This window comes from Melanerpes formicivorus, unplaced genomic scaffold (genome assembly GCF_026170545.1).
Source record: "Melanerpes formicivorus ecotype bairdi unplaced genomic scaffold, bMelFor1.0.p_v2 SCAF_13, whole genome shotgun sequence".
NCBI classification, from domain to species: domain Eukaryota; kingdom Metazoa; phylum Chordata; class Aves; order Piciformes; family Picidae; genus Melanerpes; species Melanerpes formicivorus.
In genome coordinates, this window is record NW_027142365.1 from 5,504,341 (window position 1) to 5,565,288 (window position 60,948).

A 60,948-nucleotide genomic window follows, 5' to 3' on the forward strand; every position below is an offset into this window, starting at 1 on the left:
TAAGATTCAGGTTTCCAGCTCTGCAAATCTCAGGGTGCAGGAAGTCCACTTTGAAGGGTGATGTCAAGGTATCCTCCTTTCTGCTTTGCCTTTAAAACGTCAAACTGCCCAGCCTAAAAGAGGAGGCTGCAGAAAGCCACCACCTCTCATGAAACATGGACCTGGTGAGGCATAATAGCAAAGATAAGCTCAGCAGGGCTCAAGTGCTACATGCTTTCTGTCTGCCCAGCTGCCTCTTAGCCCGGTGCCCAGAGCTTGGGATTCCATACATCAACCTTGCTCCAGGCCATAGTTTGCAAGCTGGAAGGGGCTGAGCATGATCTAGGAGCTGGAGCACCTTTGCATGCTTGCAGGTTTGCAGTGTGGACAGCAGATTGCCGGGATGGCATCCAGGGGGTTGATGGCACGGTTGCACTTGGCCAGATGCTTTCTGTGGTCTCTGTGCTGAAAACATTTTCCTAATTGGACCCAGGAGATGAACTATCATACAAAAACAAAGGGAGGAGAGTGGGAAACAGGGGTTCCTGATCTCTGAGCAAGATGGCAGCACAGGCTGCTGTGAAAGGGGGGCATGGGAGAGATCAGGGTGGAATGGAAGAAGGGATGTTCTTGGCAGCCATTGCCTCAAGTACTTGTCTCATGATCCTGAGGTTGTTGCCAGCTTCTCATGTGAACTGGGGTAAAATCACTGACTTTCTGTTCCTCATGTGCAAAACACTACTTTTTATACTTCCCTTCAGACCTGTCCTCTTTGTTTACAGTGTGGGATAGTTATGACAGGGCATGTTTCTTGTTGCATGCATGCACACAGCTCTGCTCACCAGGACCCGGAGGTGTTGCCGGAGCCTTTATTCAGAGGAATATTCACACCCCAACCCTCACAGAAGCCTTTGCCCATTGAGGGCCTCCTCTTTTACTTGCAGGTTCTTCTTGCAGCAATTTGAAAAGAGGTAGGAGGAGGGAGGGAGAGCGCATTAGTGGAAGAAATGCTCCGAAAGCAGTTCCAAAAACATTTCCATCTTCCGGCAGGATAGCAGCTGCAGCATGTCCAACGCTGTGTTCGGTGTAATGGTCACCAGCTGTGAGGAACTGCTTTTTATTGACCAGAGCATGTCCTCAGGGCTGCAATAGACACCAAACACCTCCAGCTCCAAGTTTCACAGGTGCCTGGAGCTGGCTGTGCCTTCAGCCGATGGCTTTGCCAAGGAACTCCTGAGGCTGAATTTCCCTCCACGCCACCCCTCTCCAGCCTCCAGACAGCAGCACTCTCACTTGAATTGGAAGAGTTGGTGCTCATACTCCTTGCTCAGTGCTGCCTGAAGCCCAGGGTACACCAGTCCTAAAGCCACAATAATTACAAGATATTTAAAGAGGTGATATCAAAGATAAATCATGTTGCAAGAATAATTAAAAAATAATAAACCCTCAGACTTTTATTTCAGGAAGGTCTTTTGAAGAAGGGGGCTGGATATGATCTTCTTGAGCGCTCTATTATAAGCTCTGAGTTATAAATAAATCCATATTTTAACATCTGGGATTCATAACATCTTGCTGACAGTCAAATCTCATAAAAGATGTGGTGAGTTCTACAGATGTGGGAAACCTCATTCAATGAGCTGCATAACAAAGGGAATCTAGTTCTTTTTCATTATTTGTTAGCTTCGTGTCTCTCTCTGGCAACCAGTCAAAGTGGCTGGTTACAGAGAACCTGGCTCCAGAGGAAGGACAAAGTTGCAGGATCATCCATGCTTTCATGCACCCTTGCTCAGAAACTCACAGCAGCATCATGGCCTTCGAAAGCACAGGTGAAACGAGTACTCTGTGCATTGTGGGCTGCCTGCAGAGTGTAGGGTTTTGATCTAGTAGAAGACGTCCCTGACCATGGCAGTGGGCTTGGAACTAAATGGTCTTTAAGGTTTCTTCCAATACAAACTGATATGATCCTTCCCAGATGCTCAAGATTGAATATCCGTGCAATAATGCTGGGGGATGAGAAGGAAAGCACTGCCTAGGGCATTAAGATGACATTAGGTTAAGGGATGTGCCTAAGATTTGCAGGAATGCCTCTTCAGTCCCAGTATGGGATGTTTTGCAAGGTGAAACAAGGGGAAGGAAGGAAGGAAGGAAGGAAGGAAGGAAGGAAGGAAGGAAGGAAGGAAGGAAGGAAGGAAGGAAGGAAGGAAGGAAGGAAGGAAGGAAGGAAGGAAGGAAGGAAGGAAGGAAGGAAGGAAGGAAGGAAGGAAGGAAGGAAGGAAGGAAGGAAGGAAGGAAGGAAGGAAGGAAGGAAGGAAGGAAGGAAGGAAGGAAGGAAGGAAGGAAGGAAGGAAGGAAGGAAGGAAGGAAGGAAGGAAGGAAGGAAGGAAGGAAGGAAGGAAGGAAGGAAGGGAGGAAGGAAGGAAGGAAGGAAGGGAGGGAGGGAGGGAGGGAGGGAGGGAGGGAGGGAGGGAGGGAGGGAGGGAGGGAGGGAGGGAGGGAGGGAGGGAGGGAGGGAGGAAGGGAGGGAGGGAGGAAGGGAGGAAGGGAGGGAGGAGAGGAGGAGAAAAGAAGGAGAAAAGGCAGGACACCCTACCTCCCTGTCTCACAACCCCTCATGAGCCACCATGACTCCTCACTAACATTTTACAAGGGGCTGTTTTACTTTCTCAAAGGAAGAAGGAGAAAGTATTGAAGCACTTTCTAGCAGAACTTAATAACATCAACCATGCCACCACAAACTAGACCCAACACTTGTACTGTCACAGGCGTTACAGCAAATTGGAATCTCCTTTCTGCTGGGTAAACCCAAGGAAAGTAAACAGTTTATTATGGTCACGTTTAATTTCAGCTTATACAACGTTGGAGCATTGAAGGCTGTGTTTAATGTGTTTGTGGTGGTTGGGATGGGGTTCTTTTTCCCTCCCCCAAATAGCTTGCCACTGATTTGCCTCTTAACAAGTGTACTTGTTCTGACAGTCTGTCTCACCCTCCGTGTTCAGACTCAGAGATTGGTGATATCTGAATCCTCTAGCCGCGGGCATGGTAATGTTTTCGCTAGAAGAGGATTATGACCTATTAATCAATAAAGATGAAGTGGGCTAGCAGAGCCGTGACAAAGACGTGGTTATTTTGTACTGCCCTGGGGGAATGGGCAGGTGTGACAAGCATGAAAGAAAACAGCATCTCAGTGGTGTCGTCCTCAGCCTTGGGTTTTCTGCATTCAACAGAAAAGGATGGTGGAAAAAGAAGAGGTCACTCAAAGAGCTGTTGTAGGCTGCTATTTCACTGGGACTCATGCAGCACAGGTGCAGAAGAGAGAGTGCAGGGTGTGAGAGGTGACCAAAAGACTCCCCTGCTCTTCTTGGTGCCAAACGTCAAAGCAGTTGATGGCAGAGGATAGAACTGTCTGTATCTGACAGAAGGGGAAACTGAAGCATGTGAAGGTGGTGGGATTTGCTTGTGAGCCTGCAGGAAATGGGAGCCAGGGCTGCATAACAGAAAATAGGCTTCACAAGTTTAGTGAGTCCAGCCCAGCTGGCTGTGTCGCATGACTTACATTAAGAGGCTGGCAGAACTGTAGAGTTGAGCTGAAACACTGGAACTATGAAATTCCAAGGCTTCAAATATTTGGATAGCCTATAAATGTAACTTTAAGCTCCTAATCCCTCCCTGTCAAATTGTGTCACTTTAAGTTTTTTACTTCTTTTTGGTTTCAGCCTTCTTTTTCAGGTTTCACTGAAGCAGCCTCAGCTCTGACATCACCTGAGAATTTCACTTAACACAATGTTTTGAATCATTTGTGCTGCTTCTGGCAACTCTGCCAATGGAAACATCCCCTGTAGCAAGTGAGAATTTAAACCTTGAATGTGCTTTTCCCCCCCCCCCCCCCGTCATTACATTCAGCAAATCTCTTCCCTTGACTCCTGGCCAACTGTCCCAAAGGTTGCTCTGGGATGCCAGGAGAACATGGCTTGCTCAACTAGGGAGAGCCCATCTGGAGACAGGGCAGCTTCTTTGTATGTTCCTGTCCCCTTGCAGTCCAACCAGGTGGGTAAGAGGAGAAGTAAGATGGGCTGAGGGAAGTTTTGCTGCACTCCTGGGTCTTTTAATATGGCATAGTGGCTGGATCACCAAACTGATGATGAAACTTACCAACTGCTAGAGGGAGAGGACACTGCTGGGAATAAAAGCTGTGACCAACCCACACTCCATGTCTACAATTTTTCCCCCCCCTTTATTACATGACAGTATTTGTACCTCCTACCAACCAACATTGCTCCAGAAACCAAGGTCCTTCTGTTGGGTTCTCCTTTACCACCTTTTTAATGTTTGCATGGAAGTAGGAACACCATGCTCTGAAGCCAAATATGGCACAGATGCAAGGATCCTAGCCCTTGAAGCCACATTTAATACTCAACAGCATTCAGATACCAAAACCAAGCAAACAAACACAGTGACCCTCAGATATCCCTGATGCACTACTGCCAAGTGTCTTCCTTGTCGTGACATGCTAGGACGTGGACATCAGTAGATGGCCTTAAGCTTGCCTTTAGGAATCCTTGACCCTCGCTGATGTGTCTCTGACTTACCATACCAAAATGATGTGCATTAAACATTAAAATCCTCTTCAGGACTGGGGGAATGAAGTTATAAGTTATTTCTAACCAAAATTTTCCCTAAGCGCTCCGGCACAGCAGAACCACCCACGAAACCACACCAAGTTGCTTCTCTTCCAACAGCACGAGACTTCAAAAAGGGAGGCGTGTGAGATTTTGTGGCACTGCTATGGCTCTATGGATACTATTTGAAGCAAATGCAAACACACTGAGGCTTATAATAAGAGGGTGTAATAGATAGTAAGTGCAAATGACTCATTCACCGAGATTTTCCAGGATTAGACAGCAACAGAAGGGCAACGGCTGTGTAAAATGGACTTTAAAAAATAATCTTCTAATAAGATTTTAATAAACTCATTAGTAAATTATCATGCTTGACTTCAAGAACTATTTCTCCCCTATAGTGTTTTTTTCTGGAGTTAGAGCTGTGAACGTCTTCAACGTGCAGGACACAACTTTGCACCACGGGCAGAGCTGGGCGGGGAAGGGATTCATCAGGTGGATGGATGAACAGCAAATCACACCTGTGGGGAGAAGCTGAGTCCTAAAAAGCTCTTTTAGGCCTTCTGGAACATTGCCTTTGTGGGTGACATGGACAGTGGCATTGAGTGCACCCTCAGCAAGTTTGCTGATGACACCAAGCTGTGTGGTGAAGCAGACATGCTGGAGGGGAGGCCATCCAGAACGACCTTGACAGGCTGGAGAGATGGGCACAAGCCAACCTCATGAGGTTCAACAAGAGCAAGTGCAGGGTCCTGCATCTGGGTCGAGGCAATCCCAGGCACAAATACAGGCTGGGCAGTGACTGGCTGGAAAGTAGCCCTGAGGAGAGAGACTTGGGGGTGCTGGTGGACAAAAAGCTCAACATGAGCTCTCAATGTGCACTTGCAGCCCGCAAAGCCAATCAGATCCTGGGCTGCATCAGGAGAAGTGTGGCCAGCAGGTCAAGGGAGGTGATCCTCCCCCTCTACTCAGCTCTGGTGAGACCCCACCTGGAGTACTGTGTCCAGTTCTGGAGCCCCTATTACAAGAGGGATATGGACGTGCTGGAAGGTGTCCAGAGAAGGGCCACAAGGATGATCAGAGGGCTGGAGCTCCTCTCCTATGAAGACAGACTGAAGGAGTTGGGGCTGTTCAGTCTGGGGAAGAGAAGGCTCCGAGGTGACCTAATTGAAGCCTTCCAGTATCTGAAGGAGACCTACAAGAAGGCTGGGGAGGGACTTCTCAGGATCTCAGGTAGTGATAGGACTAGGGGGAATGGAATGAAGCTGGAGGTGGGGAGATTCAGGCTGGAGGTGAGGAGGAGGTTCTTCCCCATGAGAGTGGTGAAACCCTGGAATGGGTTGTCCAGGGAGGTGGTTGAGGCCCCGTCCCTGGAGGTGTTTAAGAGCAGGCTGGATGAGGCTCTGTCCAGCCTGATCTAGTGTGGGGTGTCCCTGCCCATGGCAGGGGAGTTAGAACTAGATGATGCTTGTGGTCCCTTCCAACCCTGACTGATACCATGATACTATCAATTAAACTCAACCTCCTTTTCTCTACTGCTCTGGCTATCTATTTTTCTTTTTGTTATCTTGAGTAGAATAATTTCAGAACTTAAATAAATGGTATTTTATGAAACAAAACCCCCTCCCCTTTTCATTGCCTTCCAGACTGCGTACAGCAAATGCTGGCTTACCAAAGCGTTCCCCTAAATCCCATGTCTGGACATGCATGTGCATACTGCCAATGCAAGGAAACTGCCACATTTTTGGTACTTTACTTAGAAGTCTCCTGGGGTCAAGTCATTACATGGTAATCTTGTCTTACATTTGGAGGAGAGAGCTCATTTTTTTTTGCAGCTGCTGCAGTTGAGGAGAAAAGCTTGCATGTGAAGATGTTTAGGAGCTCAAAAACCAGAATGGAAACCAAAAGGACCCAGGTTTATTACTCTTCTCTGAACTCCAGCATGGTTGTGTTCAAGCTGGACCTGACCAAGCTGCTTTTATTTTCTCTGAGCTTGTTGGCATTTTGGCCACAGTAGGACAACGTTCATCTCTGTCTCTTGTTAAATGGGTTGTCAATCTTTTATCCTGTTGTCTCATAAAGGTTTCTACCACCCACAGATATCACCACCACACATACATTATGTTAATAAGTGTTTCTGTAAGTGTATATATAAATCTCTTACATTTCCATCTTCACTTTTTGGGGGAAGGAAAGGGGAAGCAACACAAATGCAGTTCCTCACTTTTGCAGGATCATTGGGGAAAACAACCTTCAAATGAGGTGAGAAAGATCAAAGCTCAAATCACCCTCGGTGCTGCAGTGGGGGTGGGTTACACCTTTGCACAGTTAATGTGTGAATCACAAGGTTTTGTCCTCCAGGACTATTAGTCCTGCAGACTTTAGGAGACATACATACTTTTGATGGCAAACATCCCAGAAAAGCACCGTGTACCCTCACGCAGATACACAAGGCCAGATCAGGACACCACTGCCATCCAGACCAGACCTAATCCACACTGCTGCCACCACCATGCTGCTTGCCAGCCTTCAATGAAAGAGGTGCATTAAAAATTCATATTTTTTTTTAGTGTATAGTGTGGAGGCTAATGGCTCTGACAGAGCAGCCCCCAGGGAGGCAGGAGGTCTGTCTGTGCCCCAGTCTCTGCCCTTTGCACCCCACACAAGGCCAGGTGGGTGCTGAGGTGGTGGAGGCACATGCCCCATCTGTGGGGAGGATTCGTTTCCCACAGACTCTGAAGCCAGTAGCTGAGGGCTGCACAACTGCTCCATGGGCAGGAGCCAGAGATAAAGCATTTTGAGATGAGTGCACTGTGCTGGGGTGCCAGCATCCGCATGGACAGCAAAGAGGAAAGGCCCAGAATGATCACAACTGAGCAGAACTGATGCAACTGGCTTCCTGCTGCAGATGTTGGGAAAGGTGGATGCTCTCGGATCCTCTAGGGTCAGGCCTCCAGATTTTAAAGGTAACCTGTTTGGGCTGGTAATGAAATTGCCAAAGGATCAATATTTGGCCATAAATTATTAAGTGGTATTATCCAGTGCAGCTTCCACCTTGCAAGGCTGTGCTCGCTCTGCCTAAGTGCATGTGTGCAGTAGGTGCCTGCAGTGAGAGAGTTTAGGATTCCTATAGACATTTCTGAGCAGGGTAATTCAGAGTCCCTGTGTTTAGATCTAGCCCACTGCATTGATTCAGAATCATAGAATGTTTTGGATTAGAAAGGAATTTTAAAGCTCACCTAGTTCAACTGCTCTGCAGTGCACAGGGCTATCTTCAACTAGGTTAGGCTGGTCAGCATCCCATCCAACCTGACCTTGAATGCTTCCAGGGATGGGGCTATTACCACCTCTCTGGGTAAATCTGTACCAGTGTTTCACCATTCCCATTCCTTCTATCTAGGCAAATCTCCCCTCTTTTAGTTTAAAACCATTATTCCCCATCCTGTTACAACAGATCTTGCTAGAAAGATTATTTGCACCTTTCTTATGAACCCCTTCAAATACTGGAAGGCCACAATAAGCTCTTCCCATAGCCTTCTCTTCTCCAGAATGAACAACCTCAAGTTGCTCAGCCTGTCCTCACAGAGAGAGGTTCCAGCTCTTCAATCATTTCTGTGGCCTCTGAACACATAAAGGAAATTGGTTATAGCCGACAGGCTCATCTTCTGAAGCTTGTGCCTATAGCCATGATTCGAGTCCCCAGCTTGGTGCTTCAGTTTCCAACTAGTAAAAATGAGGGTAAAAGCCAGATCCTGCTTTGCAAAGAGCAATGAAGGTGACACAGTCACAATGGGGAGTGGCAAGACCCCTGGAGACAGCAGCTATGTCAGTGGCATTTCTGGTAGTTAAACAGCTTTAGAGTAGACCTGCACTTGGGTTGGAAGATCCAGCATTCATCACGATCACTTCAGGAGCATGATCTGTCACCAAGACCATGAAAAACAAATAATAATTAACCCTCCATAGCTAATTTCACACACTTACCCTTTTCAGAGCAAATTTGCTGTGCCACCAGGATCTGACAGTAAAACCAAGTGGCCCTGGGCATCTTGCAAGTGTCAGAAGGATAGTGGCAGCTCACAAATAAAAGCCAGCACACAAATGCCCTTTTGATAGCTTCCATTTTTAAACAAAAAGTCATCCAGAGCTCTGGAAACAGGAATAAAGCACTGAAGTGTCTCTGGTGTCCACTATGCCCACCAAATGCTGCTTCAGTTCTTGGTGATGTGGGAGCAACATTTTTTTGTTGCAAGATTTGCTGTGAATTCACTCAGTCAGGTTAAATATGCACAGGCATCTACTTGTACATATGTAATTTATGCCTGTATTTCACTGCTGGTTCAGTCCAGCTCAGGTATCATAAACACTGCCCAGGACAAGCAGTGTCCCAGCCCCATACTGTGGGCTTGCACAAACCTTTTTTAGAGGAGAAAACTGAGCTTTAGTCATATTATTATTATTTTTAATGGCTTTGGATCCTGGCTTCTTTGCTCTGAAACAAGCACTTACAGTGGCTTAAGGAGCCACTGAAGCCCTCCAGTAGCCTCCAGCCCTCCACTGTACTGGAGGCTTCACCCAGACAGTCAGCAGTGGCAGGTGTGCAGGTGCCCCAGATGTCCCCATTCACAGTCCAGCCCATTCACACAAACTTTGCATCAAATTGTCCTTTGATGGGGGCAGGGGGATGGTAGGTTTTCAGACAGCTCAGGTATTTCCTCCAGAGCTCGTCTGTCACATCACTCTGGATATCTTTGCCCTGGTGGTGTTTTTCTGGGTGTGATGAAGGTGTCAGGATTTCTCTTGCAAGGATGGAGAGGGTGGCAGGGACCTGCCAGCAAAGTCCCATCCCCAGACTAAAGTTGGGTAAAGCAAGGGAGACTGGAGCTGTGATGACCCCGTCTTGTGGTGTCCCCCCACCAAAGTGACAGGGTGGTGGCTTATCAAAGCTCATAAGGAGAGACTGTGCAAGGGTAGGGAGAGCCTGTTGCAAGGGTAGGGGAATGAATCCTGAGCGATGCCTGGCCAAACCCACTGCCCTACCCAGACCCCAGGTCTAGAGCAGTTTCCCTGCAAAGTGGCAAACAGACAACAAAAATTGCTTTTTCTCTTTAAAAGTTGCCACGAGCTAACCCGACAGAAGGGAAACAGCCCTCTTGCACAATCTGTCTTGTAGTTTACAATAAAGAGCCTTTTGTTGCATTTTAATTTGCAAACTTTCTCTTCTGCCATTCTCATGTAGCACAGTTCCGGAGACTCACATAATTATTTTTACAAGAAACGCTTTCAGACAAATAAGTCTGGGGAGGTTTGTAATTTCTATTACCTCATGGCGACTCTATTGATAGACAGCAGCACACCTTGGGAGAATTAGGGAACATAAAGTAATGGAGGTTTTTGTCCTCTCAAGACAGAGCTGCAAGAGCTGCCTGGCTCACCGCCAACACCACCAATTACCAACCTGGAGCAGGAGACAAGTCCTAGCGCTGAAAAATTACTGTTTTCCAATGAGCCTGGTAATGATGGAGCTGTACTGTGAGCTACCATTTCCTTCAGAGCCTCTTAGGAATCTGGGACTGTGACGTATTTTGGGCTGCCTTGATGTTTAGGACAGTTGTTATCTCTACCTGGGGGGAAAGATGGAGTTTGTATTACTGCCCCTTGCCTCTGCTGCTGTTTGCAACTCTTCTCTGCCTTCTTTATTTTTCCAGAAGCTTTTTCTGCTAGGAGACAGAGCAGTCGAGCAATAAAAGCAACTTTGGAGGCACTGTCATTGGCAATTACTCTTGAAAGCCAGAGATTTAATTATTGTGTGAGAGAGATACCCTTGAAAGAGAGATTGCAACAGTCCCATCACTTGTGACTTCTCAGTGCTAAAGCAGGCAACACACGAAATGTCAAGGAGCGAAAAACGCAGCGCTCCTGTATTTCCCACCTCCAGGTCCTGGTGCCAGGGTTTCTGGTGATACCAAAAGTGAACAATTAGTTGGGTTAATTGAGGACACAGGTGCCCCATTTGAATTCAGCTGTATGGATTACAACACACTTGGGTTTTGCTGGGGTTTTTTGTGTGTGTGTGTCATACTTATTTCCCTGCCTCTAACCATTGCTAGCAAGTGCCTGAAACTACACAGCGCTCTCACAATTCCTGCATTTTCAATTAACACTTATTCACTCAGGTGGATGATTTTTGCATGTTTGTTGGGAGTGTAACAATTATATCAGCCCTCCCCTGCAAAGAGGTCACATTCTCCATCTCTCTCAGGCACACAGAGTGCCTGTACATCAAGGAAAGCCCCATGTTACGATGTTCCTGTCTGCATCAAGGACTGAGAGCATAGCAAAATGCATGAAGAAAGCACATTTCAATAAATGCACAAATAATTACCCAGCAGGTATAGAATAGCAGAGCATATAGGGCCTAAAATGTTATGGATCTGATGGTCTTTCAGTGTCAGCTTGAACAAGGAGCAGCCTTGCAGAAGCTCATGGAGTTGTGCTGATGTAAAATCAAAGAGGAAATCAGAGGACAGCTTCTGTCACCTCTGCATGGCCAGGGCCAGTCAGTAAAGTCCACATCCCTTGCACAGTTCCCAGTATGGCTGAAGAAAAGCTTTTGATTTGCCACTTTTATATCCATCTTTCAGGGGGAAAAACTCAAACCAACCCAAACCAAAAAATAAACAAAAAACTCCCCCACAACAAAAAGTCTGAAACAACTCAGTGCCCTTGTTCAACTTGTGTTTCAGACATCTGGGATGGGAAGGAGCCCTGGCACCAGGCAGCCCATGCCACAGGAGTTCACCACGATTGCACAACATGTTATAAAAGCTGAGTGTTCATTTTATCTGAATGTGACACAGGAGGAGTTGGGGCCATAGGGTGAGTCGGAGCCACGGGGCCAGCTGGGGGTGATGCTGGATATGTGGTTGCTCAAGTGGGGTTGGTTCAGTGGTGGTTTCTTTTCCCATGTCCCCGCATCTTCATTCTCAAATGGGTTGCTACAGTTCCTAGCAACACATCCACAGATGGATACAGCCCATAAGCCCTTTCAGAACTGTGCTCATTTATGTGCACATAAAACCAGGGAAAAAATATTGTATCTCCAAGCACAGATATTCCTGATTTATCTATCCCTAAGTACCAAGGGGCTTTGTACTCCAGGGAAAGCACTTCTGCCTCAGGGGGAAGCACAAAATAGGCAGCCAGGAGTTTGACATCCAGAGCTTGTCCAGCTCACACTTCTTATCTCGCTGCCCTCTGAATTATGCTGCATCCTCCTTGGGTTCTTTCCCGCTGGGCTCCCTGCTCCCTGTGCTTGGTCTGAGGCTGCAGCTCTCTGCCAGGACACTTATCCCTGCTGCAGCCAGTCAGCAGGGAATTTCCTCCCACTGGAGCAGCACTCACGTGGCACCCAGCCAGGGAAACCAGCTCCAGGCCAGTGCTGCCAGCAGCCTTTGCCAAAAGGAGAAAGGGCTTTCCTGGGTGCAGAGGTTGTGAGCTGCTCTGGCTGCACAGAGAGGAGGATGATCCTAAAGCCATGTTAAAAACCAGACCAACCTGGCTAGGGTTAAAAAGAAACAGATTTTTTTTCCCCCTCTCTCTCTTGAATTCATTCGTTGGAGGAAGGAGGCTCAAAGACACAACAACATTGAGTCAAACTGAAATATTTCATTCAACCTACACAGGAAAACATTTTATTTTGGTTGAGGGCTATTTATTCTTCTGTGTAAGCTTCCAATTATTTACCTAGTAGTGCTTGTAGGTCTATTTTAAAACAAAGTTTTGTTTCAAACCCCTCTTTTCTTTCACACACACAAATATGGGCAGTCTGGGGGCAGAAACTGTTCATTGCCTGATTCAACCTCTAGATGATTTCTGCCTTACATGGGGCTCTATCCCACAGTGGCTTTACTTTCATTCAAACTAGTAAGAGATAAAATGTGTAACCTGGAGGTTATTGGCAGCCTTTGCAAACATTTTCCAGGATACTGCCTTTCCCCCATACTCTGGTTTTCATGTCAAACTCAGCTCATGGATGGTGACAATGACCCCCTCTTCCTTTCACAGACATGGTGTATAGATAGGTGATACTATGCACTGGTCCCAGTTGCTCTCCAGTTCCCCAGGGTTTGTGCAGTGAGACCTGCCCAACGCCAGGACCTGTTTTGGGCTCAGTGATGGGTGGATGGCAGCTGCCAGGCTGGCAGGGAGACAGCAACTGGCCAGGGTGTAGCCTCCGACGCAGAGGAAGTGAGGAGCCAGCGTATAACCTGAACTTGGTCACCCTCGACCCAAACCCTGAAGAGGAAAGCCTGCACGCATGACGTCTTCCTGTTAGGAAATATTAATCACAGTCATGTCCAAACATGGTAAATGAAACCTCAGGAAAACCGCTCCTTTGGCGAGGGGGAGCCGTACACCAGTATATTCAGGAAGGCCATTGTGCCTCAAAGACAAGACCCACCCGTCATCAGGGCACCATCTATATTATGTATTGCCTCCATGGTATGTGCATCTTTGAAGTAAGCTCTCAACTCATCCCCCCTGTGCTTCTGAACAGCTTGGACTATCACCACTCTTTCAGGTGTTGGAGACACAGGGAGGTGAGCCAGGGGTAACGGGGTAAAGCACCTGAGATACAGAATACAGAATTACCCAGGTTGGAAAACACCTTTGAGATCATCCAGTCCAACCTATCACCCAACACCATCTAATCAACTAAACCATGGCAACAAGTGCCTCATCCAGGCTCTTTTTAAACAGTTCTAGTGATGGTGACTCCACCACCTCCCTGGGCAGCACATTCCAATGGTCAATTACTCTTTCTGTGAAGAATTTCTTCCTAACATCCAGCCTAAACCTCCCCTGGAGCAACTTGAGACTGTGTCCTCTTGTTCTGGTGTTGGTTGCCTGGGAGAAGAGACCAACCCCCACCTGGCTACAACTGTCCTTCAAGTAGTTGTAGATGGCAATAAGGTCTCCCTTGAGCCTCCTCCAGGCTAAACAATCCCAGCTCCCTCAGCCATCAGATGAAAAGCATGAGGCCACCACAGGGGCATGGAAACAAAATGAAGCACATCAGCAAAATCAGCTTGACAATGTTCTCAGTCCACCCTGGTTGCTCACGCTTGCACACCACTACGTTTTGCTGTTCTTGCAGTGGTGCTGTTAGAATGACTGGTGGGGCTACCCTGTCCACAGCAATCACTGACACATGCTGGCTAAAGAAGCAGAACTCCTGATGGCAACATTTTACATGTTGGTATTGAATTGGCTGTGGCTTCAATGCTAATGAGGACCCTAAAAAGGTCCCTAATGAGGACCTTCTTCAGGTTCATATTATTACTTTTTCCCCCCAATATATTAGCTCCAGAATTTGAAAGCTTTCACTGGTGAAAGGACTTGGGGTGAAACTTTCACAGTGGCTTACACTAAAAGCTGTACCACATTGAAGATCTCACCTCATCTTTTCTTCTTTTCATGGTCAGATTGGGAATGTTGCAAATGAGACATCTGTGTTACAAAAATAAAAGAAGAAGATGAAAGGCATCCCAAGAGGCTTACCAGCAAAATAATAAATCCTAGAAAGAGATCCGACCTTATCCACCTTCCTGGCCAAAGCAAATCCAACTTGACTATGATTTTTGGGTTGAAGCTATGGCAAGCAGGATCTTGGCCTAGGAGGGTGAGCAGCCCCTTAGAGGCTGGATGCAGAGGTGGATTTGAGGAGACCCTAATGCCAATGGCATCCTGGCCTGCATTAAGAACAGTGTGGCCAGCAGGAGCAGGGAGGTCATTCTGCCCCTGTACACTGCACTGGTTAGGCCACACCTCGAGTCCTGTGTCCAGTTCTGGGCCCCTCAGTTTAGGAAGGATGTTGACTTGCTGGAACGAGTCCAGAGAAGGGCAATGAAGTTAGTGAGGGGCTTGGAACACAAGCCCTATGAGGAGAGACTGAGGGAGCTGGGGCTGCTTAGCCTGGAGAGGAGGAGACTCAGGGGTGACCTTATTGCTCTCTACAACTACCTGAAGGGGGGTTGTAAACAGGCAGAGGTTGGTCTCTTCTCCCAGGTAACCAGCTCCAGAATGAGAGGACACAGTCTCAGGCTGCGCCAGGGGAAGTTCAGGCTGGAGGTCAGGAGGAAGTTTTACACAGAGAGAGTGATTGCCCATTGGAATGGACTGCCCGGGGAGGTGGTGGAGTCGCCGTCACGGGAGGTGTTCAGGAGGAGACTTGACAGGGTGCTTGGTTACATGGGTTAGTTGATTAGGTGGTGTTGGGTGATAGGTTGGATGCGATGATCTTGAAGGTCTCTTCCAACCTGGTCTATTCTATTCTATTCTATTCTATTCTATTCTATTCTATTCTATTCTATTCTATTCTATTCTATTCTATTCTATTCTATTCTATTCTATTCTATTCTAATATGGTCATCTTCAGGATCCTCTGCAGAGTCAGAGACAAGTCCTCCCACCTTGTTGACCTCCACAGGGTATCCTGCAGGTTGGCTCCACAAACCCTGTGGAGTACTGCTGTGCTACAGCCATATTGAGAGCAGGCAACTTCATAGCTCTGAGATTCTGACCATGCCACTGGCTGTTGGCCCAGCTCCAGGTGCAGAGTAAAAACCCAGCTAAGTGCTGAAACTGGACAATGCCAAGTCAGTCTGCACCTTGCCTACCACTGCAAGGGATCCAACCCCAGCAGCGTACCTCTCTGAAAGCTTGTAGTGCTCCAGAGAAAGTATGTTGAGATCTTCAGATGAACATTGCAGTGACCAGAGCTGAGTGGTGACCTGGTGCAAGCTCCTGGGCATCCTCCCCCATCACAGACATTCTGGGAAACAAACTCCCCCAAACATCATGTCTCTTGCCTGTGGGACCTTCTGGGTACCAAGCCTCACTTACAGGGCCAAAATTCCTTTCAGAGATCCCCTTTGGGATTACTCTTTTTTTGTGAGGCTCAAACTCATTCTGGTGGTCCAAGTTCCTTTGGGGGGCTCAAATACTCTTGATTTGGTTCAAATGAACCTTTGCCTACACCTTTTGGAGATCAAATCTTTGTGGACCCAAAATTTCCTCCAGGGGCCAGGCCTTGGTGCTATGCACCAAGCATCTTCAAATGGTCCAAATTCCCCAGAGAGGTCAAACATTGCTTGTGAACCCCAAACCTCTCATAGGGCCTTTCAGGGTGCACTGCTTGTGGGGCTTGAAGCTGTTGTGGTTGCTGCTGGGCTTTCTGAGCCCAGCCCACTCATGAGTACCAAAATCCTTATGGGTTCCCCAATCCAATTCCCCAATCCCCTTCAGGGATCAACCCATGCTCATCAACCCAAAACCCCTTGTAGGGCTGTAACTCCCTGTGGTGTACAAATCTGTTGTGGGATCAAATCCCTGCCTGTGACCCTCCAACCCCCTGCGCAGTCCAAATCCTTTACCGGTGCCCAGTCTGTTTGTGGGCTACAAACCACTGTGAGGTCCAAATTCCTGTGGTGCCTCACTCCTGCGATACAAGCTGTGCCTGTGGGTCCCACATCCCTTGTGAGTCCCAAACTCCCCGTTGTCCTCAAATCTGCTTCCAGGTTCAGACTTTGCTTGCCACTCCCCAACCCCTTTGTGGGTCCACAGCAACCTGCGGTGCTCAAAATCCATTGTGGGGTCCGAGCTGTGCCTGCAGCTTCCCAACCCCTTGTGGTGCAGCTTCCCAACCCCTGGTGGGTCCACAGCACCCTGCGGTGCTCAAAATCCATTGTAGGGTCCAAGCTGTGCCTGAAGCTTCCCAACCCCTTGCGGGTCCACAGCACCCTGCGGTGCTCAAAATCCATTGTGGGGTCCAAGCTGTGCCTGAAGCTTCCCAACCCCTTGCGGGTCCACAGCACCCTGCGGTGCTCAAAATCCATTGTGGGGTCCGAGCTGTGCCTGCGGGTACTCAGTCTCTTGCGGGACACCGACTCCCCGTGAGACTCATACCCATTTTGCAGTCCACGCCCGCTTGTGGTTCCCCAACCCCCTGGCGCCCGGGCACACACTCCCACTCCCGCCCCCGCTCCCCGGCCCGCCTCAGCGCGGTGCCGGTGCCGGGGCGGTGCGTGCCGCCGGCCCTGACTCAGCGCCCCGCCCCTGGGGGGGCGGCAGGAAGCCGGGCGGGCCGGGCCGGGCCTGTCACCGCCTGCGTCAGAGCCCGGAGTTTTCCACTGACGAAAAAGGGCAGCGCGGCGCGGCGCGGCGCAGCCCCGGCCCCGGCAGCGGCAGAGCGGGAGCCGCCGCGCCAGCCATCGCCGCTGCAGCCGGAGCCGCCGCGCCGACACCCGCCGCAGCCAAGGTAGGGCCCGCCGGGGGGGCAGCCGGCGCCGGGATAGGGCTCGGTGCTTCGCCGTCCGGAATCGAGGTTCGGGGTTCGGTGCTTGCTTGTTGAGAGGTCTCCGGTGCAGTGTCCGGCGCGGTGCTTGGCTCTCGGGTCGACCGGTTCAGACCTACATCGGCGCTTGCTTGTCCGGGGTCTAGTGCAGTGTCCGGCGCAGTGCTCGGCTTCGGGGGTCCGAGTCGGAGCCCGTCCCGCTGTCCCGGTATTCTGGTGTTCCGCTGTCCCGAGGGTCTGTCTCAGTTCCCCCGCCGTCCAGGCGCCGTCTAGCCGGGCCGCTCCTGCCCGGGGGTGAGAGGAGCCCGGCGCGGCTGGGGCTGAGGCTAGCCGGGCTTGAGGGTCCGAGAGCCCCCAGGGCAGAGGGACCGCGTTCCTCGGGGGGCCTTCGGGGCTGCCCGCGGCTCTCCCGCACTTCCCATCGGCAGAAGACGCAGCGCTATCTATCCATCGAAATGCCCATATATTTATTGGGAGTAGCGCTGAGTTTCCCCTCTGTCAGTTTAGGCTTTTCTCCATCTTTACGGCTGCGGTTCAAATTTTCTGATGTTGAAAGAAATACTTGGGGGGGGGGGGGGGGAGTGGGGGGGGGGGGAGGATGTTGGAGGCGGGGGGAGAACCTTGCCGGCTCGCTCTTCCCCGAGTCCTCCCGACCGGGAATGCTTTCCCGTCGCTACAGCAACACCTACCGACCGGCACACGGATGGACCGACCGACGGACGGACGGGGAGCGGGCGCCCCTCCTGTCCTGTCCCGTCCCGCCGCCTCTAGAAATAAAAATTGGAGGCTTTCACAGCGCACCTGAGGCAAAAGTGAAAAAGAAAAATGGGGGAAGAAAAAAAAAAAAAAGAAGAAGAAGAAGAAAAGCAAACCCCCAAAATCTCACCAAATAAACCAGCAACAAACAAACAAACAAACCCCCCCCAAACCGACCACAAAACTACTAAGTTTTTTTTAGTGGTGATTTTGTTGGTTTTTTTTTTCCCTCCCCTTTATGAATGCTCCCTCCCCTCCGCATCCTCCAAAGTGTCTGTCACCTCTGAGTTACATAATATCGCTGTAGGAAGAGGCGACACAGAGGGACAACCCATTCCTAAAGCTGCCCGGCTTTACTAGCGTCTGTACTGACAGCGCCTCGGTGGGATGGAGAGGAAAAACCCTCACGGCCATTTACAAACCTCGAAGTCTTGTCATTCGTTGCAAGCAAACTCATCAGCAATTATTTAATTTTTAATTATTTTGTTTTTCCCACGAGCATTTTTATTTTCCCCTCCCCTCAGCAGTTTGCAGATGAAATTGGAGAGTTTTATTTTCATGGAATCGTAGGTTCGAAGGGACCTCAGGGATCATCTGGTCCAACCTTTCCTGGCTCGGGCACGGCCGGGTTGGTGCTTTTGCTCTCCGTGTGGAGAGACTCTGCAGCTCTCGGCAAGCCTTTAATAATTCAGCACAGGAAACGCGTGCGTATATATAGCAGGCAAGGTAACGCACAGCGTGTACCTACAGGAGGACAAATATGGAAACCTGGTGTGAATTATTCATGAGGTGTAATCAAATAGAGGATTTTCCTAGACAAAGCACACTTTGCTGTTTTCATATTTATTGCAGCACAATCTGCGCCGGGTACATTTGAACCTCGTTTCATTTGGGCCGTGTCAGATAACCTTTAATGTATTTGCTAATGTTTCTTATTTACCTTTCAAGCTGTCAGCAAGAAGTAAGGGCTTGATAGACAAATCTTAAAAGCCTTTTGCATTGTGGCCTTTTGAAAATTAGTAGATGGAGTAAATGCTTCTGATGCTCTTCCTGGGGAAGGCATTTTGCCTGTGCAGTCCCTGGCAGGAGGATAAACTCGTGGTGCTGTGAACTGATTCATGCTCCTGCTCCGTGGCACGGGGTACTTTGGGTTTTGCTGTTGCATAGTAGGCAGAGGCTATTTTTAAACCAAGCAAGGTTATGAAACCTTAGACCCAGCTGGGTGAAAATAATCTGGTCTGAACTGGAAAGCGCAGCTTGCGTAGCTGGAAACACACGGGACCATCGCCTGGAGGGTCCTGATGGGATGATCCTGCTTGCCATGGGCCAGGTCAGCCCTGAAACTGGGAAATGTTGTCATCGTGGAGGCTGTCACAGCGGTGCTGGGGAAACCACTTAAGAAAATATGCAAAGAATTAAAATAGTTAAACGAACGTGCAGTGAATCAGTGTTGATAGTACGCTGATTATTTGAGTAACCCAGAGGCGTTACAGGCATCACGGCTGCTGTTAGACATCAAGTATCTGCTGCAGATAAACGGGAAACTCGGCACAGCACCAGTTTTTGGTAATACTTGCACCAAAGTTGTCTGACAATAAACAGCAGTGTGCAAATAAACACTGGCCCCAGAAACTCCCCCAGGTTTAGCTCCACAAGTTGCATTTGGAACCGTACCTGGCTGAAATATGTGGTGGTGTTTTTTAAACTAATATTTACTCCTGCTAGACCTGCACAGCCACTGTGGCTCTGGGGGAGGGAGCAGGAGCTGCTCTGACTCACGGCTCGGCAGAGTTGTTAACTCGCTCCCGGCACCCCAGCCCTTGTCCTGGTGTGCCAGCTAGAGTCCACCTTGGCTTCCCAGGCTGCAGGCAGATGGCTGTGCTTGTAAAGTCAGCAAACCAGCTCAAAAAGTCGCTGGAAAATAAATACTTTTTAGGGCATTGCATAGGGTGTTTTAATGTGTCTGGGGATTGTTTGTTTGTTCTTTTTTACCCAAATTGTTTTGCAGAAGAAAGTTTGCTTCCAATAGCTTATGCACAGATTTGGGATCCTTCCCTTCTTAAGTAATCTTCACCGATGGAAACCTCCAGAATTATGATACCCTTGCTCATAGGTGTGCTACAATACCATGGGAGTTGTGGCACAAGCAAACACAGCTGCTGGACTTGCTGGGAGAAGTTTCCTTTGCCTCCCTTGCCCTGCTGCTTTCCTCTGCCTTGTGTGCAAAGCACACGGCCCCAACATGCATACACCAAAACATCTTCTCCACACACTTCTGCACGAAGCCACGAATCTTCACTGTGCAGCCCCTTACAGCTAGAGTCACCGGACACTGGTAGGGGTTTTAGCTGCCTTCCTCTGCGCTTGGCTAAACAAATGCCAAACCTTCTTAAATCTAAATTACTCGAAATATTTACTGTCGAGACGTCGTCCAAGAGGAGGATAGTTAAAACATTAATTCCTCACATTCCAGTGCATTAGGGCTTTACCCTGCGCCTTGCCGAGCGCCAGAAATGGGACTTTGCAGATTCAATTCCCTTCCCCCCCCCAACTAGACAGCCACCCCACTACCTCCCCCCACCCAAACTTTAATGCTTGAGAGGGGGGAAAGAAAAAAAAAAAAGGAGGGAGAGCAAAAGAAAGGAATGCACATCTGGGCTAAATATTTGTTAGAAAGTATTCCCAGGATAGTGGGAGTTCTGGTGCCAGAGAGGAATTCCTGCGGGTTTGATCCATTGCATTATGTACTTGTTCCAAAAGCTGTTTTCAGTAAAATAGATGAGTAAGAAGTCTTAGCCAAGAACAGAATGTCTTTTTTGGCAACTAAAAGGAAGATAGGATTATTTTATTTCAGGTTATGTAAAAAAAAAAAAAAGGAGAGAGAGAGAGAGAAGGTGGTAAACTCCTGTGCTCGGTGGTGCCTGGGAGATTTGCAATGACAAGCATGGAGATAGAGATTTGTAGTTTTAGGGTGGGTTTTTTTTTCCCCCCTAAGCTGCTGTGCACGTTTTTCTGACTTCTCTTTAAGCCATCAATGTGGATTTAAGATTATTTGTGGAATTTCTGAGTTGGCCTCTGGGTGGTTTTGGCCGGGTGGGCAACGTTTTCAGCGACACGGCTTTCAAGGCAGCATCCAAAGCGCTGGTGTGAATTCTGCTCCCAAATGCTGGGATAGGGAGGGGCACAGAGGATTGTCTGTGCCTTGACAGCAAAACCCCTGTCTGGAGGATTTTTTCTGGGGGGGTGGATGCAAGTAGACATCAATGGGTGTAGCCCCACTACATGGCGTGTATCTCCTGATAAGGATATGAAAACATCACCCTGAAGATGTCACAGCTTATAAATCAGCAAAGGGAGGGAAGGCATTGTGGAGGGAGGGGGAATTAATGTTTTGGCTGGTGGGCAACAGGTTCACCAGCTTTTTCCCATTAATTGAGAATTATGTTTGCATGGCACCTACTTTGCATTAACAAAACAATCAGTGTTTTGAATATGGCAGTGTGCCAAAAAGTTGTTGTGGTGGTGGTGGTTTTTTTTTCCCTCTATGCATTTGGCGTGTTCTGATAGATGGGAGATGCACACACCTCCCTTCATTCTTCTGCCAGACATGGTTGATCAGCACTGATAGTATTTTCAAACTACATAAATTAAATGGCACCATTTTCTACACAGCTTGCCTTGGCTCTGACTTTGTGGTTGTGTTAGTTCAGTTAGCTGGCTTGAAGAAAATGCTACAATATTTTTCTTGCTGTGTGGTTTAGGGGGATGGTGCCATGGCCCGTGATGGGTTTGCACGGGTGGGTATGCAGGTGACCTGAGCATCAGGGCAGCATTGCTCTGCAGCATCACCATGTCTCCTTTATTGCATTGCTGGGGGTTGTGTAAACCAGGTAAATCCCAGGGGAAATGGATGCCAGGTATGGTTTGGGGTTTTTTTTTGTGGGCTTTTTTTTGGTCTGGACCTAGGAGTTATCCTTCCTTCAGTAGTGGGGTCTTGGCTGCTTCACTACCCTGCAGTGTCTCCTGTGTCACATGGATGTGATAAACATCACATCTCTGAGGGCATTTTTGTCTTACGAGCTTTTCAGGGAGTTGGTTTCTCCCTTCACTGGCTAAACAGTGGCTTACTTCAATGGCAATGTTGGAGGTGTGCTTTGGAGCAGTGAGCAGTTGCTCTGCAGCATGAACTGATGCTCTTTCAAGCCACGTGTGGGATCTTTTTGCAAAGTTTTTGGCCCCTCCAGGTGGATGATAGGGTCACCTGAGATAAGCAAAGCTCTGGCTGCAGCCCAAGCTTTGATTCGGACTCCTGCCCTGGATTTGGAGGGTTTCCTTGCTCCTGGTTGTTTCTTAAAGCAAATATGAGACAGAGTAGAAGGTTTTATAAATTTAAAATAAAAGAAAGAAAGAAAAGAAAGAAAGAAAAAGAAGATGATTGTAAATGCAGCCAGGCAGCTGGCCTGGGCATCATGGCTGCCTGCAAGCTCTGCACTGCCAGGACGCAGGCAGGAAAGGGGTTAATTCAGGTGTCAGGTAGGACATGTGCTGCTGAGGCTGGAGGGTGGCCAAATCCACCTTCTCCCCATCTGTTTTGGATTAAGACCAAATAACCAATCACCCCTCCATGGCAAAACCACCTGCAGCTCCAGGGCTGCTGAGAAGGAGGAGGGATGGAGGGGATTGCCTCTCCGTGGCCCCCATAGACGCACATTGCAGTGAATGATTAACTTTAGGCTGAGGAACTGCTTCATCCAGGGCTTTTTTTTTTGTTGACCTTTTAGGGGACTATTGTCTCTGGGGAAGCTGTTGGTAAACATAATTAAGGAGGGCTGGTACAGGACTTTGAAGGCACAGTGTGTGCTTCTGTCCTGCTATATGTTCCTGTGCTGTGGAGATGTTGAAAATCCCATCACTGGGAGAGTTTGAAGCCTGTGTGGTTTCTGTGCTGTCTGCTCAGGGCTGTTGGGAAGGAAGGTTTAATGTTTTCTTTTTTTTTTTTATTGTTGTTTTCTTTCTTTTTTTTTGTCAGAGACTTAAATTAACTTCAGACATGCAAAAGAGAGTGAGAAAGTGCTACGGTTACAAAGAACCAATTTAGCTGGTGGAGGAGTTTCAGCTGGCAGGTTCCCGTCACTGGTGTCTGGCACCCCAGTATCTGCACTTTCACCGTCCCAGGGCTCTATGTGTCTGTCCCCATGTCATACACATTTCAGGGATGCTTTAGGTTTTGTGTATTGCCTCTGGTTTTATTGAAGCCAGCCTTTCTGGGTGTCTTCCCTCCTCGCTGGAAGGAGTTTCTGGGCCAGGACAGCATCTCCCCCACCGTGGTTGTGCTTTATGCGTGGAGTCAAAGCAAGTCACTCCTCCAGCAGTGGCTTGGTTGTCAGCTTTGGGTATGGCTCACCAGTTTCAAAATAAGGTGGCAGTGACTTCTGCAGAAGCAGGAGCATCTGATGTGGTATTGCCAATGTCTAAAAGGAGAAACAGTCTATTCTTTATGCAAGAGCATCCCAGGTTAGGTGGACTTTGATATCCATTATCCTATTGCAGACAAAGTGTGTATCTTTTTCAGGAGGACAAAAACCCCACAAGCTTTATAAAAGCAAAGGTTAAAAGATGCAGCAGAGTTTATCTTTTTTTTTGTGGGGTTTTTTCTTTGGTTGGTTGGGTTTGGGTTTTGTTTGGTTGGTTGTCTTTTTCCTAAAATGAGCAGGGGAAAAGCAGGCAGGAAATTTAGGAATCTAGGCAAGTACAGAACTCCTTTGTTTTTAATTAGCTGCATTGTTTTTAATTGCTACTATGCTTGATACATAACCCAGCCTAAACAAGAATAGCTTATTGAATGGGGGACTGACTATGAAAGGCACCGTGAGGAGAAGGGCTGTTCTTCACAGCTGATATATTTGTATTTCAGTGCTTCATTTAATAAGTCTGTTTCCCCAGGGGGCTGTAGCAAGTAAATCATGCCAACAGATTGTTCTCTGCAAACTGGCTTATTTTTGTAATTAGCAAGACGTTAAAGCTGTAACTGCATATAAAGCGATCTGGGTGAGGAGTTAACATAAAAGAATTAGTAAGCAAAATGTAATACTTATTGTTTGATAACATTTGTGTTGATTGAATTGGTTTCTGGACAGTTTGTTGTCTCTGGTAGTTGTTTTTTCCTGCAGCGTGGTACAGTGAGAGAGAGAGATCAGCAGGTGTGCAGAGCGAGGGTGGTGAGGAGTGGGTTGGGGGGGGGGGGGGGGGCATTTTTTTTGGCATTGCACCTGCATGGCCAGGTGGGCTTGGTGGAGAAGCCTTGGTGGGGGTTAAAGCCATCCTGCTTGTCACCAGAAACTGTTACTATTTCCCTTGCTTGATTTTGCTTTTCCCCTTTGTTTTCCAGTTATATGAAAAATACGGCATCACCATGAGTGGAGTATTGAAAAGGAAGTACGAAGAGCTGGGGGATGACAGTACCTACTGCTCCTCTTCCTCCTGCTCCCCTCTCTCCTCCTCAGCGTCCTCGGGCTGGGAGTCAGATGAGGAGAGCTCCCACGGAGAGCCCAAGCTCAGCTCTGCCTTAACAGCAAGCTTCACCCGTGAGTATCCCTAGCAGCCCCTTTCCTGGGATCAGACATGCTTCTGGTAGCACGGTGGTGGATCATCACCATGCAGAGACTTGCTTGGAGCACATCTTTATAGAGGGCCATAACACCAGCTCCCTGTCATTACACCAATGCATCTTGGAGTTAAAATCAGCCAGCACTCTTAGGGTAGTCTTCCTCAACCCTTCCTCCTGGTATTCATTGTTCCTTTATAATTTGTTTTTTAACTGAAGTCCAAGTGTCCAGAAAGAGAAACTCGAGGCCCTGGATGTAGAGAAGAATGCAGGTGCCTTCAAGCCAATGCTGTAGGATGATCCCACCATCCTTCAATTCCCTGCCAAGTTATTCCATAGGCAAAAACTAAACACAGCAAAGACCCATAAGGCTGAGGTTAAAAAATTATTAACCAGTAGTGTAATTGCCATTTCAGAACTCGTTTCCTCCATAAGTTGGGTACTTTGCCAAAGAACGTGACACGTTTGACATTGCCTCCGCTGTTAGCACAGATAAATGCTACTTTGTTTTCCCAGCAATATCAGTTTTGAGAGCTTTTAGGGAAACACACAGATACAGAATTTTACAACCTTGCCTTCTGCCATCTGAAGGGAAGAATAAAAAATACAATAGGGGAGCATCTTCACAGAGGAGAAGTGGTCCAGCCTAGTAAATTAGACTGAACACCCACTGTATATAGCAGTTAAGGTCCACTTAGCAGACATATACAAACACACAGTGGTCTGAGAAGGCTTTAGAAGTCTTGTAATAATAAAGAGTCTCATTCTTGCTTGTCTTCCCAGGTTTTGTGGCGTAACAATGAACTTTTTGTATTCTCTGGCTCAATTGGAAAAGGGTCAGGAACGGGAAAACCCATTTTGGAGGAGGGGTGCAGGGAGAGAAGAGCAAATGCCAAAGTGCAGCAGCTCAGCCGATAGCTGCTGGTGGTGGTGAACTTGCCTTTTGATAAAGAGCTAATGTTTTAGAAGATTGACTCAAGGTTGTTATGAAAATGCAACGCGCAGCGCAAAGATATCATCAGAGCCACTGCAGAGCCCAGTGTGAAACTCTCAGCTATTTAGCAGAAGCTGCTGATGCAGCTGGGTGAACACTTTTTTTTTTCTTCCTCCCCTCCCTCCCACCCACCCCCCCCCACCCTTTTTTTTTTTTTAATGTGAAACTGAAATGCTGTCTTTTGGCAAATGAGACTTGTGAAATGTAGGTGCAGCTAACTCTCCCATCTTGCACTTTCCTAGCCTTTAGGGCCAGGCAAACCAGCCAAGCTCACTTGGGTTTTTGGCTGCCTCCCCACAGTGGGGCTGCCTGTGACTCTGCCATCCAAAGAGCCACTATTTCTGGGTTATTTCATCCCATGTTTGCCACAGTGGCAACCCAGACATCCATGCACCAGCAGAGAATGGAACTAAAAAAAAGCCCCACCACTGAATTTGTGTGCAGCTGGCTCTCGTTCCTGAGACAGCACCAAAAGCATCTCTGTAACCCAGTGCCACTGCATTTTGCTTTGCTTTCCATGGTCAGCCACATGCATGGAAACTCATTGACTCTGAAGCTGCCCTGACTAATTAGTCCACCTTCATCTACTACGTTTGCATGTGCAAATGTGCAGAACCAGGTATCTCTAGAGAGCCTCTGCTTTAAATGGTGTGTAGCATGTTTCAGCAGTTTAAGATAAACCAGAGTCATGTATTGCCATGTTTACCCTGGGATCACCTGCATAGAGATTAACATCTTTGCAGCTGCTCCCAAATGAGTCTCTGGAGAATGAGCTATGGATTCACAGTTCCTCCCAGTGGATGGTGAAAGGAAGTACCAGCAAACCACTCATTTGCCTATTTTATGCCCTGCCACGAAAACTGGAGCCACACAGTGCTGGAGTCTTAGTGCTCTGCCATCCTGGGAGCAGACCATGAGCTCCTGGACGTGGGGCAGGGTGCTTGGGTTTGGAGCAAGACAGGCATGCAGGATGGTTTGCTGCTTGTTCGTTATGCTCTGCTGCACGTGAAGAATAAGCAAATGTATGTTTCCTGGAGGAAGTCAAGCGAGAAGGAGAAGCAGCAGCCACTGTTTCTTAGGGTGAATCTGATCAGTGACTCCACTGCATCAGGCCTTGGCTTAGTTTCCTCCATCTTCATCTTACCTTAGAAGCGTAAGATCCTAAACCACCACAAGCCATCAAGCAGCGTTCTAACCTTGTCCCGTCATGTCCCTGTTGAGAGAATAATTGCAGGTCCTGCCCGTTTGTAATATTTACAGCCTGATTATAATATTTCTAACCTGCCTGCAGGATGGCAGTACTGACTTTGTGCTTTTTTTCTTCCCCCCCCCCTTCTCCCCCCATTTTTAGCTACATCTATCCTGAAGAAATCCAAGCGACTAAAGAAGAACAATGTGGAGTTTGACCGGGTCACTGTGTTTTACTTCCCACGCTGCCAGGGGTTCACGAGCGTGCCTAGTCGCGGGGGCTGTACCCTGGGGATGGTGAGCAAACACAGCTCCTCTCGGCAGTTCACCCTCGCCGAGTTTTCAAAGGAGCAGGAAAATGTTCGTCGTGAGAAACTCGGGGAGAAATTAAAGGAGGAGAAATTGGAAGCGCTGAAATGGAAAGTGAGTAGGAGCGTGGGGTTGGGTTGGTGAGGAGCTGGTGGATATCATTAGTAAATGGCCCACTTTTAATAGGAGCCTCTCTGAGAACTGGGGGCATTAGTCTTTAACCCTGTTTGAGTCTCCAAAACACACGGGCTCCAGTGTGGGATTTTCAGCTCAGTTCTCTTCCTTTGAGAAGTGACTGAACTCCACATGTCAGGTGACTGTAAGGTCTTTGGGGGCTCTGACACAGATATTGGTGCTGGGGTCAGCCACCACGGAGAGCAGATCTTTTCTTTTCTATTTCTCCTGACCTCCCAACAGGTCCTTAATGCTTTGCCCATTTTTTTGCCCTTAGCTAACCATGAATGGCACGAAAGAGTCAGAGGAGGCTAACCAGCTCACCATTGAAGACATCTCTGACGACGACATCGACGTCAGCAACATGGACCTAGAGGATGGATTCTTCCTACAGCCCTACCCTGCCAAGAAGAGACGTGCACTGCTAAAAGCCATGGGGGTGAAGAAAATCGACAAGGAGGAGAAGCGGGAGCTGCACAACATCCGTCTGTCCCGGGAGGACTGTGGCTGTGACTGCCGGGAGGTCTGCGACCCAGAGACCTGCAGCTGCAGCTTGGCAGGCATCAAATGTCAGGTACTGCCCTCGCCTCTGGGCACAGGGGAAAAGCTGCAGCTCCAGTTGATGTTTATGTTAAAGCAGCAGGGTTCTGAGCAAGCAGGTCAAAGTTAGGGCAGCCTGTAAAATGCATCTGTTCCCACCTGCACTCAAAGCAAAGTAAGTGAGAAAAGGTCTTGGAGATGTTCCCCAGGCTGCAGAGCAGACACTGCTCAAAACTGCCTGCTCCCCAGGTCACACATGCAGCCATCCCTGCATTGCCACTGCAGCTGTGAGGATGTGCCTGAGCTCCCAGCCTGGAAGTGCCTACCTCATCCATTCCCAGGGGCCCTGTATCTGCTTGGTTTCCTGCTGGAGGTGGGCCACCTGGGAATGTCTTTGCAAATGAAAGCTTCTTGCTCTTCATACGAGGCTGCGGTTTCTCCTCTTTGTTTTCCCATGCTGTGTGTCACCACTCCCAGCACACTCAACCAAACGTGGGAGTGTCATCAGTCCCCAGCTAGCTGTGCAGATCCACCTGCAAAGTGGGATAATCCCTCTGTATTCCATTAATTTACCATATTTTTCATTTTATCTTTTCATGAGTGCCTGCCCAGCTGTGCTTGGGGAGCTATATTCCCGGTTCTGGGTGCCACTCGTTCCCTCCGTGTGCTGTTTGCAAGCTGGGGGCTGTGCAGGGTGGGGGCACCCAGACAGACAAGTGCTCCGTGTGTGTGTTCCAGTCCCCCTCTAGTGGCTGCTGTTAACAGGGACACAGAGGTGCCGCAGTGGCCTGTTAGGCAATTTGTCCTTGGCTCAGTGAGGGGCAGAAGCTCACACTACAAGGGAGGTATTAAATATCATGATGCAATACATAAAACCTCATCTTTTTCCCCCTTGTGTCCCCTTTTGGAGTGTGATATTTATTTATTTATTGAATCGTTTAGGCTGGAAAAGACCTTTAATGTCATGAAGTCCAACCTAGCACAGCCAAGTCCACTGCTAACCCACATCCCTAAGGGCCACATCTGCATGCCTTTTAAATACCTCTAGGTATTTAAACAGGGCAGCCTGTTCCCAGGGCTTGACAACCTTTCTGCTGAAGAAATTTTTCCTAATATCCAGCCTAGACCATCCATGGTGCAATTTGAGGACATTTTCTCTTGTTCTATTGCTTGTTACTAGGGAGAAGAAAGTGACCTCCACCTCACTACAACTTCCTTTCAGGTAGTTGTAAAGAGCAGTAAGGTCTCCCCTGAGCCTCCTTTTCTCCAGTAAACAACCTCAGTTCCGTTAGCTGCTCCTCCTAAGATTTGTGCTCTAGACCCTTCACAAACTTTTCTGCCTTTCTTTGGACACACTCCAGCACCTAAAAATCCTTCTTGTGGCAATAAACTGAACACAGTATTGAAGGTGTGGCCTCATCAGTGCTGAGTATAAGGGGACAATCACTTCCATGGTCCTCCTGGTCGCACTATTCCTGACACAGGGCAGAATGCTGTTGGCTTTCTTGGCCAGCTGGATGCATTGCTGGCTCATACTCATCTGACTTTTGGAATCTTTTAACTTTTCTTTGATTGTACAGAAACCCAACTTTTTACATGTATTTTATGATATTTTTAGTCTACTTTTAAACCCCTCAGCTGGTACTTGGTTTCCTAGGGTGTAGGCTATAAGTGGTTTCAATTTAGTGCTGCCAGGTTTGGTCCTAACCATCTGCCTTTGTTTCTTCCTGTGCCAGATGGATCACACCTCCTTCCCCTGCGGCTGCACCAAGGATGGCTGTGGCAACACCGAGGGCAGGATTGAGTTCAACCAGGCCCGTGTGCAGACTCACTTCATCCACACCATCATGAAGCTGGAGCTAGAGAAGCAGCAGCGGAGCAATGAGAAGGTGGTGGAGGCTGAGCCTCCTTTTCGGGAGCGGCTCTCGCCTTTGGGATGTGCAGCGGGGAAGGGCTCCTTGGAAGAGCGTGCAGTGCCACTGGCTCCTGCCTTCCAGTTCAGCCCTGACCTGGATGCCCTGGGAGAGAACAGCTGCAGCAGTGACATGACAGACTCCTCCATCTCCTCCCATCCCAGTGAGGACCTGGAAGAGCCTTACGAGAGCCTCCCTTCTGACAAATCCCAGTCAGATGTGGATGATGACGGTTTGGCACGCATCCTCCACTTCAACGACTCAGATGCTGAGGAGGAGGGTGGCAATGGCCAGGATGACCTGAGCTGCTTCCACCCTGCCGACTTCTTCATTGAGGACCACAGCAGCGAGGCCAAGCCTGTCCCTGGCCACTTGTCCCACCTTTCTGAGTGCCTGGATGAGAATGCTAACCAGGACAGCGGGAGTTTGCTGGAGGATGCTGCCCACGAACGGTGTGATGGGCTGTCCTGCTGCGCCTCATCCCCAGCAGAGCCCTGCTCCAAGAGCTATGCCGACCTCAGCCTTTCATCTGACTCCTTGGATTTCTTCCAGTCCTTCTCAGACTATAATTTGGGACCCCTTTACAACTCCTTAAAGGAGTACGAGAACCTTGATAACTTCTCAGCGTTACAGTTTCAGTTGCCTAATTTCCCTGGCTTCCCGCAAGCTGGAGATCAGGGCTCTTGTTTCTTGGAGTCCCTCATTGGTTTGTCCGAATCCGTCCCTGAAACCCCAGCCCCCTTCACAGACAATCAACTCTTGGAGGACGCCATCAAGTCGTCACTGATGGAGACGGTGAAAGTGTGAAACGCCCGTGGGGCTCAGGTGGCAAAGAACTCCCGCTGAAAGGAAGAGAGAGGAACAGTTGGATGGGCAAAATTCAAAGTGAAAGGACGATGGGCTACTCAAAAACAATGAGGCAAAAAAGAAAACAACCCACCACCACCGAGAGACTTTCTAAGGAAACAAACTATTTTTGGTCTTTGTAGAACTTAAGATGTTTTGACATACCGCAGCTACAATCAGTTCTCTCGCTGTTTGGGCAAAAATTTCTAAACTTTCCTGATGGTTTGGGGTGGGAAGGGAGGGAGGGAGGGAGGGAAAAAGACTTTGGCCTACGAATTTCCTTGTGTTTCGTTTTTTTTTATGAGAAGACCTGTTGAGAAATGCTCCTCGCTAACGTCGCCAGTCGTACACACGCAGCCCCTTCTAGAAACGTTTCAGTGTTGCAGGAACTTTTTTAAGAGAGCCTGGTTTTGAAACTGTATTTATTGTGAAAATCTGTGGCTTGCCTAAGGGCTCGGCCCAACGTCGCTCTTGCGTTGGAATCAGACAAGGTTTACGGAAGAGGTCCATACGCTTTACAACATAATCGTTCTTCATCTATTTATTGCTAAAGGTCCAGAATTTAACTAGCCACCGAAGCTTGAACTAGCACGAACCCTTATTTAAATTGGGAATACCTCAGATGTATTATGTGTACAATCATCATTTATTATTTTGGGGTTTTGTTTTGTTTTGGTTTTTTTTGGCATAATATATCTGTATTTATTTATTTTCTACCTGTAGTAGGTGAATAGCACTGTGGTTTCTCAACGACCGGGAAGGGCGATAAGGCCTTCAGCAGCATCTGTCCTAAAGACAGCCCTGGGCTTTATTTTGCTGAATCTGAAAGATGTTGGCTGTTGGGTCTTCACTTTACGTTTCTAATAGTGCAGGGTAGGAAGGGACAGGGGGAACATTCATGCAATGTCCTTTTGACTTCTGTCAGCCCACTAGTAGACACAGTGATGGTGTCTGAGCTCTGTAATGCTGCCATGGAGAGCAACACAAACAAAACCTTCAACTGGTCAAGAGATAACATGAACTAGCTATTTAAAACAAACAAACAAACAAAAAAACACCAGACCCTTTTTCATAAATTATTTTCTAATTTATTAAACTTCCTAAGGATTTGGCCATGAGCTCTTTCCTGATCAATTATGGTGCCTGGAATGTGCAGAGGAACCATTAATGGTGGGGGTGTCGGAGAGCAAAGCCAACAACAGCGACACTTTGCTCGTGCTCCTCAACACGTGCTCCTTGGGATTCCCCAGTGTTGAGAGCACTGCAGCTCCAAAATCTGGTGGGTAAGACCATTTATACTATTTTTTAAAATATATAGGCAAGATGGATAGGAAGATTATTGGATTGTTTATCCCTTTGAGTATGGTTTTAGAGGGAAGAAAAAGTAACGCCTCGAGACAAAGCTGAAAGACTTGAAAGCTTTGGGTTTTTTTAAAATGAGAGGAAATCATGTTTAGGAAGGATATTAGAGGCCCTCTTGGCCTTTTGCTATTGAAATCAGTCCAAGAACATGACACTGTTTGGCCACGAGGCGTAAGCGACCGTGAAGTCTGTACGTCAGTGGTACGCGAAGTGCCTGTGCCAGCAGTGTGAGGAACAAACCCAAACGACTTTAAAACCTTCCAGCTTGAAATCTGCACTTGGAAAAGGTGAAGTGTGGTGATGGGAATGATGCCTGGCATTACTGGCACCAGGAGCAGCCCCCAGCCCCACTGCTGTGGGAGCTCCTTGGCTGCAGAGCCACCCAAATAGGGGTGAAAAAATTCCCATGAGTCATCTATTTGAGGGTTTTTCCACCGGCCGAGCTGTGACAGGGATGGTGCTTCTGGGTACCTGCTGCTCCACAGGTGCCTCGTGCAAACCTGCTGGCAATTCAGGAAACATCTGGTGCACAAGTATGGCCAAGGCTGGGTTGTTTGGGATTTTTTAATCGTTGTTACTATTATTTAATTAACCATCTTCTCTGGTATTGGTCAACTGGGAAGAGAAGCTGACCCACCACGGTCGTGAGGGGCTGGGTGGCTCACCCCACGCTCACCACTGCATCCTCCCACAAAGCATTGCCTCCGGGGACCTCCCCACCGGGCAGGAGGGCAACTGTAGGAATACTACTGGCAGATGGAGGATTTCCTGGAGATATATATATATATATAATTATTATTATTATTATTTGTTGTTGTTGTCATTTTTTGGACAAAAAAATATCCCCTTTAGCTATCTCCTAGGTGGTAGTCTCTGTCCTTCAGACTGCATCACAGATACTGACAGTTGGAAGTCTGGTACTGGTCTCTATTTATTGGCACTAATATATTTGGTAACATTCCTAGGTCTCTCTGCATATATATATATATATATATATAAAATATAGCCTTATATTTTAGATATATTAAAAATATATACAAAATATATCCTTATATTTTATATATATCTTTATGTGTATAAAATATAGGCTTATATTTTTTATATATATCTTTATGTGTATAAAATATAGGCTTATATTTTATATATCTATCTATGTGTGTATAAAATATAGGCTTATACTTTATATATCTATCTATGTGTGTATAAAATATAGGCTTATACTTTATATATCTATCTGTGTGTGTATAAAATATAAGCTTATACTTTATATATCTATCTGTGTGTGTATAAAATATAGGCTTATATTTTATATATCTATCTGTGTGTGTATAAAATATAGGCTTATATTTTATATATCTATCTGTGTGTGTATAAAATATAGGCTTATATTTTGTATATCTATCTATGTGTGTATAAAATATAAGCTTATATTTTGTATATATCTGTGTGTGTAAAATATAGGCTTATACTTTATATATATATTTGTGTGTATAAAATATAGGCTTATATATATCTTTGTGTGTAAAATATAGGCTTATATTTTATATATCTATCTTTGTGTGTATAAAATATAGGCTTATATTTTTTATATATATATATATATATCTCCCCACACACTTGTTGTTTTTAATGAATGACGGGGATGGACTCCTGCCTTTGTGGATTATTATTTTTTTGTTGTTCATAATTTATTCTTTTTATTTGTGTTGGTGCCAAAAAACAATGAAAATAAAAGATTTTCCCCCCCCCTCCCCCCTATTATTTTGTTTTCATCCCCTCCCCCAGGCACTGACTTGTAAATATATATATTTTGTTTTGTTTTGTTTTCTCTTCTTGGTATCTGTGTACAAAGTTGCCTGTTAAAACAGTTTGAGGACTGGGTATTTATTGACACAATCTGTAATTATCTAATGTATTTGATTGAAACGCTTCGGTTTCAACATAGCTTTATTTTAGCTTCCTTTGTGTATATATTGTGATTATGTTGCTTAAAGGTACAAGTTAAAAAGGAAAGAAAACAAACAAAAAAAAAAAAGCTTTATTTTTACCTTATCCATTTGCATTTGTTTATAAAAAAAAAAGGAAAGAAAAAGCATATTTGTCTACAGCTGCTGTCTCTCATTTCATCAAAGCAATATGAAGAAATTTCCATTACACTTTCAATAAAAAGAATTTTGTTGGAGTATGGCAGCACCTTTGCCACCTTTATTCTTTACTGTGGCTCAAAAGCCAGGAGGAGGATGATGATGGCCTGCATCAGGAATAGTGTGGCCAGCAGGAGCAGGGAAGTCATTCTGCCCCTGTACTCAGCACTGGTTAGGCCACACCTTAAGTACTGTGTCCAGTTCTGGGCCCCTCAGTTTAAGAAGGATATTGAGACTCTTGAATGTGTGCAGAGAAGGGAAGTGAGGCTAGGGAGAGGTCTGGAGCACAGCCCTATGAAGCGAGGCTGAGGGAGCTGGGGTTGATTAGCCTGGAGAAGAGGAGGCTCAGGGGAGACCTTACTGCTCTTTACAACTTCCTGAAGGGAGGTTGTACCCAGGAGGGGCTTGATCTCTTCTCCCAGACAACCAGCTCCAGATTGAGAGGACACAGTCTCAAGCTGCACCAGGGGAGGTTTAGGCTGGATGTTAGGAAGAAGTTCTTCATAGAAAGAGTTATTAGCCATTGGAATGGGCTGCCCAGGAAGGTGGTTGAGTCACCATCACTGGAGGTGTTCAAGAGGGGATTGGATGTGGCACTTGGTGCCATGGTTTAGTAGTCATGAGTTGTTGGGTGGCAGGTTGGACTTGATCTTTGAGGTCTCTTCCAACCGTATTGATTCTATGATTCTATGTTGTGTACACTGCACTTTGTTGCAGTTGTCCCTTTTTTGCTTGTTTTTAGCCTTTTTGGTCTCTTTTTTAAGCTAATAGGTGCCCCAGGGTTTCCACAACAAATACCAAGGTGGGAGCATCCTCCAAGGGTAGGAGCAGCCCTTGTCCCAGACTGGTGTCCTCCAAGAGGCTTCTCCTGAGCTTGGCAACCCCTGTTGCTTTTCTCAGTCCCACAAAAACACCCCAGGGAAGGACAAACTCATGGAGAAAAGGCATAGGGGGAGCCTGGAAAAGTGAGTGCCAGCATGGAGCCAGTCCCATAGTAGGAAACCAGCTGTAGGGTCTGTCCCCAGACTGGGGCCTAATGGAGTGCCTATGATGGGGTCTATCTCTGCTCCCTCAGGTTGCTTGGCTTGTGAATGGTGGCTGCCCGTCACCATGAGATGATGGAAGAGGTGATGGTGGAAGTATCCCCATAGCTGAAGGGCATATAGAAGAAATCTTGGGAATCTCTGGAAACTTCCCTCCCTTGTGGGCTACAAACCATTTCTTGTCAGCCCATGGGCCCTTTGGGATTGGAAGGATGCAGCTAAGAAGGAGCATCACCATGATTTTGTGCTTTTGGGGGAAAGCAGAGAGAATATACTTGGTGCTGGTCAAGACAGGGAAATAAGGAGAGGGTGAGGATGTGATCCAGCCTGTGGTGCAAAGACAAATCAGGCCCAGAAACCTGGCTGGGGAAATGCATACCTGCCCCATGGGCTTGCATTCGATAGCACAGGCATAAATCATAACCATTGGCATTGACCTGAAAGCAAGGGAAATTGGCCCAACAATGCCATTGTCTCATTTTCCATTGGGAATCCATTTCTAACAGTTGCCATCTGCCCCTGGAGCAGAGAAGCTCAATTAATTGAATAAACTATTTGTTGCAAACTATTTTCTCAGCCATAAAAGCAGCAATATTGAAAAGAGTCCTGTCTGTGGCTGCTCTGCAAAGTGTGGTTGAAGCCCAGCCCCAGCTTCTGCTCCCAGGAGGATGTGTCTGGATGTAGTTGGGTTTTTTTTTTCCTCCTATGGAGTTTATGCCAGTAATTTCCTCTTACATTAAGTATTTTCTGACTGGGAGGGGCATACAGCTCCAGCCATCATACTTGTAGGTTTTATGCTCACAGTGATGACTTGGTGCTCTTCCCCAACAAATGGCATCATAGCCCCAGGACCCACCACCCCCAAAGAATGGTGATGGAACAGCCCTGAAGTGCTGAATCCCATAAACCAGCTTTTAGCATGGGAATCTTCAGGAGGAACCATAGAATCATCATAGAATACTTTGGGCTGGAAGGGACCTTGAAGACTATCTAGCTCCAACCCTGCTGAGCAGGATCACCTCCCACTAGGCTAGGTTGCTCAAAGCCCCACGCAGCCTGGCTCCAGGGAGAGGGCATCCACAACTTCTCTGGGCAACCTGTTTCAGTGCCTCACCAACTTTGCTGTAAAGAGTTTCTTCAATCCAAATCTACCCTCTTTCAGATTAAAATCATCACCCTTTGTCTTATCCCTACACTCCCTGCTAAAAAGTCTGTCCTCATCTTTTCTGTAGGCTTCCTTTAAGTACTGGAAAGCTGCTATAAGGTCTCCCTGAAGCCTTCTCTTCTCCAGGCTGAACAACTCCAACTCTCCACCTGTCTTACTAGAAGAGATGTTTCAACCCCCTGATCACCTTTGTGGGCCCTCCTCTGGACCCACTGCAACAGGACTGTGTCTTTCTTATGTTAGAGGCCCCAGAGCTGGACACAGTACTGCAGGGGCAGAATTTATCATGGGCTCTCTGTGCCAAGAGGAGTTCAGGTTTGCATTGAAAAGCGAGGCAGGAGACGCCCTGGATGAGTTTTCCTGGCTGTTTGGAGATCGTCCTTTGGCAAGGTGCTGGCATTAAAGCCATAGCCACTACGTTTTCACAGGGCTGCATCTTAAAGTGGTGAAACCAGATGCAACCCTCAGTCTGCTCCCTGGCCATGGCAGGGTTGAGGCCAGCTGACTTTCTTGCAGACACCAGGACAGACATACCCCAATCAGGTGATGCAGAGCTGGGACTCACACCTCATTTGACAGCAGGCAGTGGTGCTCCTTCCCATAACTGGGAACTGGCGCTTCATTGACCCCAATTAAACCCTGCTGTGCACTCCCCACCTTGTTCAGGACTTCATCACCCTCTTTATCGTCATTGATTTTCCTCCCCCCCCTTCACACAGCCACCCTGTGCACCGTGCTTGTAACACCCAGAGGCACAGAATTACTCCTCGCCCGTTTTCGTTTCGTTTTCAGATGCCTCCAAGAGCTGAACCCTGTGCTCAGCTCCCAGAAGAGAAAAGCCTTTCTCTGCAGGTGGTGGAGCAGCCTCTGGAACAGGGATGAGTCACCCGACCAGCCCACGGCTGCCGGGCATGTGGACAGGACCTGACGCCAGGCTCCTCCAGACCTGGCGCCGGGTGGGAATGAGGTACCCGAGGACTCTTCTCGTCAGGAAATGCTATAAAATGATAGGCAGGATGGACTTTATCTCCAACGAGGAAAAAACAACCTGGAGGCTCGAGGGCAAGGTGAGGGCAGAGGTGTTGGCTCTGCAGCAACGGGGGCATTTCCACAGGGCATGGAAGGGCTTGTGTCTGCTTTGGAGGCAGAAGCGTTGGGAGGAAGCACATTTTCTCCTCACTTGTCTGGTTGATAGAAGAAAAAGGCAGATTTTCACTGTGTGGCTGAACACTGCAGAGAATAAAATTGTCCCAGGTCCTCTGCAAAGAGCACAGAAGTATCCCAGGTTTGAAACCATTACCCCTATCACTGCACTCCCTGATGAAGAGTCCCTCCCCAGCTTTCCCGTGGGCCTCCTTTGGGAGGCTGCTCTAAGGTCTCCCTGGAGCCTTCTCTTCTCCAGGGTGAACAACCCCAATACTCTCAACCTGTGCTGATACCACACCACAGAAACACCACAGAAATCTTCATTGCACTGTCAGTAAGTGTCCTCTCCACCAAATCAACCCACATTACACACTAGAATTAAAGGAGTTTGATTTCTGCCCCATGTGAGGGCCCCTCTGATATCATTGTCTCTGGAGGAGATGTGAGACCTTAGTGTCTGGAGAAATGGATGTTGCTAAATGCACTGAATAAATGCAGATATTCTTGCTTCAGTGTTTTTTTCCCCTGCAAAAATTCCTCCTTTGCCAGAGCTCTGGCTGACAGGACACTTCAGGCAAGCTGTTATTCGAGAGAACTAAGTTTTCTCCTTCACAGCTATGACCAGAGGAGTCTGCAATGCTGCTTAATCCACACATTGCCACCAGCCTGTTTAACACCGCTAAGCCTGCTGCTGAATGGCAGTATTGCCATCTACTGGGCAGCTGCCTCCTTCTCCCATCCTCTGGGGTGGCCACCTAGCTCTCGGGCAGCACCTGTCGTCTGTGGGACCAGAGGCACCATGTGTCTCACTAAGATATCATATTAACAACAAAAAAACAAAATAAAGCAAGACTTAAATCATAAAATTACAGAATGATTTGGGTTGGAAGGGGCTTTGAAGACCATCTAGTTCTAACCCCCCCCCCCCCCATCTTCTTTTCCAAAGGGTCTAAAGGAGAGGTGTGGATGTCCTGGGGCTCAGATGTGTCTCCATGACTGGCATGGCACACACATCCGCAGCTGGTGGAAACCATCTTCTGAAGGTAAGTGCTCAAAAACCTCTCATAGATACACCTACACTTTGGCCAGGGAAGCTGAGTGAGGGACCAAAACACCTGTAGCTGGACATGCTCTGACTCCATTTCATCAGGAAGTGTATGAACCCTGCCAAAGCATGAATATCTGTGACCAGTAGAGCGGAAATACTTCGGCATGAGCATGGAGACAGTGAAGACTTTCAGGTTGGTGCAGCCAAGGTGACAGAAAGGCTCAGCATGACCTGGGGGCCCAATTCCCTGGATATTGCAAGAGCCACACACCAGGGTTAAAAATTACAGGAGAACCCTGCCACCAGGGGGAATAACATAAAATGATCTTCCTCCAAAATAAACCTGATGAGATACCCTGGTTAGGAAACTATCACCTATTGCACTCCTCTGGAAATAAACACTTGGCTACTACATTGGAGTCACTAGTGATGAGAACTGAAAGGTCCTTAAGTGCATTTCATAGTCAAAGCATCCCAAAGAGCTTGCTAGTAATGAAAGCTGAATATCTGTCAGGAGGAAAGGGAGCCCATTCTGGTTGTTAGTCATAGTCCCAAATCCCCCTCCCAAATCCCCACCAGTTTTTGTCTGCAAGTGATCAAGGGAATGGCTGGGTGAAGGTACAATTTCAGCTACAGATTTTGAGGGTTATTCTGAAAAACCATAGCAGCCCCAGGGTAGGATTTGGATGAAGTATCTATATCCAGAACACTTCTGTTCAGCTCTAGTGTGACTGAAGTTGACCTTATGCCTGTGTGGCTTTAAAACTCCCCAGCTCTTTTGTGTTTTGGCCCAGTTGAGATGCTCCAGAGTATGAAGACATCTCCATGGGGCTGGTGGAGATAACAAAGAACCTCAGGAGAGCTATGTCCCTTTGATATGGCAGAATGGGATAAGATGGGATGTCCTCAGACACTCCTAATGGCACTAACCGCTGTATTTGATCCCTGCACTCCCAAGCTGTGTTTCACATCTACAGCCTTGTCTCCCTAAATAGCTCAAGACACTGTAGCCACTCTTTACACCTCAGCTGAGCACCCTACACTTAGTAGGATCAGCCTCAGGAGCTAAGTCTCCTGTTGCTGCAGTTGTCTCCTTTTTCTGCCCCCCCTAACAGTGCAGGAAGAATCAGTTTCCCAGAATCTAGTTCATTCCCTGGTTTAGCTTCATCCTCACCACCTAGATTTGGGGAAAATGATGGGAACACTAGGTATGAACATTAGAGTGCTGTGCCCAGTTGTGCTTTCCCAGCAGCACTGGGTATTAGATGGCTGTGACACTCAGTATCCTCACACAGTAGAACCTGAGAGGAGCATGCCATTTTTCACAGGCTTCCCGAGGTGTGCCCCTGGGATCACAGCTTTGCCTGGCAGCACTGAGGTACAAGTAGCTCTAGCAAGCCTCTTGGACAGCGAGAGGTAAATGAGGCACAGGAGAAGCACACGCACCCCGTCCGTGTGCTGCCAGGCTATCAGCTTCCTCTCATCCTACGCAATAAATCATGGCTGAGCAGCACAAGCTGTTCCTGTCATCAAAATGTGGAAAGAATAACTTGTCTTGGCACCAGGGACGTGATAATGGCCCTGAATTAGAGCTGTATGTCTCAGGCTGTCTCCTGCTCCTGGTCATGCAGCCTGATGTTCCTCCTCCTGGCTGTTGCAGGAACAGGACCAGGCCTTGCTCACACAGAGGAAGAACTTAAAGGAGCACTGTCCAGCCTGGCTTTCAGAGCACATTGTGACAAGAGGTTTCAAACCCCCGATGGCCACAGCTACCTTGTGGAGACCAGGGGCAGGTGCATGGCTGCAGGCAGGGGCAAGGACAGCCTCTTCATCCAGGAGTGAACAGAGGATGGCTGTAGTGTTTTGGGTGGTAGTGAGGCACATGCATGCTCAATAAATTGCTAACAGTGTCCCAGAGTGCTTCTGGCCCAGGGAGCAGCAACCTCCCCAGTAGTTCCCAGGGATGGAGGATTTGGGATTCTCTGTGACATCCCCAAAACCCTCCATGGCCCATGCAACAAGCACACAGAGATAGGCTCCCCCAACCCAGGCATCAGGCACTGCAAAACCACCAGGCACTCTGAGCACTTAACTTCATCAGAATAATTTTTGGGAGTGGCTTAAGAAAAAAAATAAATCTCACTTCCCAAACCCTTTGATCTGTGTCTTTTTAATGCCTTCTGAAACTCAAAGGGAAAATCTTGAATACAGCCAGGCCAAGATCTCAGATGCCTGCATGTTTCAGGCGCTCTTACAAGGGACATTACTCCATCACTGAGCCTAACAGATCCAGGCTCTTTCAGGAGAAGTTAGATACTTGAACCTGATAAAGCAGCAGAAGTCACAAATGCTGTCTTGAAAGGAGCAAGAACCATTCAGTAATTTGAAGGGACAGGAAAGAAGAGATTCAAGGTTTTAACTTGTCAAAAGAGGAGAGTTGCCAAACTACTGAGCAGCCAGGAGACACTGCCAAGTGCAGTCCAATAAAGCAGAGAGCTAAAAATACAGCTGGGACTCCACTCCTTCACAAGCCTGAACGCTTCTGGTTTCGTTTTCGGTTGCACTTGCTGCAATAAGGAAGATTTATCTGTTTGCAAGTCAGACCTCTGGGCAACAGCAGTGCAAAGCAGCTCCTGTGTGTCACAGCTTATCTGTCTGTCTATGAGCAAACAACAAGGACAGAGTGCAAGGCTTCCATTTTATCATTCTTGGCCCAGAAGACCTCTTTATTTGCTGGCGACAAGTGGATTGCATATTGCTTTGGTTTGTCAATGCCCTCTAGTGGCTCTTGGGAAGAAGGAAAGGGCATTGCAAAACAAAGAAAAGAGGGGTGTGTGGCAAAAATCCTGCATTGCATGGCATTGGTGAGGCCACACTTTGAGTATTGTGCTCAGTTTTGGGCACCTCGATAAAAGAAAGATGTCAAGGTGCTGGAGCACGTCCAGAGAAGAGCAACTAAGCTGGTGAAGGGCCTAAAGAACAGGGTTTGTGAGAAGCAGCTGAGGCAACTGGAGTTGTTTAGTCTGGAGAAAAGGAGGCTGAGGAGAGACCTTATCACATATCACTCTCTACAACTACCTGAATGGAGGTTGTTGTGAGGTGGGTGTTGCTTGTTCTCTCAAGTAACTAGTGATAAAACAAGAGGGAATGGTCTCAAACTGCACCAGGGGAGGTTGAGGCTGGACATTACCATTTTTGTTTCACTGAAAGGGTTGTCAGGCATTGGAACAGGCTGCGCAGGGCAGTGGTTGAGTGAGCATCCCAGGATGTGTTTCAAAGGTGTGTGGATGTAGTGCTTGGGGATGTGGCTTAGTGGTAGACCTGGTAGAGTAGGGTCCATGGTTGGACTCCATAAATTTGAGGCCACATTTACACTGAATACAGCAGGAAAATCACATCTTCTGGCTGGTCATGCTGTGTTTGATGTACCTCAAGATGCAATTTATCCTCTTAGCTGCCAGGACACACTGCTGAGTCACATCGACTCTGCTGTCAAGTAGCACCTCTAGAACCCTTTCTGCAGGTCTGGTCTCCAGCCACTCTTCCCCCAGCTCATACTCATGCCCAGAAATGTCACATCATTGCTCTGCTGACCACCCCTGCTGCTGGTGGGTTTATCCCTATGAGATCCCTCAGCAGAAAACCTCATTGTGGTGATTTTCTGCAGGGTGGTTTTGGTGCCAAAATGACAGCCCTAAAGAGTTGTGCTTGCAGCCTTCAACCCAGCCCCAGGTAAAGGACAGAGTCATCACTTTATATTGTCATGACAAGCTGTGTCACTTGCTGCAGCCTCCTTCCCTGGTGCCTGGGTCTGCACCAGTACAAACACAGCAATGGATCATTGGTGGCAATCACTGATAATTTATTACACTCTTAGCCAAACCTTGCAACTAACAGCCCAAAGAGATGAAAGAAGGGTTGAGGAGCAGAAATGCTTCTTCATTCTAGCCCTTCTCATATTTGAGCACCAGTTGATTCTTCTCTAGAAACCCCCATTTTCCTCCATAGTCTGGAAAACAAAAGAGGTTAATTCAGTAGAGAGTGAGAATAACACATGTCTCCATCCCATGAAAGTGGTCTGAAGAAGGGCTTCTTTCCAGCTGGGACAGCTCTAGCAACCTGTTCTCACCCACAAAGCTTCATAGCCTCCTTCTTCCTTGCAGTGATTTAAAATACCTCTCCCCACTTTTCTTTCCAGCAGGCCCTGTGTTTTACAGCAGCATTTTCACAAAACCATGCCCTGTGCCTGGGAAATGGCTGTTCCTTGTGCCAGACATCATTTCTGGGAGCAAAAAGCTCATTGCTCATTACCAGATGTAAAGCTGAGAGTGCACAGTACAGCATCTGTAGAGATGCTTTATGTTTGCTGCATTTGCCCTCAGCAGCAGCTAATGGTTTTCTGCAGTAAGGTTTTGTCTGGGTGAATGGTAATGGTCACTGTTTGGACAGTTCCTGTTCGGCTTGAATTTTGTTCATGGTCTTCAGCAGAGCATATCCACTCCAAGGTGGCAGCTCCTTCCTTAAAATTATTTGACTAGTGCAGAGGTACCATCAAATATCCTGAATTTAGGCCTTCCTAGATCTCCCCATTCAACTCCTAAAGGTTTAGTAAATCAAAGACTCCAATTCCTCTGGTGCTGTCTTGTCCTCATGGGAGATGCACCAGGCTACCTTGCAGGCACTAAGTGACTTACGCTGTAGATCCAGTCCACGTAGGCTGACACATGTGTGAAGACTGTTGGCTTCTTGTAGATGTTACAGTAAGGAGCAAGCCCAAAACTGACAATCCCATGGACTTCCCAGTGATCATCTCTGTAGCAGCTGAGAGGACCCCCAGAGTCCCCCTGGGTCAGAGGAAGGAGTGGAACATGTTGAGATAAAGTATCTGAGCACCTGAGGAATGACTGGGTAGAACTGAGAGGCTGGGAAGAAGAAAAGTGACTTGCATGGGGGAGCACTGCCTAGCCTAGCCTAGCCTAGCCTAGCCTAGCCTAGCCTAGAATAGAATAGAATAGAATAGAATAGAATAGAATAGAATAGAATAGAATAGAATAGAATAGAATAGAATAGAATAGAACAGAACATCCCTGGGGGTGTTTAAGCCCAGGCTGGATGAGGCTCTGTCCAGCCTGATCTAGTGTGGGGTGTCGCTGCCCATGGCAGGGGGGTTGGAACTAGATGATCCTTGTGGTCCCTTCCAACCCTGAATGAAACTATGAAACTATGAAACTATGAAACTATGAAATAGAATAGAATAGAATAGAATAGAATAGAATAGAATAGAATAGAATAGAATAGAATAGAATAGAATAGAATAGAATAGAATAATAGACCAGACCAGACGAGGTTGGAAGAGACCTTCAAGATCATCACATCCAACCTATCAACTAATCCAACACCACTTAATCGACTAAACCATGCAACCAAGCACCCTGTCAAGTCTCCTTGATGATGAAACACGACAGTAACATTGGAAGAGTGGTAAGATGGAAGTCTTACACAGCTTTACCCTTTGGATGAGGGCAGAAAGAACTGCCTAAGTCTCAACCTAGTAGCCCCCAGGATCTGGTCAATGGGATATGCTGCTGGAATAAAGGGCAAATCTCCTCTCAAAATCAGAAGATGCACTCTGAGGATTTGGGAGTTTTCTCTCTGCTGGCTGGTTGGTGGGATGTGGAGCACTCTGGTTTAGATATTCAGCAGAAGGCAGCAAAGGGACCAGGATTTGCAGAAGAGCTATTGCAGCAGGTGAAGAAATGGCAGAAACAAATCCCAGCTGAAGCAATAGCAAGGTCATATAGGGAGGAAAGAGAAAAGGGGGGGAGTTTGAAAGTCCTCAGATAATAACAGCTCTTACACTGCATCCAGCCCTTGTGCCATCTCCACCTGCACAGATCATAGTGGATTTTACTTGAGAACCCCACCAGCCCTCCTGGGAGCAGATCTCATAGCCAATCACTGGCAGCATCACCTCCTGCAGTCTGTCAGCACTGATGCCATCAGCTAGCAAAGAAAGGGTGAGGCTTTGGTCCAGGAGCTCCAGTGGCTGAGGAAGGAAGCCTGCACCCTGCCTCGTGCAGCCTTACCTGCATGGTAGCCCCTCTAAAAACAGGAGGGACCCTCAAAACTCCTCCTTCCCCCCTTGCTTACCACTAACCAACCCCCATCCAGTAACATAGCAGGGATAGTAATCAGGCAAAATGTCTCCTTGAGGTGGAAGCACTCCCATCTCAACAAACCCATTGGCATAGGCAGAAGATTCGAGGTGCAGCAGGGCAATGTCATAGCTGAAATGAGATACAGGTAAAAGAGTCTTTACTGCAAATCCTCAATTAGTCATAAAGCAGATATTCCTCACTCAAATCTCACCCCTTATACAGGTCTCTAGCCTCTGGCAAGGATAGACAAGCACACTGCAAACATCATTAATTATTCCTTCTGGCTATCACAGGAAAATGTGAGCAATTAAGAGAGAAGAGGCCATGGTATGGACTGCCAAAGGGTTCACCACCCCCACCCCCAACCCCAAAATCTCTTTCTCCCTTGCAGGAGAGAAATTCACCAGCCTCAAGGTGAATTTCAGTGGACTCTGGGTGGGCAGGCATGCCTCTGATTTAGGACAGTGCTTCAGCATTTCCTTGCTGGCAGCTTTAGCAGATGCAAACAGTGGTGTGACTGCTGGCAAGCCTTTGAATCTGCTGCATATCCTGGATCCATCTGCAAGCCCTCTTGTTCCCCCATCTTGGGCAAAACAGGGCTGAGGTCACCCACACAGACACCCTGTAACACTTCCACAAGAGATGGCCATCTGGGAAATCTCCACTGCATCATCTTGCAGTGCTTCCCACAAATCCAGCCTCACTGGGGACTGGGCTGAATATACTCATAAATGCTAGTGTGGCAGGGTGCCAAGTACCCTTCAGCCCTTCAGAATAATTACCCCTTGTCAATCTCACTGGGATTCCAGCCATCATGAATGAAGATTCTATCCACATCAATATAGTACTCGGTGCCCTCCTCCTCCAAGAGACTGTGCTCACCCAGAGCCACTCGATAGCTTGTTCCTGGAGGCCTGAAAATGAAGCAGAGAATATGTGATGAATATAAATGAAATGTAAATGGGTTGCAAAAAAAACCCACACCACTCCCCACTGCTAGCTCTGCAGTGTAATTCCTGCACCACTGAGACCTTGCACCAGTGTAATCATTCCACCTCCCACCAGAGGATTTTCAATGGACTGTAGCTACAGCTGGACTTGATGAACTCAATGGTCTTTGCCAATCTGAGTGATTCTAGGATTCCAGGAGTCCATAAATGCTCTGATGAATTAGGTGAATGCTGCCTGCAGTTTGCTGGTGAAGTGAGCGAAGGTGCAGCATCAGCAAACAGTGCTGAGCTTGGTCTTGAACAAGAACATTCCTTTTGCATCTTTGCATCTGTCTGAAACAGGTTAAGGATCAGCTTGTTACACTTTACTGTAAGCACACTCACCACAGGCATAAGTAATTAAAGAGGAGTGCTGGCTTGCTGGTGGCACACTGTTGTTTAGGTGGTGCACACTGGACATGCTGCAGAGCAAATTGTGAGTGAGGAAGTGCCTTTTGTTCAGTCTTTCCAGCTCTGTGGAGGTTCCTCAACATGCAAATGTTCATGCTCATGCAAATACACCTCCTCTTATGCAAATCAGCAATCAGCTTGATTTCCACTCCCAGGAAGTCAGCAATTAATATGTAAAATCAAGGCTAAAGCAAACAGAGTTTTCCAGTTCCCTTGATTAAGTGTGCAGCAAAGTGTCCAGCTGTGCAAGGATTGGTACCAGAAGGGGAGCTCAGAGGATGAGAAGGGTCTGGCTCCCATCTGCAGCAAGAATGAGGGATAGAACAGAACTATCAGTGTTTTTTGTCCTACTCACATGCTGAGGCAATGGGCTGCAGTCAGGACCCATTGGCCACTGATAAGGGTTCCACCACAAATGTGAGCGTAGTACCCTGGGGAGTCACTGTAGGCAATCTGGAGCGATACCTGCATCAAACAACAACACATTTCACATCCAAGCCATGCTGTGCCTCTGCAGGAATGACGTGTGTGGCTTTGGACAGCGAAAGCTGTCAGTATAAGATGCCGGAATTACCTGCCACTTCCAGCTGTGTGGTTTGGCCTCGTGGCCTCCAATTACTCGTCCCGCCAGTACATCCTTTTGAAGACCATCCCTTAGGGGACTTCCAGAGAAAGAAAAGGTGCACAGTTTGTCATGTGGGTTCCTAAAGAGCATCAGTGACCGTGGGTTACTGCCAGCGACAGCCTCGTGCTGTGCGGGGCAACCAGCTAAGCAAGCCTGAAACATCCAGTGGTTGAGACTTGCACGTGGTGACACTGTGATTGCTCTCCATCCTGGAGGCTGTCTTTAAAAATCTCCATGGTTGAAAACTACCAGCAAAAGCTCTCATGTACACTGACTTGTTTCCCATACTCCCTACAACCCCACCCTAACTGCCAGGTGGTTGTGCACCAACCTAAATCGCCTATCTTTCAGGGTTGAGGTTTCCACTCCCCTCCCTCAGAGAACTACCAGATATTTCTCATGGAGATCTTGTTCTCACAGCACAGACAAAAGCTTCCAGCCAGAGCAGTTGTGTCCACATTAGGTTTTGCCCTAGGGCAGTAACTATAGTGAAAAAAATTATGGGTAAGATCTAATCTGCACCACATAGAAGCTGAGTGGTTCATTCTTCCCCATCTCTAATATTTCAGCTGCAACTCACCCAGGCAAGTAAGGAAAACCAGAAACTGAAACATCTTTAGGTGAAGTGGTAGCATTTTACCTCCCCCACCCCCCAAAAAAAGTCTTTTTATGCTAAAATACCTGATAAGAAGCTGTGTCTGAATTGGTGATCAATACTATTTATCTACACTCCTAACTTATTAAACTGATCAAAAACTTCCCCTAGATGGAAAAAAAAATAAAAGGTGGGAACAGTGAACTCTTTGAGGCAGAGCTCAAGGTTAAACAAACAGCTCCAGACTGCACAGTTCCCACAGGGCCATAAAGCAAAAAAAAAAGTCATTAATAGCCTGATAAATTTGGAGTGCTCTCAGATCATGTCAAAACCAAAGCAGGCTCAAGAAGCCAACACTTCAGACTAGCAAGGGTTGATGCAAGTGTTGTAGACCCCTGTAAGACATTTATCTGTCAGTCCAGCTGTCTGCCACTCCATGCAACAGGATCTTTGTCAACTAGCTAAAAAGAGCAATAGCAAACAGGGAGAAGGGTAACCACTCAGAGTGCTTCAGTCTTGGCTGGGCATGTTGAACCTTTTTTTGGATCATTTCCTGCTTTCTCTTCCTTGCTGAATAACTTTTCCTTGTCCTGACCCAACATGCTGGCTCTCAGTGGCCAGCGGGGAGGTAGGGAGCTGGGCTATGACTAAGAGGGATGCTGCAGCTGGAAGAAACTTGGGCTATCTCTGGGAAGTTGGAAAGGTCCCAGAATTACAGAATGGTGGAGTCTGGAAGCCTGGAGGTCATCTGGTCCAATTCCCCTGCTCAAGCAGAGCCATTGAGAGCTGATTGCCCAGGGGTAGGTCCAGACAGTTTTTAGTATCTCCCAGGACAGGAACTCCACAACTACCCTGGGCAACCTGTGCCCAGTGCTCAGGCACCCTCCCAGTAGGAAAGAGCACAGGCCATGGTGAAGAGCAGGAAACACAGCTACCATGCTGCTGATCCTACTTGGCCTGTCATCCTTCTGCTTGACACCATCAATTCATCGCTTTAACCATGCTGTTCTTATAGCTCCTCCCCAGCAGTGCATCTGAAAGAGTCTCTGCCCTGCTCTCAGTAGTTGGGCTACCACATTTCCCCCACCATGCTGATTGTAAAAAATTCTTTGACCAGGCTTTGAGCTGAGACATTTCTTTTGTTGGTTATTTAACAGACAGATGGATCCAACAGGTACCACAAGAAAGGTTTTACAGTAGGCAAAGAAGGGTTTCTCTATTCAGACAGAAGGCACTCTTGCCTTTTTTTTAGAGATGAAATTAGATACATACAAAAAGTAAAACCAAACCAAACTGAAGATAGAATGAGCAGGCTCTGAAAAAGGTGTTTCCTTCTCCCAGGGAGCTGCCTTCACCAGGGTGGGTAGTAGGAACCTGGGGGGCTGGCTTCACTCTCGTTCCACCCACACAGATTAGAGAGAAGTCTCTACCAACTCAGCAACATGGCTTTGTTGCCCTTCTCTGGACACATTCCAGCATCTCAACATCTTTCCTAAACTGAGGGGCCCAGAACTGGACACAGGACTCAAGGTGCACTAGCCTAACCAGTGCTGAATACAGGGGCAGAATGACCTCCCTGCTCCTGCTGGCCACACTGCTCCTGATGCCAGGAGGCCATTGGCCTTCTTGGCCACCTGGGCACACTGCTGGCTCAGGTTCAGCCTACTATCAACCAATACCCCCAGGTCCCTTTCTGCCTGGCCACCCTCCAGCCCCTCTGATCCCAGCCTGTAGCACTGCATGGGGCTGTTGTGGCCAATGAATGTTTATATTATGGTAACATGCTACTGACAAACTCGATGGGATATACAAATCAAAAGCTCTTATAATTGAAACACCTGTAAAAACTTCTCAGCTTGTCTGAACTTTGAGCACAGCAGGCACAACATGAAAACCATCTCCCATGTTACAGGCAAAGACACAATTCCCAGGAATAACCTTGTACAGCTGGGTGCTGTCACCTGACAGAGTTTCCTCAGTGCTATATGAAGAACTTGGCTTATTCAGCTCTTAATTATTCAAAACACTGCTAATCAAATCAAAGGGCTCCTTTGAGTAGCAAAACATGTTGCCCACTTGAATATGTTTAATGACTGATGATTAGTTTTGAGCAGTCATATAGCTCTATTAAAGTCATTAAGCATACATATTCGTGCAGAAGATGCATGCAATTAAGTATCTTGTTAGCTCAAGACCAGAGTGTTCAGAGTGTTCAGTTGTAGTTCCACACTGTGATTTCTCAATATTTATTTGACTACACTGAAAACCTCGGGAAAGGAGCAAAACATCAATAATTCAACTTATTTATGCACAGCACAGAACTGGGAGAATAAGTCTGGAGAAATGCTGCCCTGTTTATTTACTTTTAGCAGCAGAGCAGCTTGATCTCTGCAGAACACTCAGTACATAATTCAGGCTCTTGTTTCAGTTAAGTAACTGTTGTGCTAGAAAGCAGTTTATTGGAACCCACAGATTTCGTAACTCTTGAAGAGTTATGGGTGTGATTTTTCTACAAGGGAATAAAGTGTATGCTTCAGAACAAAAACAGGCCATGGAGCTTTGCAAACACTGGGACTCCTAACTCCCCTGAAACGAATGGAAAAGCTTACTATTAATGACATCAGAATCTCACCCAGTGTGTTTACTGGAAAAGTTCTCTTTAACCTTAAATAGTAAGGAAACAGAACGAGATAAATAGCCTACAACTGGCTGGAGGAGATGCCCATCTAGATTAGTTTCAGTTAAGCATGTTTGCAGCGCCTAGTATTTCAGCCAAACCAACAAAAGCATCTGAGAAGACAGCAGTTGAGGAACACTTGGAGGTACAGAAAGCAATTTTGGACTGAAGACCAGAATTCCTCTTGCGAAGAAGCTTCAGGTGTGCTCTCATGCAGGAGAAAAACCAACACCAGCACTGCTGGACAGAGACAGAAGAGCCTGGGATGGGAACTCTGGTCTGAAATGAGTACAAGAAGATCTGGAAGGAAGGGCAGTGCTCTTGGGCTCATTGGATACATACAAACTAGAAGGACCCTGGCCAGAGTAACATCAGCTGAATCTTTACTGGCAAACTCCACTTGGCAAGTATCCTGAGTGCAGTAGCAGAAGGTACTGGAACCCTGTCCTCAGAGCCCTGGGTGTTCAGCTGCCTCTGTTCAGGGTCAGCTCCGATACAGGGGAACTGTGACCTTGGATCATTTCTGTGGAAATGGCTACTTTGTGAGAAAATCATGCTAAATGAGGAAAAGAATAAAGCTGAGACATCTCATCTGAGGCCATATCCACTGAGCCTGCTGCTCGGGCCCTTTTGACTGGTCCTTGCTTGAGCTGCATTGCTTAGGATACAATTCTCCATCCCTTCTTTCCTCACTCCACATTTCATGGTCATCAGGTTTAAATTAGCCCTTTCACTAGTACATTAGAAGTCCCTGGCAGGTATGACAATAAACTTGATGTTAAATGCTCGCTGGTAAAGAAGATGGAAACCTTGAAGTACCTTATTTATTGATATTATAGCAGGGATATTACTTGTTGCTATGTGTGGTCGTGGTATCTTCATAGACTCATAGAATTGTTAGGGTTGGAAGGGATCTCAAGGATCATCCAGTTCCAACCCCCCTGCCACGGGCAGGGCTTTGGCATATTCCACAAGAAGAATGACACATTTTGAGCTTTCAGATCACTGGGATGAACCTTCCAAACAGGTAGGGAGGCAACCATGACTCTTAACTAGGATAGCAAAGATCATCTGAAAGGCATCTTCTACAAGTTTGCCATTGATAAAGAGCACCACGAACTTTCTACCCAAGTGACATATTCATGCTGATGAAGGGACCAGAAGAGTTGGTAAACTGACCAACCCCATGCTCTCCATCTTTAATATCTGTAATATCACCAAACCCAAGTCAAAGCCAGAACTCCAGAGATTCAGTCAGCTCAACCAGAACTTTTCTACACTTATCTTCAGACCCAGAACTCCATCTACACCAAGAATTAAACTACACCAGATGTCTACATTGTGAAACTGTTTGCACAGTTCCTGCTGTGGTTTTGCCCCATGTCAGCCACTACAGTCTCAGACAATACTTGGTCACATTTTCATGCATAACACGGCCCATGAACGATTCCAATGGGCAACTGGGTTGCACACACTGGTTTAAAGATGAAAGAGTTTAATCACAAGGACGTGAGATGTTTCTTGCCAGATGGACACAGGAATAAAGAATGAGTTCCACCCATTTGATTTACTAATAGACTCAGAATGAGGGTTTTTTTGTTGTCATCTGAAACTCTGTCCAGATGCTTCCTTTGTAAGCCTGCTGCTGATTCAAGGTGAAGCAATTAATCTCTTTTGGCAAAGTCTGGATGCTGCAAAACAATTGAGCAAGAGAGCTCTCTACTGGACATGGGTCTGACCCATGATAAACAGAGTTCAGCCAGACTGAGACAAAAAGGTAGTAAGTCTGTCTTCCTAATGAGGATTGCCAATGGCAAACTTTAATAAGTTTCTGAATACTGTGTTCAAGTTCCTTAACTGCTCAGTGCATTTCCAGCTTCCTCTGCTCTTTAATACTAGCAAATAGCTATTAGGAACCTTGCTCTGGAACTTTTTCCAGATGGGTTTTGATATGTCCAGGTAAGATGTTCATGTGCAGCAGAAGCAGTTTCTAACTGCAATCTCATTCTTGCCCTGAGAAATTCAAGGAAAAGGGCTGCAGCAGAAGAGAGGCTCAAACTGAATTGTGCAGCTTCAGGGCATGATGCTAAACACCTACTTGTCTGCTGTAACAGACCTGACAGTTTTTCAGTGAACATGTGCTGCTGCAGAAAGATGGGGATAGAAGGGAAAGCTTTCACATCTTGAACATGAACTCTGAATGCTTATTTTAGTGCTAAAGGTCCAAGGACCTCAAGCACAAAGCCGAGTGCTACTGTCAGTACTGCCAGCCTTTAACAGGTTCACACTGTTCCTGAAGAGTTTGTGGTGATTGAGGGTAAGAGAACACTGTGAGCTTTAAAGGAGTTGAGACAAGAGTGGCAACACTATTCTCTCCCTGGTGAATAACAGGATGGCTCCTAGAAAGTGGTGAATCAAATTAGTCTTCTGTAGAGAGCAAGAACTTGGTTCAAGCATTGAAAAGGGACTGTACAAGAGAGCAATGTATTTGATAATTAAATGAAAATGCTCCACAAAAGGGCCAGACAGCAACCATCCTACCTTACAGGCATCCTTACAAGTAGAAGCCTTGGATTTGATAGAGACAAAGCATTGCTCAGGAATGCAGTCTTAACCCAAACAATGGAAGGAGGGCTCAGTTCACCAGAGCAGAAAAAAAATACTACTTCCATAAGTTATAAACAGCCTGTCAGAAAAGTTGTGGTCATGTAGTGCATGGAGAGGCAAAGTCCTAGAGGATTCAGACAAATCTGAATCATAACATTGACAGCTCTCTGGTCCCCAGTCACTGTCCTTCTGGCTTTGTTAAATTATCTCAGAACTTGATTAGTGTGTCCCATGTGCCTATTTGAAAAGAGCAGAGGGCAATCAATCTTCTCTCTATGAAGTTTCCCTAGTTCCCTATGCAAGGCACCATGAAAAAGAAGTCTTTCTGGAATAAGAAAATGTTGAAATGTTTGCAGCGAGCACACATCTGTATACAAATTAGAAAGAGTAAGTGCAGGAAATCCTTCAGATAGATGTTTAACTTATAATATATTGATGGTTGTATATATTTTCTCATACCTCTGCCATCCCTTCATTTATAGAATAGAATAGAATAGAATAGAATAGAATAGAATAGAATAGAATAGAATAGAATAGACCAGACCAGGTTGGAAAAGACCTTCAAGATCATCGAGTCCAACCTATCACCCAACACCATCTAATCAACTAAACCATGGCACCAAGTGCCTTATCCAGTCTCTTCCTAAACACTTCCAGTGATGGTGACTCCAACACCTCCCTGGGCAGCACATTCCAATGGCAAATCACTATTTCTATGAAGAACTTCTTCCTAACATCCAGCCTAAACCTCCCCTGGTGCAGCTTGAGACTGTCCCCTCTTGTTCTGGTGCTGGTTGCCTGGGAGAAGAGACCAACCCCCAGCTGGCTACAGCCTCCCTTCAAGTAGCTGTAGACAGCAAGAAGGTCTCCTCTGAGCCTCCTCTTCTCCAGGCTAAGCAACCCCAGCTGCCTCAGCCTCTCCTCACAGGGCTGTGATCCAAACCCCTCCCCAGCTTTGTTGCCCTTCTCTGGACACCTTCCAGCAAGTCAACATCTTTCCCAAACTGAGGGCCCAGAACTGGACACAGGACTCAATATATATAGCTTCACAGCTTTCTTACAGTTTTACAGATTAGGTGTTTGCCAGCTGTGATGCACAGATAATACAAAACCAACCATTCAAAAAGGAGACAAATCATGCACCAGCCAGGTAAACTCTGCCGAGGAATGAGGAAGTCAGCCCAGGAGGAGAATGACTTTGTTTAGTTTTCCCCAGTCACCACAACTCTTGTATTGAACCATGACTGCCTAAGTACCTACTTTCTGCTTTGAGAAAAAGTATTTCTGTAATTAATGAAGTGCTTTTGTTTAGGTACTGAAGTCATTTAAAATTCATTCCATGGTATGTGTTGCTGGGAGCATGCCAATTCAGATCTCTCTCTGGGACACGGATGCCCACATTGCCCCAAAACTCTACATTCAATGTCTAAGCTGATGTTCTCCCTCTCGCCCTGAAATCTTACCTCTATGGAATGAGCAATACTCCATTGGTGAATAGGAAGCAAGCCAGATTTACCTAAGTTGTTTAACACAGTTCACAGAGATACACCTGGACTATGGTGATGATGACAAATGAAATAGTGAAGAGCAACATTGATAAAGAACAGCATTTCCTCTTACAGCTGGGGTCTGGAAAGAAACCCTTCAAGCAACTGGAGGATTTATTAGCATACAGCATTAAGGTATTGGCTCATGTGCTCTCCTGTTACAGGGACTTACATAGCCCCAAACCAATGATGTGACAAGCTCCAGGAGCTGTGCCAAGGGTAATGTTATATGTATGGCTGAGCTGCTCTAACAGCTTGATGCTAAAAGTGCCTTGTTATCACTCTATTCCTGGCACCAAGGTTCTTGCTTGCCTTGAGCTCTGGAACTTTTCCTCTCACATGGTAAAATGATTTGATTCACTATGGTTATTTCTCCCTCATTTTAGAAAGCTGGTACAGGCAGGTGCAGACTTGGTTGATTTTCAGAGCCTGTGCAAAGAAGGAGGTGAGACCATGTGGCAAGAAGCGAGGCAGGACTTTAGCAGAGCAAGTATTTAAGGAGCTTGAACTTATATAATGTAGTTAGACATCAATGCTCAGAAGTGAAAACTTTGCATATGTACATAATGAACATTTTATTCAGCTTTTTATTCAGTGCTGCAAAGCAAGTCCAGTGCAGGTTGAAAGAGCCATGCCATGTACTCTCTGTTGTGTCTTCACATATTTAACATATCTCAGTGACTTATGCCTGCAGAGACCTACTCTGAGCAGTCCAATCATCAAGAAATCATGAGAAGAGAAGAGAAGAAGAGAAGAGAAGAGAAGAGAAGAGAAGAGAAGAGAAGAGAAGAGAAGAGAAGAGAGAGAAGAGAAGAGAAGAGAAGAGAAGAGAAGAGAAGAGAAGAGAAGAGAAGAGAAGAGAAGAGAAGAGAAGAGAAGAGAAGAGAAGAGAAGAGAAGAGAAGAGAAGAGAAGAGAAGAGAAGAGAAGAGAAGAGAAGAGAAGAGAAGAGAAGAGAAGAGAAGAGAAGAGAAGAGAAGAGAAGAGAAGAGAAGAGAAATTAACCAGGTTGGAAAAGACCTTTGAGATCATCAAGACCAACCCAGCACCCAACACCATCTAATCAACTAAGCCACGGCACCAAGTACCTCATCCAGTCTCTTCTTAAACACTTCCAGTGATGGTGACCCCACCACTTCCCTGAGCAGCCCATTAAACAGATTCCAGTTACAAACAGTTTGGGCTTGTGTATCCTGCTTTATGTGGTAGAAGGGAAAGAGAACTTGTCACTGTTAGATTGATTATATAGTTCAAATTAGTTTTGTTAGATTGTGTTTTTATGCATCACTTACAGATACATATTAGATGTGAAACCCTAATGCCAAAAGTATCCAAAGGTAAAACATAGCCTAAGTACTACCCAGACTACCAGACACAACTGGGAAATGAGCAAAGCTCCACATTTATAGAATGGAATGGAATGGAATGGAATGGAGTAGAGTAGAGTAGAGTAGAGTAGAGCAGAATAGAATAGAATAGAATAGAATAGAATATAGAATAGAATAGAACAGAATAGAATAGAATAAAATAGAATAGAATAGAGTAGAGAATAGAATAGAATAGAATAGAATAGAATAGAATAGAATAGAATAGAATAGACCAGACCAGGTTGGAAGAGACCTTCAAGATCATCGTGTCCAACCCATCAACCAATCCAACCCACCTAAACAACTAAACCATGGCACCAAGCACCCCATCAAGTCTCCTCCTGAACACCTCCAGTGACGGCGACTCCACCACCTCCCCGGGCAGCCCATTCCAATGGGCAATCACTCTCTCTGTATAGAATTTCTTCCTAATCTCCAGCCTAAACCTCCCCTGGTGCAGCCTGAGACTGTGTCCTCTTGTTCTGGTACTGGCTGCCTGGGAGAAGAGAACATCATCCGCCTGTCTACAACCTCCCTTCAGATATAGGATAGGATAGGATAGGATAGGATAGGATAGGATAGGATAGGATAGGATAGGATAGGATAGGATAGGATAGGATAGGATAGGATAGGATAGGATAGGATAGGATTATGAGTGCACTGGGTTGGAAGGGACCTTTAGAGGTCATCTAGTCCAACCTTCTTGCAGCAAGCAGGGACAGCCCCAACTAAGATCAGGATGCTCAGAGCTCCATCAAACATGGCCTTGAAAGTCTCCAAGGTAGAATATAGAGGTATAATATAAATGTATGGTTGAAGTTCCTCCAAATAAACAGGTGCCTTTTGAAGTATTCCTTCTAAGGCATATTCCTTCTCTAAGACTTGACCTGGAAAAAAATTACTGATGCCAAACTATCTTGCCAGCAATTTAACTGCTAGTGCTTTCATGTAAGAACAATGGGCTGGCATGTAGACTGGGAAGCCAGTTATTTGATCTTGACAATCAATCACCCAGATTAATATAGGCCAACTTCAGAATTATCTGAGAAAATAAGAAGTAATTAAAAATGAAGCATTTAGATAACAATTATAATAAGCATCAAGAGCTGCTAATTTTCTCTCAACGAGTTCTATCACAGAAGACAGAAACAGAGCAGATCAATTTGTTTTTTTCCCCCCCCAATCCAATTTCAATCTACTTTTATAATTAAATCAAAGATAGATTTCCCCATTAGCACAGCTACTGCAGTATCCATGTAATTATGAATAATCAGCAAAGGATATTCTTTACTGATTCTTCTTGTGCATTGTTCATTAGCTGAAGTGACAGGGCTGGCGTTCTTTCTGTCATGAATAAACAACTTGAGGAAACATGGAGGAAGTCACATACAAATAATAGCAGTAAGATGGGCACTCTTCAAAAATCAGTGTAATCCTGGAGAATGTTTAACAGCAGCTCTATTGAAATGAAGCTGCCTGTGCTTGACAGACATTAAAGCTTGCAATAAGTTGCATATCATTAGTTCTCAGTGAAAGCGTAGGTGGAATTCATATCCAATTCAGTGCTATTTTCTGCCAGTTAATGGCCCTGAGAATCAGCACTCACAAATGTAAATGGGAGGTTTTCCAAACCAGCACTCCATGGGCTTCGAGAACCATCTTTTACTGCAAGTAGAAACCCCTACCTGAGCAGTATTCTGTGCTGTGTCACCTGAATTTTACATCTGCAAGACGATATTCTCTTCTGATGATTTACACATGAATTTTGAACCTCATGAGGTTCAACAAGACCAAGTGCAGGGTCCTGCATCTGGGGCGAGGCAATCCCAGGCACAAATACAGGCTGGGCAGTGACTGGCTGGAAAGCAGCCCTAAGGAGAGAGATTTGGGGGTGCTGGTGGACGAAAAGTGCCACGTCCGATCCCCTCCGGAACACCTCCAGGGATGGTGACTCCACCACCTCCCTGGGCAGCACATTCCAATGGCTAACAACTCTCTCTGTGAAGAACTTTGTCCTCACCTCAAGCCTAAACTTCCCCTGGAGCAGCTTGAGATTGTGTCCTCTAAAAAGCCTACAAAAGCCTGTAGCTCTGATGAACAGTGCAGGAGAGATCCATGAAAATGAAGTAACGACTGCAACCATTTCTGACAGTTCTTCAGAGCTCTCCCATTACATTTGGAGATATTATGCAAGCAGGACAGTGGTTGGTATGTTGGAGGAGACAGAGAGATGTAGGCAGCTGGAAATCTCCTGAAGTTCAACAAAGGCAAATGCAAAGTCTTGTGCCTGGGGTGGAAAAACAACATGCAGTTGTGCAGGCTGGGGGATAACCAGCTGGAAAGCAGCTCTGCAGAAAAGCATTTGGGAGTCCTGGTGAGCACACTGAACAGCAGTCACCAGTGAGCCTGTGCAGCGACCAAAACCTACCATGTGCTGGGCTGAATTAGCCAGAGTGTAACCAACAGGTCAGGGGATGCAATTCTCCCTCTCTGTTTCACAACTGTTAGACTGCATCCCTGCAGTGCTGTGTCCAGTTCTGTGCTTCCCTATGCAAGAAAAACATCCATGTACCAGAAGAAGTGCAGTAAGGGGCTGCAAAGATGATAAGGGAGATGAAGCCTAAAGACTTAATCAGCTCTCCCTCTCTGGTTTCTCTTGGGAGGAACTCAGTCATTCTAACATAGGCTTGTACAGCCATTTTAAGTGCCTCAGAGTCCCTAACACATCCTCAGTGGGCTGGTAGTCTGCCATGGGGCCTATGTCTAGACATGGTCCTGGGCAATCAGCTTTAGGAGACTCTACTTGAGCACTGTGATGGGACAAGAGGATCTCTAGAAGTCCTCTCCAACCTTCCAACCTTCTGTGATTCTGTGGAAGACCCCTTCACTTCTGAAGCTTTGAGGTGGCTGAATCCAAACACTGTTGAAGTTATTTCAGCTTGCTGATGACTGCATGATTGCTTGACTGCTGCCAACACAGTTAACTTGCTCCTTCATCCAGCAGTGCAGCTCAAATGCTGGAACATTTCCAATAGCTCTGTTTGTACAGGAAATGTTTTCACCTACCAGCTCGAGCAGTTGTCATAGCACTGGCATGCTGGTACAGTAACAGAGATACAAGAAAAATGTGCTGAGTCTCTGCAAATCTCAGTAATGTGAAAAATAAGACCATTAAGCACATATTAAGCTATGCAGCTATACCAAATTTAGTTGCACTCTGGAGCTCTGGAAACACCAGCACTTTCTTTACCAGTGAACACTGAAGTGTTAACTGATATGAAATGGAAATTCCCAAGAGGGAGCTTGAAACTCACTGGTACAACACAACCCACAAACCTGGATACAGCTGAACCCTTGCCTCTGCCTGGTGACTTTTAAGTGTAGAAACATCTTTATTTATGCTTCTCCAGGGTTGCAAGATTAAGTTCTTTTACAAGTTGTGAAGAGGTGATACTGTTAACAAGGCAATGATAATTGACACCTTTTATGCATGATGTATACATGAAAATGCTATCTTAACATGGTTACAGGGACTGCTGTGCTCTTTGCATATTTTTCAGAAGCTCTTTTAAATGCAGGCTGTTTCCTGCAAACACAAAGAAGAGGAAAGAAGAATCCCCAAGAGAAACACAGGGAGAACAGGCTTGAAATCCTCCTTAAACACCTTGCACCTTTTTCTCAGTAGGTCAGGAGCTGCCTCTTAGTGCAGCAGACTGTAAGACCTGTTCAGAAAGCCTTTTAAACTCAGACTCCTTGCCTCTGGCATATAATGAGATCAAAGTAGTTCCAAAGTTACAACCAAATGTAAATAGACCAGATGAAACAGCTTTACTCCCAAGCATGATGTTATTTTTCCACTGTAGGAATAGAATAGAATAATAGAATAGAATAAACCAGGTTGGAAGAGACCTTCAAGACCATTGTGTCCAACCTATCATCCAACACCACCTAATCAACTAACCCATGGCACCAAGCACCCTACCAAGTCTCCTCCTGAACACCTCCAGTGATGGTGACTCCACCACCTCCCCAGACAGCACATTCCAATGGGCAATCACTCTCTCTGTGTAAAACATCCTCCTAACCTCCAGCCTAAACCTCCCCTGGTGCAGCCTGAGACTGTGTCCTCTTGTTCTGGTGCTGGTTGCCTGGGAGAAGAGACCAACCTCTCTGCCTGTCTACAACCTCCCTTAAGGTAGTTATAGACAGCAATAAGGTCTCCCCTGAGCCTCCTCTTTTCCAGGCTAAGCAACCCCAGCTCCCTCAGTCTCTCCTCACAGGGCTTGTGTTCCAAGCCCCTCACCAACTTTGTTGCCCTTCTCTCCTCAATAGAGAAAGTGTTTAGCATTAATGTAGAAACAGGCACTTTGAAAGGATAATAAATAATGATTTTACTCAGATTTTTATAGTAAACATCAAATGTAACCTACCTTAATAATAACCTTAGGTGCAGTATACATTATATTTTGCATATTTATGTTTTCTTTTATTTGGCTAGAAGTCTGATGATCTCATTTGACTTTTCAAACAGTGCGAACTTGTGCCTTGTTATGGGTGAAATGTCATTTATACACTCCCTCCCTAGATCCAGGAAACCTATTCAGCATTCTGCCAAAGTCCTTCACCATTTTTATCCATTAGGCATAAAACCATTCCTGCATAATAGAATTCATTACTTGTGGCATTTTTCCTGCTTCTCTTGTCTCCCAGCTCTCAATCAATTATCCCATCAAAAATGTACTCAATGTGTTAAACTTTGAAGAGCCATGTAATGACCAAACCACTCAAACGAAACAAGCTTCCTAATCCTTGAAAAACACAGGCAAGTAGCTTCTCAGGTGGGGTTGCTGAAATCAGAATGGTCCAGCGTTTGCCAGACAGGAAGTTAGCAAGCTTTTCTCCTTAAGAAATTATGCCCTTTAAAAAAGGAATTCTTTTTGCTCAAAGGCAAATGCAATTCTCCCACTGCCTTTTATGGAACTTTGGCCCAGTCTCAACTGATGTGACTCTGTGTGAGCTGCAAGTGTTGTGTGTCTCTCAGGATCTTCACATTCCTAAGTACTTTTTACCTCTAAAAGAAGAAATAGCTGCTAGATAGTGTTCTCCTCCACTGTCTGAAACTTCCTTCTGCTGATATTCTAGGAATACCCACAACTGGATGGAGCCACCATCACTGGAGGTGTTTAGGAAGAGACTGGATGGGGTGCTTGGTGCCATGGTTTAGTTGATTAGATAGTGTTGGATGATGGGTTGGACTCAATGATCTCAAAGTCTCTTCCAAGCTGGTTAATCCAATCCAATCCAATCCAATCCAATTCAATTCAATTCAATTCAATTCAATTCAATTCAATTCAATTCAATTCAATTCAGTTCAGTTCAGTTCAGTTCAGTTCAGTTCTGTTCTGTTCTGTTCTATTCTATTCTATTCTAAATTCTATTCTACTCTACTCTTCACTCTACTCTACTCTCTATTCTACTCTCCTCTCTACTCTACTCCACTCTACTCTACTCTACTCTACTTTAATTCTACCCTTATAACTAGTCAAAATAACTCTTCAGTGTGGCACTGAATCACCTTCAAGGTAGCTACCTGAAAGTAAAACTTCTTTTCTCTTCATGAGAACACCGTGAGGGGATCGCTACGAATTCTGCTACGCAATGTTGTGGTTAATAATTTATGAGAGACTCTAAGCTTTGTGCAAGTTGGAAACTTGGATATAGAAACCAAGTTCAAGTGTAGAATAAACATGAGCTAAAGGATTTTCCTAAACAAACAAAAATGCATTGC

At 46.5% G+C, this 60,948-nt stretch overlaps 2 protein-coding genes across 3 annotated transcripts; one reads left to right on the top strand and one right to left on the bottom strand.

The window, feature by feature from the left end:
• Positions 1 to 16,799: 16,799 nt before the first annotated feature.
• CSRNP1 (cysteine and serine rich nuclear protein 1) lies at positions 16,800 to 30,999 on the top strand. 2 transcript variants are annotated; one of them, XM_068145938.1, is made up of 5 exons: positions 16,800 to 16,917; positions 24,098 to 24,293; positions 26,659 to 26,918; positions 27,256 to 27,552; positions 29,255 to 30,999. In XM_068145938.1, the coding sequence occupies exons 2-5, from the start codon at positions 24,122 to 24,124 to the stop codon at positions 30,236 to 30,238; spliced, it is 1,713 nt and encodes a 570-aa protein (XP_068002039.1). In that variant the 5' UTR covers positions 16,800 to 16,917; positions 24,098 to 24,121; the 3' UTR covers positions 30,239 to 30,999. The 2 variants fall into 2 exon arrangements, with proteins under 2 accessions (XP_068002039.1, XP_068002038.1); XM_068145937.1 differs by lacking the exons at positions 16,800 to 16,917; positions 24,098 to 24,293 and adding an exon at positions 24,303 to 25,397.
• Positions 31,000 to 42,822: 11,823 nt separating this feature from the next.
• Positions 42,823 to 46,530, bottom strand: LOC137445009 (elastase-1-like). The gene is made up of 6 exons (XM_068146413.1): positions 46,318 to 46,530; positions 46,099 to 46,208; positions 45,126 to 45,257; positions 44,314 to 44,472; positions 44,043 to 44,208; positions 42,823 to 43,029 (listed from the first exon to the last, which is right to left on the bottom strand). Exons 1-6 carry the CDS (start codon positions 46,528 to 46,530, stop codon positions 42,853 to 42,855), a joined length of 957 nt encoding a protein of 318 aa, XP_068002514.1. The 3' UTR covers positions 42,823 to 42,852.
• Between the last annotated feature and the right edge of the window lie 14,418 nt (positions 46,531 to 60,948).

Excerpts from the sequence above, each read along its gene's own strand:
- LOC137445009 (XM_068146413.1), bottom strand. The coding sequence starts at position 46,530 with ATGTTTCAGGCTTGCTTAGCTGGTTGCCCCGCACAGCACGAGGCTGTC. Across the intron at positions 46,209-46,317 it reads CACACAGCTGGAAGTGGCAG|GTATCGCTCCAGATTGCCTA; the intron begins GTAATTCCGGCA and ends TGTTTGATGCAG. Across the intron at positions 44,473-45,125 it reads CCCAGTGAGATTGACAAGGG|CTATGACATTGCCCTGCTGC; the intron begins GTAATTATTCTG and ends ATCTCATTTCAG.
- CSRNP1 (XM_068145938.1), top strand. The coding sequence starts at position 24,122 with ATGAGTGGAGTATTGAAAAGGAAGTACGAAGAGCTGGGGGATGACAGT. Across the intron at positions 24,294-26,658 it reads CTTAACAGCAAGCTTCACCC|CTACATCTATCCTGAAGAAA; the intron begins GTGAGTATCCCT and ends CCCCATTTTTAG. Across the intron at positions 27,553-29,254 it reads TGGCAGGCATCAAATGTCAG|ATGGATCACACCTCCTTCCC; the intron begins GTACTGCCCTCG and ends TTCCTGTGCCAG.